The sequence below is a fragment of the Coregonus lavaretus genome (assembly GCF_964263955.1).
Source record: "Coregonus lavaretus genome assembly, contig: HAP1_SCAFFOLD_1869, whole genome shotgun sequence".
Taxonomy (NCBI): domain Eukaryota; kingdom Metazoa; phylum Chordata; class Actinopteri; order Salmoniformes; family Salmonidae; genus Coregonus; species Coregonus lavaretus.
In genome coordinates, this window is record NW_028157231.1 from 14,805 (window position 1) to 86,893 (window position 72,089).

The following is a 72,089-nucleotide window of genomic DNA, read 5'->3' on the forward strand; positions in this document are numbered from 1 at the left end:
AACATTTCTATTTTTTTTCATCAGACCAGAGGACATTTCTCCAAAAAGTACGATCTTTGTCCCCATGTGCAGTTGCAAACCGTAGTCTGGCTTTTTTCTGGCGGTTTTGGAGCAGTGGCTTCTTTCTTGCTGAGCGGCCTTTCAGGTTATGTCGATATAGGACTCGTTTTACTGTGGATATAGATACTTTTGTACCTGTTTCCTCCAGCATCTTCACAAGGTCCTTTGCTGTTGTTCTGAGATTGATTTGAACTTTTCGCACCAAAGTACGTTAATCTCTAGGAGACAGAACGCGTCTCCTTCCTGAGCGGTATGACGGCTGTGTGGTCCCATGGTGTTTATACTTGCGTACTATTGTTTGTACAGATGAACGTGGTACCTTCAGGCGTTTGGAAATTGCTCCCGAGGATGAACCAGACTTGTGGAGGTCTACAATTTTTGTTCTGAGGTCTTGGCTGATTTATTTTGATTTTCCCATGATGTCAAGCAAAGAGGCACTGAGTTTGAAGGTAGGCCTTCACTGGAATTGTGATACAGTGAATTATAAGTTAAATAATCTGTCTGTAAACAATTGTCGGAAAAATTACTTGTGTCATGCACAAAGTAGGTGTCCTAACCGACTTGCCAAAACTATAGTTTGTTAACAAAAATTGTGTGGAGTGGTTGAAAAATGAGTTTTAATGACTCCAACCTAAGTGTACGTAAACTTCAGACTTCAACTGTATATCTGCCTCTCTCTTGTTAGAGGGAGGATAGTTACTAGAGAGATAGGGAGGGAGAGTCACGGAGGAAGGGAGAGCGTTTATCAGGGTTAGTTGGCAGGACCGGGCTAGCTAACGGCAGAATGCCAGCCAGAGGACTGCCCTCAACCCTCAGTGCAACCGTGCAGGCCGCTGGCCAACTGTACTCACTCACAGAGTGATTCACTGATAACAGGCAGACATCTAGCCTACTCCACTGATACAGCCTCTCACTGTCTCACCATAGACACTCACACCACTCATAGATTGGCTGCTGGGAACACTACTGAATGACAAACGTCCACTGAGATCCATTGAATGGAATCTATGGTCACTATTACCCTCGAAACGCCTGTTCATTTTCAAAGACAAACTTTTCTGTCATTATGGTGAGATGAGACAGTTGGTTGAGAAAGTGTGTATCTGTATTAATTCCTCTTATTGATCTATTGATTATCGTATGGATTTATGATCCCTGTCAGCTGAGTTTGTCTCTGGTCTGAGGTAGTGAGGTCACAGATCCCAGGGTCATGACCCTAGAAGTCAACTAGACCAGAGCCTAGCATGCTGGACAGTGGCAGCAGAGTCTTATCAGCATGGACACCAGGGCACACCCGGGGCAGCTGCTGTAACACGTACACACACACACACTACTTGTTTATCGTCGTTGTGTTTAACTATTAGAATCCAAATGAGTGAATGTCCAAGTCCGTTTCTTTCAGAACAGTTTCCATCACTCAGTGTTTGATAGGAACATTGATCCTGTCCTGTTTACTGTGTGTATTATCTCTCTGCGTTCTAGCTGTCTCTATCAGGGCTAATATTTTCCCATGTGAACACAACAGTTCGCCTGTGTGGCCCTGAGATTCCACAGACAGGGAAGGAGGGCCCTTGTCTCTTCACTGTAATAATTATCTTAATGAACTAGGTCTATACCCCGGCAGTCATAACAGGGATTCCTCTGCAATCACAATCATCTCCTCTCTTCTTTCAGTAATATAGTGGGACTTTGAAACTGACCCTCTAATAATGTAGAGCAAATGTAAATGCATTGACAATGGAGCGAGGGGAAGGGGTTGTTTTGTCAAAGCCCCAGTAGCCCCAGCCCTTATTAGCCTAGACTGTTATAAGGCGTTATGATTCACACACATTGTAATGGCCTGCAGGACAATGCAAGTGAATGGAGCCTAATTACCCTCTGTAATGAAAAGTCACATTTTCGCTTCTGGGTCCTGAATAGATGTGGTCTTGCTAGGCCCCAGTTAAGTTGGTCTACATTAGGTTCTAGGCTTTTTCCCTCAGGCTGTGCCCCTCTCTGGGCTCAGGGTATGAGGCAGGGCATGAGTCATGGGCTGGTCTACGGGCGGCAGATAGCCTAGCGGTTATGAGCGTTGGGCCAGTAACCGAAAGATTGATGGTTCGAATCCCCGAACCGACTAGGTGAAGTCGCTCTGGATAAGAGCATCTGCTAAAACGTAACGTCTAGAGCAAGGCTGTTTCCACCATGCTGTGCCCCTCTCTGGGCTCTAGCTATGGAGCTGGACGCTGCAGGAGCTCGGTCCTGGGTCTCTGGGCTGGGTCCCACTCCCAAGTGGGGGATGTGAGGCCCCAGTCATGTCGGTGATGTGAGGAATGAGATCCGTTCACTCGGGTGATGACAGTTTTCATACTGGGATGCCTCACATACTCACTGACCCCCTTATCCTCATCTATCACCACACACACACAGGCTCCCGCAGGATTGCTTGAACGCACATACATTTGAATGCCTGCAGTACACACAGACACTCACACTGCTTGTGTGTCACACTATCCCAGCCCTCATATCACCACAATATTTCCAGCCTATTAATTTTCACTCAATTAAATATTATGGCATTAATAAGCTAGTAAGCTTTTGCTGTCATAGATACTGTAGTAGTGTGTAATGATATTAGATAAACAAGTCTGCAATAAAGTTCACTGTGCTGAGCTGAGACTGAGCTGGAGTTGAATGGAGCTAGCTTTCGTGTGGAGCCATAAGTTCTGACTAGTCACTGTTTAGCAAACAGACCTGGGAGTCTGTCCTCTCTCAATGTACATAAAGTGCAGTCATTTAGCAGTAGAGACTAGACTACTACAGTATCTCTCTCTATCCCCCAAGCTTTCCTCCTATAGTAATTACACAGCCCTGTTGAGTGAATGTTTGCTCAGTAAGGTGTGTTGTAGCTGTTGGGAGTGCATGGCTTTATCTTTAGCTTTTAAACTGAGAAACACACTAAACACAGGATGAACTTCATCACTTCCTTTAACTGGCCTGTTGCCACACAGCCTAGAAACAGTTACATATACACCTTGCTTTCATAAGTCAACAACATTTGTGTGTGTGTGTGAGAGGGTTAGGACCCTATGTACCTGCTGTGATCTGATGTGAGTAAAAACAGCATGGATATGCTGATTTAACGAGTGCTATCCGTGTGTACTGTAGTCAGACATAGTTTCCATTGGGTTGCAGGTTTAATGGGGTGTTGTGGTTATGTCTTCCGGGGGAACAGAGGTTGGTATGAACATATCTCATGGTACTGAAGCAGGCAAGGACGGCTGGGACTGGTAGTGTAAATGCTCTATTATTATAGTGATGACAGTACCGCGTGGGCATGCATTACACTGGCATAGGCTAGATTCCCCTCTCTCTTCATTGCTCTCTCTCTCTCTCTCTCTCTCTCTCTCTCTCTCTCTCTCTCTCTCTCTCTCTCTCTCTCTCTCTCTCTCTCTCTCTCTCTCTCTGTCTCTCTCTGTCTCTCTCTGTCTCTCTCTCTCTCTCTCTCTCTCTCTCTCTGTCTCGCTCTCTTCCCCTCCTTTAATTTCTTCCTCTCCTCTCTCTCACTTATCCCAAAAGCCTTTGCAGGATTGTTGGTGCCCACTGGGCTATCTCTATAGCAACCAGAAGCTCCTCTTAGGGTCATTTTGGGGTGGAGTGGGGCTCCTGCCCGGGGTCTATTGTGGCTGTGGCTAGAGTCTGAAGGCCCAGTGAAAGAGAGCCTCGCGCTGAGTGCCTCACAGTGTAGTGTCCCCCTGCTGATCTGTGTGACTGGAGGACAGCAGGGGGGCTGGCTCTGTCTCACTAGCACTGTGTCACAGTCACTAGATGGGCCAGAGATACTCAGCTGCTCTGGAGTCTGGACTCTTGGAGGACAATATTGAATGGAAAATGTTTTGAAATATATTGAAAAGCAATGGGCATATCAGCCTGCATCACAAGAGCCCGGAAGCAGCACTGGGTTCTTCTCTCTCTCACACAGACATACAATAGGGCCCTCCCCTGCCATAGAGCCAGCTGGACATACGGTACATGCATAGGGAATAGAGGTAGGATAGTGTGAGCAGGGGTACATTGCCAGCTGCGGATAAACGGAACAGAGGCTGGTTATTAGATCTGTACAGAGGAGATCACAGGGGGGGGGGCATTAGTCAAACGGCCCTATTCAACAACTGGGAGAGAGAACCAGTGAGCTGTGACCACGCTCTCACACGGGCCAGCCATGCACCACCAGTCACCCAGTCACGGGCCCCTGCCCCTTAAACACCAACCCCTCGCCCACCATCCCAACTCACACCCCCAACGACCCTTACCCCGCTGGGTGTTAAGTCCTTTGCTAGTCTGTATTGGTCTACCAGATATGACTACCAAGCAGTCTGTGTATGTATTCCTCCAAGTCTATCTCTCTACAGTACCATTACCAAATACTCCCCTATCACACCCAGTTTAGTTGAGTTGGTCCTCTGTAGCTCAGCTGGAACAGAGGCTGGTTAGCCTCTCTCTCACACAGACATACAATAGGGCCCTCCCCTACCATAGAGCCAGCCCTATTGTATGTCTGTGTGAGAGAGAGGCTAGAGCACGGCGCTTGTAACGCCAAGGTAGTGGGTTCGATCCCCGGGACCACCCATACACAAAAAATGTATGCACGCATGACTGTAAGTCGCTATGGATAAAAGCGTCTGCTAAATGGCATATTATTACTGATCTCATTTAATAACGAAACCAGTTAACTGAACCCTAACAAATAGCAAAGGCTAAAGTTGACTATTGTTTGAGACGCCTTCTTACAGGTAGAGCCCTTCCTTGGCTGCGCTGTTTAAGACACACCCACCCGTGCATGTCCTAATAAGACAGGTCTGGAGTATCAGTTGCACTGTCATTAGATCTTCCTCTAGCTAGCTAGCACTCCCTTGCTCCTTTTTCCTTATTTCTCCTGTCTTCTCTTTCTCTTGTCATTCCCACTCACTCTCCCTCGCTTTCTTGGCTTGCTCAGTTTCTTTTGCCTTCCTCTCTGCTCTTTTCACCTACTCTCTTTCTCTCTCTTTCCCCCTTTCTCTCCCTCCCACCCTCCCTCCCTCTCCGTTGGACCAGAGTCAAGTTACAGGCATTGTCGGTCCTAGTTACTGATAAACAGGAGACTTAGTTACGCGCCCGCGGATGATTGGCTCTTTTCAACAAAGCCAAGAAAGGGTTGCCCGGGCGACGCAGAGACTTTTTGAAAAAGTAGTGCCGGGGCATGCAGGCGTATTATGAGGAGGAGTGGAGGCATTTTCACAGCTATTACCAACACACAGCTAGAGATGGCATGACCCCCAATACCCTCTGTCGTCTGTGTACCCCCTGTACTGTCGCTAAGCAAGCTGTAACCCCACAGACATTCCCTGTGTAGAACTTAACAATGTGCAAAGCAAAGGCATAATAATATAAGTATTGGTGTCTATCTTACTCAAGCCACTCCATAATGGCGGTCTGGATTAGTGACTGGACATCACTCAGGAGTTTAATTTAATAGGAAGAGCCATCAGTAGCCAGACATTGATAAAAAACCATATATTAAATTGTCTGTATACCAGTTACTGTATCTGTTGCTCTAATGTGGTATGAGATATAAAATAATCCAACCTATTACTCTGTAATGTCAGGCTACTCTAGCCAGCTGAGGAAAGACAGATATATCCACTTACGGTTTGCTGCTCTCCAAAAGTGATTTATTAAGCCCTTGATAGTAACAACATTACGACCATATAGACCACATACAGTTGAAGTCGGAAGTTTACATACACTTAGGTTGGAGTCATTAAAACTTGTTTTTCAACCACTCCACACATTCCTTGTAACCAACTATAGTTTACTTCACTTATAATTCACTGTATCACAATTCCAGTGGGTCAGAAGTTTACATACACTAAGTTGACGGTGCCTTTAAACAGCTTGGAAAATTCCAGAAAATTATGTCATGGCTTTAGAAGCTTCTGATAGGCTAATTGACATCATTTGAGTCAATTGGAGGTGTACCTGTGGATATTTTTCAAGGCCTACTTTCAAACTCAGAAAACTTCCAAAACCGCCAGAAAAAAGCCTGGGGACAAATATTGTACTTTTTGGAGAAATGTCCTCTGGTCTGATGAAACAAAAATAGAACTGTTTGGCCATAATGACCATCGTTATGTTTGGAGGAAAAAGGGGGATGCTTGCAAGCCGAACAACACCATCCCAACCGTGAAGGACGGGGGTGGCAGCATTATGCTGTGGGGGTGCTTTGCTGCAGGAGGGACTGGTGTACTTCACAAAATAGATGGCATCATGAGGAAGGAACATTATGTGGATATATTGAAGCAACATATCAAGACATCAGTCAGGAAGTTAAAGCTTGGTCGCAAATGGGTCTTCCAAATGGACAATGACCCCAAGCATACTTCCAAAGTTGTGGCAAAATGGCTTAAGGACAACAAAGTCAATGTATTGGTGTGGCCATCACAAAGCCCTGACCTCAATCCTATAGAAAATGTGTGGGCAGAACTGAAAAAGTGTGTTCGAGCAAGGAGGCCTACAAACCTGACTCAGTTACACCAGCTCTGTCAGGTGGAATGGGCCAAAATTCACCCAACTTATTGTGAGAAGCTTGTGGAAAGCTACCCGAAACGTTTGACCCAAGTTAAACAATTTAAAGGCAATGCTACCAAATACTAATTGAGTGTATGTAAACTTCTGACCCACTGGGAATGTGATGAAAGAAATAAAAGCTGAAATAAATAATTATTTCTACTATTATTCTAACATTTCACATTCTTAAAATAGAGTGGTGATCCGAACTGACCTAAGACAGCAAATTTTTACTAGGATTAAATGTCAGGAATTGTGAAAATCTGAGTTTAAATGTATTTGGCTAAGGTGTATGTAAACTTCCGACTTCAACTGTAGCTATCTGAAAGCGTTTGCCGTAGGATGTATAGAGACTAGAGACATACCTCTCATTCCTCTTTTTATGTCTCCTGTCACATTTCTGAGGAAACCAAATAAAACGTGAACAAATGACTGCTGTTCAAAGGGGATGGTATAATTGTAGTTTTCATACCTAATTAGTTATTGTGAAACATCCCCACTATTTCACCCCTACTCTATGCTAGACGTCTTTAGCTGCCTACCGCCGCGAGGATAGCCCACAGACACACTGTCATCTCTAAGAAAGGGTTTCAATTATAAATCATTGATCATTTTCCGGATGTTTAAACCTGTCATGGGGGATTTGAAACCTAATAATTATCAGACTACAGTAGATTTACGGACAAAACTTCACAGGTGGATTTTTATTTCTTACAATAATTTTCCCGCTCACCATAGATGCCTATCCAATATAAAACCAATGCCATAACTAATATATTTTACTTCTCTGCACAAATGTAACATGTTCTTGTACAAACTAGAACAAATATTTAAAGACAAATGAAAGCAAATACAGAAGCATGTACCCTTTACATCCACTTCAAAACTACAAGTCTGTGATCAGCCTGTGAGTTGACTTGTGAGTGAATAGGCAATAGGCTCATGCCCACCTGGTGCTCCTCTTGGCTGAGTTATTGATGTTTTAATTGAGTTTTGGCTGGGTGCCTGCCCTGCCCGCTCTCTCTCTCTGCTGCCCAGGACCAGGGCTGTAAACCTTAAATACCTCAGTAGCAGGAAGGCAGCCACCATCTCCTCCTCCTCCACCGTGCCTTGTTCTGTTCTGGTTCCCCTCGGTTTTACTACCCCTCTGGTCCAAGGAACAAAGCTGTACCGGCCCAGCCCACCACACTGGGGTTTAAGAGGAGAGAGAGAGATTAGGCAGGGAGAGAGGCAGATCAGGGGAAATCTACAGAGGCAGGCAGACTAGGCCAGGTGCTCTCTATTACCCACTCCTTCCACTCTGGTCTCTGAGCTGGATGAAAAGGCTTCAACCCAATCTCTCTAGCTCCACACCACAACACTTCTGAGGCACAAATCCACAAAGGTCAAATAGTGGATGCTTATATTTATCCTGTTTCACTGCATGTATAAGTGGGTAACATGTACAAGTGTGAAATGGAAATGTGTAAAGGCTCAGTAAAGGCCCAGGCCCCATACTAACACATCTGTAGTCCCATTAATGAGGCGGATGGAGGAATGTGTGTAAGCCAAACTACATACGTGTGTGGGGAGAGATGGGGTGTGTGTGCGTGCTTGCGTGCCCGTGAGAAAGGGCGATAGAGAAATACAGGGCTCCTCATGGTTGAAGAGGTAGGCTCTAGACTGAAACACCAGTCAACTAATACTAAAGGCTTCTGAAGTGTTTTCACATAAGAATAGAGTGGTTAACTGAATATTACGAGGGCTGCTGTTTTATTGCAGTGGAATGGGATGTAATTGTGGTCTTTTTCAGAGTGAAATGAAGCTTTCTGCTTGACTGAAGGTGAATAATCCCTGGCTCACCAGGAGACTCTTTTGAAGTGAGAGAGAGCGAGGGAATGTGATTGTGGAAGTAAAGGAATAGAGAGGAATCCACCATCCCCCTCTTCCTCCCTTCCTCCTCTCCTCCCGTCCTCCCCCCGTCCTCTCCTTTGGGGAGCTGTTAAGCAGCAGTGCATTGTGGGTGGTAGTGAGGGATGACAGGGAGAGCAGGAATGGAGGGATGAGATACCTTTACCTCCTACGTACAGACAGTGAAGAGGCCTTCAGCCTTCTCCGGTCCTCCTCAGCCTCCTCTCCTCCTTTTCTCTGGGAGGGATAAGAGGCTGTCTAGGGATAAGAGGAATTCCACTGACGTGTTTTTTTTTGTTGCTTTTCATGTATTGTATATAATAACATGTATTTAATGTGTATATGGATGTGTAGTTTAATATGTATATTGTATTTTGACATGTATTGTGCTAAACATGGCTCATGTGGTAAATAGACCTTGGTCTCAGCATTGACTCCCTGTCAAAAAAAGAAAAGAAAATATATTTACATCCCTCCCTCCCTACACAGTGGGGGGTTAAGGGGAAATAGTAAATTACTGTATGACTTCAGTAACGCGCCTGGAGTGACGACCCTCACTTTACTTCGCATCCTCACATCACACAACTATGATATCTCTCCTCAGAGATAGAGGTACTTCATTCTGCTGGCTATGAGTTATGGTTCTGGCCCCGCCACACTCCACTCAGCGAGAGAGATATGAAATACCTTCAGTGCTCATTAAAAGACGCACGCACACAGACACACGAGCACATACACACACGCGCGCACAGTCACACACACTGTTATTAAAGTTCTAGGAGCCGTGTTGCAGCATGTTGACTGTGTCTACCTGTGTGGTGTTATTGTCGACGACCGCTTTATCGTAGATGGAAATTAATTGTTGACAAAATGGAGGGAGGAGGGCGTTGTGACAAGAGAGAGAGAAGACACACAGAGTTAGAACCGCCTGTGGCAATGGAACCAATGAACTCACCCTGCCACACCCCCTCGTGGGGCGGCAGGTAGCTTTGTGGTTAAGAGCGTTGTGCCAGTAACCGAAAGGTCGCTGGTTCTAATCCCCGAGCCGACTAGGTGAAAAATCTGTCGATGTGCCCTTGAGCAAGGCACTTAACCCTAATTGCTCCTGTAAGTCGCTCTGGATAAGAGCGTCTGCTAAATGACTAAAATGATTAAGAAAGATACTTATGAGAAGGGGGGAAATAGCTCTTATATTACATATTTTGAAGTGCTTCCAAATAGTTTGTTATTTTGTTATTGTGCTGCTGAAACATGTCATAAGTGTCATAGGACGGTAGTTAATTATTTGTGCTACCACCAGATGTGTTGACCTCGATGGATCTCTATGTTGTAATCTCCATGTTGGATTTAGTAACCGTGCAGATTCTAAATGAGCACCGTGCAGAGCAGACCCCAGTTTACCTGTCTGGCAACGAAGGGGGCTAACACTGCTACACTCTACCATAACACTATAAGTGTCGAGGAACAAAGGAATGCCTTCAGACTCTTTCCAGAGAGTATGGTTACATGCACACAATAATGCCATTATTGTGAATAGTCAGATTAATATAATAGTTTGATTTACACATTTACATTCTTTGCAAGAACGATTTCCCTAATAATCCTGTTTACATGGACACATCTGAAACCAGCCTACCTGATGGGACTTTGATAAATACAGAAAATCGGCAATCAAAATAAACTTTCTACCACAGCGACCACGTTATTTTTGTGAAGCCTATTTGATTCTGAATTCTGACATATAGATTTTGTTTGTAAAAACTGTTTCTAAAATGAATACTTTTAGTTTTTCTAAAATCACGTCACTCACGTAAAAGAAGGACGCTCGTGCTAGCACATGCAAATAAACCGCTGCAACTCTGATGAAGGTGTTTACGTGTCCTAATAATTTGAAAGATTGCTCAGATATGCTTACTTCGATTATGACCTAATGCCGATTAAGATAAGCAGAGTAAGGTGTTTACATGACTAATGCCAAAATCAGTTTAATATTGAATTATTAGTGTGCATGTAAACGTACTCAGAGAGCGCTAATGGTCAGAGACATGGATCATGCACACACACACACACACAATCCCCTCCTCCACACACACACACGCTTGCCAAGACAGACCTGCACATATAAAAGAGCATTCCTTAATCTCTCTTACAGATGAATGCATTCCTGTGGAATATCTCTGAGTGCCTGTGGAGGTTATTAATAAGAGAGGATGTCTGAGAAAGTAATCTAGTGTGTTACACTGAGTTATACTGAGATGTCAGTCTATGGGTGCTGCAGCCATACCAGTCTAAGGGAGGGGGAGGGAGGGCGGGAGAGAGAGTGAGGGACAGAGTGTGGGAGATGGAGAGAGAGGGTGGCTGCTGCTGCAGAAAGCAGATGTGCTTCAGGTGGGAGGTCTATAGCTCTCTGAAGAAAGAGGGAGAGGGGGAATACTGTCTTTGACCATACATTAGCATGTGTGGGACACTGTATGTGTGTGCCTGCATGCAAGCGCTTGTGTGTGCATGTGTGTGTGTCTGTCTGCTTTTGTGTGTGTGCCTGAGGCAGCTGTGTGACATTAGTCCAATACTGTTCTTACCTTGATCATGAATGTCATAAGATTAGAAAGTTCATAGCATTCATCCATTCTAACTTTGTATTAGGGCTGGAAATTGCCAGGGACCTCACGATATGATTTTATCACAGTACTTACGTGCCGAAATGTATTGCGATACTCACGGTTCTATATGCATTCCAATTCAATACTGTGATTTTATTGCGATTCGATGTTCCAAACATATTTCTCACCAAATGTCTGCTGCAGTGGGACAAGAGAGAGTCTTGAGAAAACGAGTTTTGATCAGTCATGGAATTAAAAGTGCTGAAAATATATTGGCTCCCTATTTAAAAAGAAGATGGAGAACAAGCTGTGAAGGACAAGTACTGACGTTTTTGTGCAGGTACAGCCAACTAGCGCAAAAATAATATTGCAATATTGTCAAAATGATATGATATATCGTCAAAAATAATATCCCAATATATAACTGTATCGATTCCCCCCCCCCCCCCCCCATCACTACTTTGTATGTTCCTTAAATTCCTTAATCTGATTGAGTGATCAGAGAACATTCTTTGATTTACAACCCAGGTGATTTCAAGGTTAGGTTAAGTTTAGGGGAATTTAAAAGCTGTAAGTTTTAGGTCAAATGTAAAACCTATAAGTAATCGACAGTAGTGATTCTTTCTCATGTGCTTTCTTTTCATGTGCTTCTGTGTCTCTTCACTAGTGTGAAAATGTAAGCTAAAATGTTAAGGAAATAAGATACTTTACCCTGGCCTAGCGGTATGAGTAGTTTTGATAGGCCTGATTGACTGTGCTTCATTGTTGACATGTTTTGTGTATTGTTTTGATTTGGTAGGGTGGTTTCGTCATTGTGTTGTGTTGCTGAGTGAGTTTATCACCCAGACAGACAGAGCTATCTCCTCATCTCATACCCTCTTCCCTCTCACAGTGCAGTAGCATGCCACAGGAAGCCTATTCCACATCTTAGATAGCACAGACATTGTTTATTTTACTTTTTAAACACTGTTATTGAAGATCTCCCTCTCTCTTTTCTCTCTCTCTCCATCTCTCTCTCTCTCTTTCCCATATTCCCTCCCCACTCCTCCTCTCTATCGCTCTATCGCTCTTTCTCTTTCTCTCGCTCTCTAGCTCTAGTGTGATGCAGGGTTTGTGAATTCTGTACTCATATCCAGCTAAAAGGAGAAAGCAAAGCAATCTGAGCAGGGAAATATGCTGATAATTAATCAATTTTGTCACTGATTGACTACAGCAGATAAGGCAGATAAAGTAATGGGTAAAGGGGTTTTATCTTGTCAGGAACATGTAATCATATAATCACAGAACCTAGGTCAAACCCTGGTGCATCCTCTGTCTCTCGCTCCATCTCTCTTTCTCTACATATTGTATCTCTCTCTTCATACTCTCCCCCCCTCTCTCTCTCTCTCTCTCTCTCTCTCTCTCTCTCTCTCTCTCTCTCTCTCTCTCTCTCTCTCTCTCTCTCTCTCTCTCTCTCACCTCCCTCTCTCCCCCTCTCTCACTCTCTCCTCTCTCTCTCTCACCTCCCTCTCTCCCCCCTCTCTCTTTCTCTCTCTTGCTCTCTGTCTGGCCATGCTCCAAGGCCCCGGCTACAGAGGAGTATTTAGGTCAGCCCATGGTGGCTGTGTAGTTGCTGTGGCCACTATTCTTAAAGAGTAAGCGTGCGTCTCCGTTTTTTTATTTAACCTTTATTTAACCAGGTAGGCCAGTTGAGAACAAGTTCTCATTTACAACTGCGACCTGGCCAAGATAAAGCAAAGCAGTGCGATAAAAACAACAACAACACAGAGTTACACATGAGATAAACAAAACATACAGTCAATAACACAATAGAAAATCTATATACAGTGTTTGCAAATGTAATAAGTTATGGAGGTAAGGCAATAAATAGGCCATAGTGCAAAATAATTACAATTTAGTATTAACACTGGAGTGATAGATGTGCAGAAGATGATGTGCAAATAGAGATACTGGGGTCAAATTAGCAAAAATAAATAACAATATGGGGATGAGGTAGTTGGGTGGGCTAATTACAGATGGGCTGTGTACAGGTGCAGTGATCGGTAAGCTGCTCTGACAACCGTAAGGGACAGGCACTCAGGAAATAATGTGCATGAAAACGAGTCGTCTCTCATTGAATGACAAAGACTTTATTGAAGAATCCCTACTGTTGACCAATCACTGATGAAGGGGCGTAGACTTCGGCTACCGACTTCGGCTTGCCTGTTGTGCCCGAACAGCTGAAAAAACCTTACTGAAGTCCAAAACGAACAAAAACGTCGCAATATATTCCGAACTGTTTAGTCTGGGAAGCATGTGGACGCCTTAAACCCTCCCTTAATCTGTTCCGGACATACCCCTTCTCGTTCCTCCCCCATCTCTTCGCTCCTTTCCCTCTTTCTAATCAACCTCTCCTCCCCTGTTTCTAATACCCCTCCTTTTTTCCTCCCCCCTTTCCTCCACCTTAGAACAGTCTGGAGGGGAGTAGGAAGAAGTTGCCCCTAGAAACTGATCGAAGGTCAGTTTTGCACTTTCCCTAACAAATCGCTACGGTTAATATTGGGGGAGGGTACAACTGGTCCTAGGTCAGTGCATGAGAGCCACGTCTACCTTTCCATCTGGTGATGAGTAGGAGACACCTGGATATGATGACCTCTGACCTTATAATGAGGGGAAATGGAGAGCCGGAACTCGATTAGAGGAGAGAGAACAGAGAGGTAGGAAGAGATGCTGAGTTGCAGAGTTAACCGCTAAGTAGATCTAAGCGGTGAAAATCAATTAAGACGGTATGTGTCTTCCAACGAGACGACGAGAGCACTTTGATTGCTGCTGATTTGGGAAGTTAATGAACCCTGATAAAGCAACAGGACCCTGTAGCCACCAGTGACCTCGTCCCCAGGATAATTGCTAGCAAATATAACCGAGAGAGAGAGAGAGCCGGCTGGTGGATGAGACCATCCAGTGATCCATCGTGTGACTGTATTCCTGTAGTGTAGAAATGCCATCAGGCTCTATTCTCGGTCTCTGTCCTCACAGCAGATGAACATCGCATGACACCCGGCGAATTATTGCCAGCTAATTTAATAGACAATGAACATGAAACTCTCTCCACTCTCTCCCCCTCTCTCGCTTTCTCTCCCTTGGCTTCTTAATCTAATATACCTTGTAATGCAATTCCAGCTTTCAGCCACCACCATCTGAAACCTTAGGCCTATAGTGACAACATGGGCAACCAACAGCAAAGCACTCTGTTCTATCTGTGTTTAGAATCTCAGGTCCAGTGTAACAACTCGTTGAGCAGCCTCTAGCTGTGAGAGAGAGGACAATGGCCTAGACCAGCCTATTGTGGATAAGATGGAGTAACAACAGCTAAATAGCAAATCAAGCTGTTAGTCCTTCATTTGGACTCATTTTAGTAGTCGTCTTGCTGTAACAGTGGCTCTTTTCTTCTCCCTGGGTCTGGCCTTAAATGGGGATAACCACAGGTTAAAATGGAAGCAGCACACAGCCTTAGACGGGAATGGCTTGGTAACAGGAGAAGGGTCTATAACGTTATTCCTACAGTGCCTTCAGAAAGTATTCACACCCCTTGACCTTTTCCAGATTTTGTTGGGTTACAGCCTGAGTTTAGCATGGATTAAATTGAGGTTTTGTGTCACTGGTCTACGCACAATACCCCATAATGTCACAGGGGAATATTGTTTTTATAATATTTTACAAATTAATAATAAATGAAAAGCTGAAATGTATTGAGTCAATAAGTATTCAACCCCTTTGTTATGGCAAGCCTAAATAAGTTCAGGAGTAAAAATAAAAAAAGTTGCATGGATTCACTCTGTGTGCAGTAATAGTGGTTAACATGATTTTTGATTGACTACGCCATCTCTGTACCCCACACATACAGTTATCTGTAAGGTCCCTCAGTTGAGTAGTGAATTTCAAGCACAGATTCTACCACAAAAACCAGGGAGGTTTTCCAATGCCTCGCAAAGAAGGGCACCTATTGATAGATGGGGGGGGGGGGGATAAGTGATCAATTACACTTTGGATGGTGTATCAATACACCCAATCACTACAAAGATACAGGCGTCCTTCCTAACTCAGTTGCTGGAAAGGAAGAAAACCACTCAGTTACGGAGTTAAATGGCTGTGATAGGACAAAAATGAGGATGTATCAACAACATTGTAGTTATTCCACAATACTAAACCTGCATGACAGAGTGAAATAAGGACGCCTGTACGGAAGAAAAGTGTTCCAAAACATGTATCTTATTTGCAATAAGGCACTAAAGTAAAAAATATGGCAAATAAATTATTTTTTTGTCCTGAATACAAAGCGTTATGTTTGTGCCAAATCCAACACAACACATCACTGAGTACCACTCTTCATATTTCCAAGCATGGTGGTGGCTGCATCATGTTATGGGTATGCATGTCATTGGCAAGGGCTAGAGACTTTTTTAGGATAAAAATAAACGGAATAGAGCTAAGTACAGGCAGAATCCTAGAGGAAAACCTGGTTCAGTCTGCTTTCCAACAGACACTGGGAGATAAATTCACCTTTCAGCAAGACAATAACCTTAAACACAAGGCCAAATATTTGATCAACAACCAACTTGAAGAATTAAAAAAAGGAATAATGTGCAAATATTGTACAATCCAGGTGTGCAAAGCTCTTAGAGACTTACCCAAAAAGACTCACAGCTGTAATTGCTGCCAAAGGTGATTCTAACATGTATTGACTTAGGGGGTAGAATACTTATCTAATCAAATGTTTTATTTTCCATAAATGTTTTCTAAATATTTGAATTTTTCTACGACTTTGACATTACAGATTATTGTGTGTAGATCGTTGACAAAAAAATACAATTAAATCATTTTCAATCCCTCTTTGTAACACAACAAAATGTGTAAAAAGTCAAGGGGTGTGAATACTTTCTGAAGGCAATGTAGTTATTTACATTAAATTAACGGCATTTAGCAGACACTCTTATCCAGAGCGACTTACAGTTAGTGAGTGCACATATTATTTAATGATTAATTTATCCTATCCCAGGTATTCCTTAAAGAGGTGGGGTTTCAAATGTCTCCGGAAGGTGGTGAGTGACTCCGCTGTCCTGGCGTCGTGAGGGAGCTTGTTCCACCATTGGGGTGCCAGAGCAGCGAACAGTTTTGACTGGGCTGAGCGGGAACTATGCTTCCGCAGAGGAAGGGGAGCCAGCAGGCCAGAGGTGGATGAACGCAATGCCCTCGGTTGGGTGTAGGGACTGATCAGAGCCTGAAGGTACGGAGGTGCCGTTCCCCTCACTGCTCCATAGGCAAGCACCATCGTCTTGTAACGGATGCGAGCTTCAACTGGAAGCCAGTGGAGTGTGCGGAGGAGGGGGGTGACGTGAGAGAACTTGGGAAGGTTGAACACCAGACGGGCTGCGGCATTCTGGATGAGTTGTAGGGGTTTAATGGCACAGGCAGGGAGGCCAGCCAACAGCGAGTTGCAGTAATCCAGACGGGAGATGACAAGTGCCTGGATTAGGACCTGTGCCGCTTCCTGTGTAAGGCAGGGTCGTACTCTCCGAATGTTGTAGAGCATGAACCTGCAGGATCGGGTCACCGCCTTGATGTTAGCGGAGAACGACAGGGTGTTGTCCAGGGTCACGCCAAGGCTCTTCGCACTCTGGGAGGAGGACACAACGGAGTTGTCAACCGTGATGGCGAGATCATGGAACGGGCAGTCCTTTCCCGGGAGGAAGAGCAGCTCCGTCTTGCCAGGGTTCAGCTTGAGGTGGTGATCCGTCATCCATACTGATATGTCTGCCAGACATGCAGAGATACGATTCGCCACCTGGTTATCAGAATTACGTGTTTTACTCTTCTATTATTTCTCTATTTTCTTTCTCTCTGCATTGTTGGGAACGTCCCAAAAGTAAGCATTACACTGTTGCACTACACCTGTTGCTTACAAAGCATGTGACAAATAACATTTGATTGGATTTGATTTGGAATAGGGTGTCATGATTGCATTTTATGATCACTCTGGAACAATTTAATTTCTCCCTGTAGTAAGGATAAGTATATGTCTGTTCCTGTGTTGTAATCCCACCTGTTCCAGTGCTGTCGAAGGGATGTTATTCCCTGTTAGCCCCCCTTCTCTCTTCCTGGGGTGAAAGGAGTCTTTTGTGTCCCTTCCTGCTTGCTGCTCTGCTCTCCTCTCCTCACAACTACGGCTGAGTGACTGACTGACTAAGTGAGAGCGCAGTAATCCCAGTTAGCTCACACTTTAGTCTGTGATTGTACCGTAGGGGAGGAGGAGGAGGAGGAAGAGGAAGAGGAGGGGGAAGAGGTGGAAGAAGAGGGGTCTCGGGACCCACGAGCGAGATGCAGGTGTCGAGTGGGATTTTGCTGGGACAGCTGTGTGTGTTTTTGTGTATGTGTGTCTGAGTTATGACATGAAGTGAATTTTGCTAGTCTAGTGGGATAGGACACCTCTTTGACATCATCACCAGCGCTTCCAAAACAGCCAGGGCCGCAGAGTTACAGATAGACACAGAATATGGCAGGGTACACTTTTGGACACTACCTCTGGCAGCCTCAAAAGAGGAGTAGTGGCCAGAAGCTCTCCTCCTCTCCTCTATTACTGTCAGTGTGTCTGGAAGCACTCAGTGAAAGCCCCTCTCATCTCCCCAGACATATTTATTCTCAGGTATGTCCATGGTTACGTTTCAACTGGCACCCTATTCCCTATATAGTGCACTACCTTTGACCAGATCCCTATGGGCCTTGGTCAAAAGTATTGGACTATAAAGGGAACAGGGCGCCATTTGAGACGCAGTCCGTGTGTCTGTCTTCAGGCCAGAGCAGATCAAAGCTGCGGCCAGACGTACATAAACACTAATCCTGTTAGATAAAGGATTCTGGGTGTAGAGTCCACCGGGCCTGCTGGACAGACAGGGATGAGACACAGATACAGACGGACAGAGACCGATAAAGATAGTGCGAGCGAGGGAAGGGATGAGCTAAGATATTACATTTTTGTCATTTAGCAGACGCTCTTATCCAGAGCGACTTACAGTTAGTGAGTGCATACATTTTTTTGGTTTTGTTTTCATACCATGGGAATCAAACCCACAACCCTGGCGTTGCAAACACCATGCTCTACCAACTGAGCTACATCCCTGCCAGCCATTCCCTCCCCTACCCTGGGCCAATTGTGCGCCACCCCATTGGTCTCCCAGTCGCAGCCGGCTACGACAGAGCCTGGATTTGAACCAGGATCTCTAGTGGCACAGCTAGCACAGCGATGCAGTGCCTTAGACCACTGCGCCAGATATGTAGTAGACTAGCTCTTCCTTCACTTGAATGGACTGCCAGTGGAGGAATTACAGTTGACACTGACAACTCTCCGCTGACTTTGCACAATTCATTCCTGGTGAAGGGGAATATGAGTGAGAGCAGCAGTGTGGATGGGAAACATATAGGGAGTGTCCCAAATGGCACCCTATTCCCTATGTAGTGCAATATATAGGGAACGGGGCCATTTGGGATGCAGCCATAGTTCAAAAACTTTAAAGAGTGAACTGATAGAAGAGCTCCAGCTTTTTCTAGTGGTCTATAAACCTGCCAGTATTTCTCGGTGAACCCAGTCACTCTGCACATTCCTGTAGAGTTAACCATTGATCCTGGAACATGGTTTCATTTAAAGGGCCACTGGTCAGACTCACGGCCAACGTTCCTACTACCTGTCCCTGACACATTGCCTATATTTAAACACTATCATGCTATCATGATAAAGTCACATCCCAGTAGTCTGGCAACAGAGATGTTAAAGTTATATTAGTGATAGTTGATAATGGTACTAAAATGATTTGCCGTGGTGTCAGTATCTCCTGTCCTCCCCTGATTGATACCTATGGCAGTTGTGTGGGTTTGTGTGTGGAGACGTGATTGATGTGTGTGCCAGTTGTGTGTAGGGAGAGACAGATGCACAGCTGTCTGTCTGTCTCAGGGAGGCCCCAGTCATCCCCAATCATCTGCAGTGATTATCTCTGTCAGCTACAGTTTCTTTGTTTCCTGCTCTCCTTTCCTCTCCTCCCCACACTCGCATAATATACATCCACTTGGCAACTACTAAGAACCTTTCCGTCCTCATTTAATCTATTCATTTCCCGAACCAATCATCTCATGTCATGCATATTGAATTCCTGAGTAATAGATAGATTGATTCTAGTATGATTGTCTTTCCCATTCTGTCAGTCTGTAGGATATAATGGTCATTATGGTAGAGATGATGAGAGAGGAGGTGATTTCCCCTGTTCTTCTTACTATCACACAGACAGCAGGATATCTGGCAGCATGTCTGTAGGCTGCTGATATGTGATCCTACATCCTAGTCTGTCTGTTTGCTCACACTGTGTGATAGAAACTCTTCTACTGGATCCAGGGCACAACGGTTAGTTACCAAGTTCTTATAGGGAAAAGTTTCACTGTGTGTGTGTCTGCGTGAGAGGGAGAGAGAGAGATTGCACTTTCTCAAGCAGATTTTTGAGAAAGCCAAACTGTCAGTGAAAGTGTGGGATTGACTCTAAAGTCAAACAACCTGTTTGTTTGCTCTGTACCTGATAGGCCAGGGGCGGTTAGGTGTGTCACAGGGAAGGAGGGAGCTGATATCACTCTAGACACTGATTGGTCGAGGTACGGTCGGTTTCGAATCATTGTTGTGATTCAAATATTTGAACGTTCGGAGAGAGAAAGGGGTCAGTTGGTCGCTTTGTGGCGTTTTATTATACCTGCTAAATAGGGCTCAGTTTTCACTGGTTTTCATTGGTCGCTGTACCTTTACATTTTTATTGCGCAATAAAACGTGGTTGCCAGTAAAATAAGAAAAAATTACTTTATACTGACTTGCCTTCTAGTATGTCTGTTGTAATAATTGTTGGCTTTCTTCAAGGATTAAACACTATTCCTCATATTACCATGCTATTTGACTGTGGTAAATGTCAAAATGATTTAAATAATCACATTTCCACTGCAAACAAGCCAATGCAGGGAAGGATTGGTCTTTGTGTGGAATGCAGGGGTTGTCCTTTCCTTCTTTCCCCTGTCATAGTGATTTAGGAGCGGAACATACCACTCTCTTCCTAGTGTGGGGGGGTCTGAATCCCCCCTCTGTCTCACACGGGTGGGGTTGACAGGTTTGCGAGGGGAACCTGTCGACTGTCGTACAGATGAGACGTCTGTCGTTTGTTTTACCACCCTCTCTCTGCTTCTTCCGTTATCTGTGAAAACACTGCTGTCGTCGTTGGATGGAGTGGGTGGCCACCAGGGTTGTGCTCTGCTTCATTTTTTAGTTCATTCTATTGAATTGAAAATCACCTGTTGTTTCTATGAGGATTTTTCAACATCATTTCTAACATTTAAACATGCTTCCTAAATTGTGAGTTGAAAAATAATTTACCCCACACCATGATGACCACACTCTGTCAGTGACAGACCATAGACAGAAAGTGACAGCATTGTCATCGATCCCCAGAATGGGTGGGTGGGTGGGTCAGTTAGTGATATAGACAAAGATGTTGTTGTCACTCACTGTGACAGCTGGGGACCTTGGTGGAATGTCCCAGTGTCCCAGTGTCTAGCTCCATCATAGTTAAGATGGCTTATAAAATACAGGGACTGGCTGGTGTCATGCTTATCACTGTCTCACAGTCTGTTAACAGCCTTAGCACCTCCTGCCTCATAAACAAGATGCTCCTAGACACTGATCTAAGGTGAGTTTTGAGTTTCTCCCACTTATGGATAGGATTGAGGCAGTTATTGCTGACTAGATCTGTGTCTATGGAAAACAGATTGCGGTTTATTTCATTTTATTAATCCAATAAGCACAATTGCAATCATCATATCTATGATTCATTCACTGCTACAGCTCGGCAGTATATTGTCTGGCTGAGATGACTAATAAAACAATGAGTGATATGCTGTGACGTTAAGGAGTTTTATTGCTTAGATAATATATTAGTTTATTTACGTTTGCACTAGTATATCAGTCTCATATCTTCTTAATGGTTATTACTAGTTCATAAATGCTTGGCATATCGTAATTGCCGCTCGGGCGGCAGGTAGCTTAGTGGTTAAGAGCGTTGTGCCAGTAACCGAAAGGTCGCTGGTTCTAATCCCCGAGCCGACTAGGTGAAAAATCTGTCGACGTGCCCTTGAGCAAGGCACTTAACCCTAATTGCTCCTGTAAGTCGCTCTGGATAAGAGCGTCTGCTAAATGACAAAAATAAAGACAAAAAAAATTAGAAAACTGTAGCACACTGGCGATCTTGATGCTTCCAACAAATGTAATTGATCTTATTTCACCAAAGTTTCAGACTCCATAGACCTTCATCAGGATATTTCATTGTGACAAACTCAAATATACTTGTAAACGGCATCTTTGTAATGTGGTGTTTTATATCACCCTGGGATGGGTCCTGTCTTCCCCCATGTCACTCTGTAGTCCTGTTTACCGTCAGAGAGCTCCTGTTTCCATGGTGTCTGAATGTGACACACCCTGGGATGACTGGCTGTGATCTGCCCAGGGACACCCTGTGTGTGTGTGTGTGTTGCCCTCTCATTGATCCCAAATAGAACAGCTGGGGAGATATAAATAGCATCTCTCTCTCTAGCAATCTCTCTTGGGATGCCACAGGAAAGAGAGAGGAAAAATATGGCAGACCTGTAAAACTCTCCCTGTATTTAACCTTGTTCTCCCCTGTTAATGGCCTGTTGACAACCCTCATTCCCTCAGCATTGTGTGTGGGGAACAGAATGAAGTTCAGTGGATCTATGTAGTAACTTACTTAGAGAGTCAGGACTGTGTGCATGTACTTCATGGCCAATACAGTAGGCCTTTTCCTGGTTAGTTTACTCAGTGAGTGAATAGCTTAGATTGCCTTTTGAGTACACTGTGAACAGGCGATGAAACATGTGTCAAACACATCATTCAGCCCACAATCAAGACGGCTTGAGCTGTACTCTCAACTGCAACGGGTTTAGAGTGCTACTGTTGTCTTAAGCTGAGTGCCAACAGCTAGTGTCAGGACCTGCTTCACCGCTGCTTAATGACAACACTGAACAGGTGACTGGAACCTCTTACACCTGGCTCCTGCATTATGACTTTCTGGGGTGTGTGTGTGTGTGTGAAAGTGTGTGTGCACGCATACGTTTGTCTGACCATCCCTGCTTGCATATGTGTTTGTGTTTCAATCAATCAGCTGTTTGATCTAGCTTCTAGACCACCATGTGTACTAACAGTGTATTGTGCGGACAGACAGGCAGAGGGACAGGTGGGGAGTGGACAACTGGGTAGGCTACTCTGTAACGGATGGCTAATGTAACAGATACTCTCTGTGTTAGTAGAGCACAGTCTCTCTACCGTGAATTAAGGGAATGTGGGTGTAACAGAGTGGAAAACATGGGTCGTCTTGCTCTTCTTTGTCTGATGATGATGACACACTGGCCAACACTTTAGAGAAGAGGGAGAGGAGGAGGAGGAGGAGGAGGAGGAGGAGGAGGAGGCTGTGAGGAGGAGGAGGAGGAGGAGGAGGAGGAGGAGGAGGCTGTGAGGAGACAATGGTATCAACACCCTGTCTGTTAAACAGTGTGAGGCAGTTTGATGAACAGAGGCACTGACGGGGGCGGGAGCAGAGAGGGGATATGGGAAGGGGGGAGGCGGGGTAGAAAGTGGTATAGGGGTCCTGAGAAATGACCTAATTTGGGGGAGAGTGACTGACAAGGCACCTGCCGCTCAGCCGCCTCTCTCAAGCCCGCATACACATTGACTCAAAAAGACTCCTGCAACCCGATCTCCCACTCAGAGACGTTTCAACAGTATTTCAACTGCTGCAGCCACCTGTTGGCAACTCTCCTCCTACATCACAGATACCACAGTATTAGAGCCCTATAGGCTCTCTCTGTATGCTTGGTGTTGAACATATAGCCTAGCCCTATAGACTTGGATTGATCAGTTAGAGTTAGCAGTTTTGAGTTGTCAGCTCTCTCCCTATAACCCAGCATTAAAACGAATGGGCCCAGGCCTGTAGGATCTACACTGAGTATACCAAACATTAGGAACAACTTCCTAATATTGAGTTGCACCCCCTCCCTCCCCCCTTGCCCTCAGAACAGCCTCAATTCGTCAGGGCATGGACTCTACAAGGTGTTGAAAGCGTTCCACAGGGATGCTGGCCCATGTTGATTCCAATGCTTCCCACAGTTGTGTCAAACTATTGAGCATGAAAAACCCAGCTGCATTGCAGTTCTTGACACAAACCGGTGCGCCTGGCACCTACTACCATAAACCCTGTTCAAAGGCACTTAAATCTTTTGTCTTTCCCATTCACCCTCTGAATGGCACACATACACAATCCATATCTCAATTGTCTCAATATTCAAAAAGGTGTTCTTTAACCTGTCACCTCCTCTTCATCTACACTGATTGAAGTGGATTTAACAAGTGACATCAATAAGGGATCATAGGTTTCACCTGGTCAGTCTATGTCATGGAAAGAGCAGGTGTTCTTGATGTTTTGTACACTCAGTGTATATGATCAGGGGTGCAAATTTCACTGGGGACGGACGACGACATTACATTTAAGTCATTTAGCAGACGCTCTTATCCAGAGCGACTTACAGTTAGTGAGTGCATACATTTTTTTTAAACTTTTTTTTTCATACTGGCCCCCCGTGGGAATCAAACCCACAACCCTGGCGTTGCAAATGCCATACTCTACCAACTGAGCTACATCCCTGCCGGCCATTCCCTCCCATACCCTGGGCCAATTGTGCGCCGCCCCATGGGTCTCCCGGTCGCGGCCGGCTACGACAGAGCCTGGATTCGAACCAGGATCTCTAATAGCACAGCTAGCACTGCGATGCAGTGCCTTAGACCACTGCGCCACTCGGGAGACATGTCCCCCCCCCCCCCCCCCCCCCCCCACATTCTGAAATTGCATTTTTGTCACCCCCAGTTTTATCATTGGAATTTGATGCAAAACAAGGCAACGGTGTGCTTTAGGACATGCGGACGCCTCCGAGCGGTCGGGTAGGCTGTTTGGAGTGTTAATCCTACTGTCCCCCCCACTTCTAAAACCAAAGTTGCGCCCCTGTATATGATATATGGGTTAGTAAGACTTAGCAGTTTTCAGTTGTTCCACGAGTTGAAATCAAGATCAGATTTGTTTAATGACTTAGGTGGAATCAGGTGGAATCACAAGGAGACCTACTTAATTCAATCTACTGTAGCAGAGAGAGAACAATGGCATGACAAACAAGTGGAGCTCAGCACAGAGAGAGAATACTGGCAGAGACTGAAGAAAATATAAGCCAGTCCTTCCCAAGTCTCACTGTAACATAATATTTGTCCGGAAATCGCTGTGAGCAGCACACGTCTCTCATTTGTGGGAAGTGTTGGTGGTCACACTCTTGGGATGCGTCCCAAATTGCACTATATTCCCTATAAAGTGCAGTACTTCTGACCAGAGCCACTGGGCCTTGGTCTAAAGTAATACACTACATAGGGAGTAGGGTGCCATTTGGGATGCACCCTAGATCTCCTCTGAGAAGAGATATGTGCCGTTGTCAGCCGTTAGGATTGAGATATTTACTGTACGTAATTAAAGTTTGTTTCTGGACAAGAGGGGGAAAATACTGACACTTTCATGTCATTGACAGGACAGGTTATTTATTCAAATGATACAGTGCCTTGCAAAAGTATTCATCCCCTTGGCGTTTTCCTATTTTGTTGCGTTACAACCTGTAATTTAACTGGATTTTTATTTGCATTTCATGTAATGGACATACACAAAATAGTTTTTAAAAAATCTAAAAAATAAATAACGGAAAAGTGGTGCGTGCATATGTATTCACCCCCTTTGCTACAGATTTGAGACTGGGACGGAGGTTCACTTTCCAGCAGGACAATGACCCTAAGCATACTGCTAAAGCAACACTTGAGTGGTTTAAGGGGAAACATTTAAATGTCTTGGAATGGCCTAGTCAAAGCCCAGACCTCAATCCAATTGAGAATCTGTAGTATGACTTAAAGATTGCTGTACACCAGCGGAACCCATCCAACTTGAAGGAGCTGGAGCAGTTTTGCCTTGAAGAATGGGCAAAACTCCCAGTGGCTGGATGTGCCAAGCTTATAGAGACATACCCCAAGAGACTTGCAGCTGTAATTGCTACAAAAGGTGGCTCTACAAAGTATTGACTGAATAGTTATGCACGCTCAAGTTTTCAGTTTTTTTGTCTTATCTCTTGTTTGTTTCACAATAAAAAGTATTTTGCATCTTCAAAGTGGTAGGCATGCTGTGTAAATCAAATGATACAAACCCCCCAAAAATCCAGGTTGTAAGGCAACAAAATAGGAAAATGCCAAGGGGGGGTGAATACTTTTGCAAGCCACTGTATATGCCTACCAGTGACTCTGTCTACTTGATTTAATGTCTTTGATCGGGACAGTTATAACAAAATGTTCTCAATCATTAACTATTCAACAACGTTGACACCAATCTTCATGTGTTTAATGTGGTTGAACTGTGGTTGGCTCTACTTCTGCTCTGGAATAAATCCACTTAGATGATGATCACTTCTATATTCAACAAAATGCTAAACAAATCTTAACAAATCTTCATGGCTTCAATTGTGTACATGAGTTCTGATCCACCTTTTAACTGTTCCATGCTCTGTAGTTCATCCATTTAACCCTAGCCTCCCTCTCTCTCCTCCCCCTACCCAGACGGGATCCATCGGGTCACAGCCCTGTGCACCCTGCGTGTCACCATAATCACAGACGACATGTTAACCAACAGCATCACGGTACGCCTGGAGAACATGTCTCAGGAGCGCTTCCTGTCCCCTCTGCTGTCCCTCTTCCTGGAGGGTGTGGCAGCCGTGCTCTCCACCAGGTACTTTGTCTGCTCCTACTTAGGGTTCCGGAAGATTCTCAGTATCAGGAGGGAATAATAATCCACCAACCGGGATTTCGGTCTAACCTGGGAATTTTGGGGAAAGATATTGAAATGTTGTAACTCTAGCTTCTACTCCATGGAGGTCCATGTAGCCATTCTGTTGCTGCTACAGTACTTCTGCTCCCTATGATCATAAGATTCTCTACTCGCTATTCCCTACTCTCCACCAGCCGCCAGGCCGTCTTTGTGTTCAACATCCAGAACGACACAGACGTGCGCGGCGCCATCCTCAACGTGACCTTCTCGGCGCTGCAGCCAGGGGGTCCCCCAGGGAGGTACTTCCCCTCCGAGGAGCTGCAGGAGCATATCTACCTGAACCGCACCTTGCTCCGACTAATATCATCACAACAGGTAACCTACTCACACCAGGTCATTTGAATGAATCCCAAATCGACCCCTACCTACCCTATAGGCACTCCTGTAGAACTGGGTCATGTACAGTTGGCACGAAATTGAAGAACATTCTCAGAAACTCGAAGGTACTAGCTGAACAATAATAAATATTTGTTGTTGTTTTGAAAAGTTTAGCTACTGTGTGCCCTAATGAACACGACTCAGGTTTTCCCGATCTAAGTCAGCCACTGATTCGAAGGAGCGAACGAAAACCAACGCCCCAGTTCAGTTTCTGGATTTGAGCGATTTCCTAATTCATTGTATCCATTCCAGGTGCTTCCCTTCGACGACAACATCTGCCTGAGGGAGCCGTGTGAGAACTACATGAAGTGTGTGTCTGTGCTGAAGTTTGACAGCTCCCCGCCCTTCATCTCCTCCAACACGGTGCTGTTCCGTCCCATCCACCCCATCAACGGTCTGCGCTGCCGCTGTCCTGCAGGCTTTACCGGGGACTACTGCGAGACGGAGATAGACCTCTGCTACTCAGGACCCTGCAGGAACAACGGGAAGTGTCGCAGCCGAGAGGGAGGCTATACATGCGAGTGTCAGGAAGACTTCACTGGTGAGTTGCTCCACTCGGTGAATGAGTTGTTTCTATACTGGATTATCCTTTGCTAGCCTGTTCTTTGAGCTGTTGTGCGGTCTTGCCAAGGGTGTGAAATGGCCATAGTAGTTGGCAAAGTAGCATAAACAGATCTGGGACCAGGCTAATACTTTACTAGGTCTCTAAGAGCTTAAAATTATATGTAGGTACTTTCTGGTAAGTCACCCCATCCACCATCAGAGTGTAGCTTCCAATTTGGGTGATGCACGCATTTCATGGCAGTCATTTTGGCTGCAGATCAACTCTGGTGTTTGCCAGCAGCAGGATGCGCCAACCCACTGATGAACCATCAACTACAAATGACCCCTTTACTAAATGGGAAAGCATGTGGTCTTTCTCAATGTGATTTATGTTTGAGATGAGGTTGGAATGCTGTCTAGCTGGCAGCCCCAGGTACACTCTATAGTAGGCCCTACTCCCTACTCCTTTCTTTGTGCCTATGAGTGATGGTTGAGGGTGCTATCAGTGCTATCCTGAGTGCTATCAGATGCACTCAGAAAGTTTTTATTATGGAGTTTACAGGTCAACTGAACGGGAGCTTTCATCATGATACCACATCTCTCCATCTCGCTGTCCCTACAATGGGGCCCGGTAGAATATAATAACAACCCCACCTCTCCTTTCCTCTCTTTCCCTCCTTCACTTCCTTATCAGCTGTAATTACCTGATTATACCACCCTCCACCCCTCCTCTCCTCCAATGGGTGGCCTAGTCTTTGAAGGTCACAGTTCAACCTCAGCTAGTCAGGAGCCATTATGTGGCCGATGACAGTGGGGCCTACTGTGTTCGCCTTAGGTTTCCACATTATTCCCACATTACAGGGAAACAGATCCTCCTAATTCTACTCAGAAAAAGGGATTATACCGCAGAGAGAAGAGTCATTACCAGGGTCCAGACATTGTCTGAGCTCTGATGTTCTGGCATCCTGCACCCCACTCCATCCCACGCATACCTGGCTGTCCCCCCCCCCCCCACCCCCCCGTCCCCCCTCCTGGACAGATCTTGTCGGGATGATGGTTGACACAACACTGGAGCTGGAGTTGACGCCGATGGTTGGCGGCCATCTTAGATAAGGAAACTGATGGACTCCAAGATGGAGTTCCAGTCAGACCCAGGGGAGTCTGTCAGTGGAGGAATCAGGAATCTGCCTTGGCTGGCCCACTTTGGTCTGCAAACTTGAGCCAGTCAGCCAGTTTCCTGTGGTCTCATAGACAGACAGTCTGTCAGTGGGAAACTGAGCTGTGTATCTGTGGTGGTGATGTGATGTCCAGAGCAGTAGTTAGTGTCTGTAACCCTAATTTGCACCGGGGGCGCCGTATTAGTATGGCTGACCCTGTAAAACAACACGTCACTCCATCTATCCGGTGTATGTGACAATAAAATATTATCATTTTATTATTATTATTAGATCCTCCATGAGAACCATTCAGCAGACCAATATGGAAACAGTGACGTCTGTTCAGTGTCTTCTGTCTCTCAGAAATGGGAATGCAAGGTCTCCCGAGTGGCGCAGTGGTCAAAGGCACTGCATCGCAGTGCTAGCTGTGCCTCTAGAGATCCTGGTTCGAATCCAGGCTCTGTCGCAGCAGGCCGCGACTGGGAGACCCATGGGGCGGCGCACAATTTGCTCAGTGTCGGCGCACAATTTGGCCGACAGGGATGTTCTTGTCCCATCGTGCACTAGCGACTCCTGTGGCAGGCCGAGTGCAGTGCACGCTGACTGGGTCACCAGGTGTACGGTGTTTCCTCCGACACATTGGTGCGCCTGGCTTCCGGGTTAAGCGGGCACTGTGTCAAGGAGCAGTTGGGTTGTGTTTCGGAGGACGCACGACTCTCGACCTTCACCTCTCCCGTGTCCGTACGGGAGTTGCAGCGATGGGACAAGACTGTAACTACCAATTGGATACCATGAAAAAAGGGGGTAAAATAAATGGGAATGCAGTCTATGAATATGACTTTTTGTGTGTCTGACTGGCTGTTAATAACTCTTAAACCATACTATCTCCCTCCTCCCCTCTCTCCCTAGGTGAGCACTGTGAGGTGAATGCCCGGTCAGGGCGGTGTGTCCCGGGGGTGTGTAAGAATGGGGGGAAATGTGTGGACCTGCTGGTGGGGGGGTTCATGTGCCAGTGTCCCCCGGGAGAGTACGAGAAGCCTTACTGTGAGATGACCACCAGGTCCTTTCCTGGTCAGTCTTTCATCACCTTCAGAGGACTACGACAGAGGTTCCACTTTACTGTCTCATTCATGTGAGTACTTGGAAACCATCTACTCTCTCTCTCTATCTCCATCTATTGTACTATTCTCCCCATTTACCCTCTCTTCTCGCATCTCCTGTCGATCTTCCCCTCACACACACATACAGCCACACAGCCTAGATGTGTTAACAGAGCGACATGCCTACTGTACATGTTTGCGTGTGTGGGGAGGGTTGCACAAAAAACACACTTCACTCAGTTCAGTGTACCAGTTCAGTGGGGCGTGTAGAGACATCTTTACATTAAACACGAGAGGGGTGTGTTTGTGTTCACACTCTGTTGAATCTGCCGTATAGGAAAATGAGCTAGAACACCTTTCATTACCCCATTAGTCAAGGCAGGAACACATAGCGGCTGTCTCTCAAATGACACCATATTCCCGGCCCATAAACTATAGGAAACTACATTATATGTGGCAGCCCTATGTGGCTCTGATCAAAACTAGTGCACTTGCACAATAGTGTAAATATTGCGTCAGATCTGTTGCTAGTCCCATTTGAAGTTCTAGGTGGGGTGAGGATCATAAAAGTGGGTTGATGTAAAAAGCATAGTTTGTGTCAGTGAGAAACGGTAGAACAGGGTGAAAACAGGAAGTGCCCTGTGATGAGGTACTCTTATCACTGTTTTCTTTTATAGGCAGTATCTTCCTGCCCCCCTGCCCCCATCCGCACCTCCCACTACTCTGCTGGCATCTGGTGTCTGACTCTTGTGCCCTCTGTGCCCCTCATAGCATACATGCAGGCAGACACACACGCACACACTATAGCAGGGGCTACTTCCTCCTTCCTGTCTCTAGACCACTGGTCTTACGACCACTTCCATATTGTCCTTCAAGTCTCTCTTCCTCAGGAATTTCTCACCCCTTCCTTACACACCTCTCCAAGCCCAAATCCCACCTCTCATATACACTACATGACCAAAATGTATGTGGACACCTGCTCATCGAACATCTCATTCCAAAATAATGGGCATTAATATGGAGTTGGTCACCCCCATCTTCTGGGAAGGCTTTCCACTAGATGTTGGAACATTGCTGCGGGGACTTGCTTCCATTCAGCCACAATAGCGTTAGTGAGGTCGGGCACTGATGTTGGGCAATTAGGCCTGGCTCGCAGTTGGCATTCCAATGAATTCCAAAGGTGTTCGATGGGGTTGAGGTCAGGGCTCTGTGCAGGCCAGTCAAGTTCTTCCACACTGATCTCGACAAACCATTTCTGTATGGACCTCGCTTTGTGCACAGGGGTATTGTCATGCTGAAACAGGAAAGGGCCTTCCCCAAACTGTTGCCACAAGGTTGGAAGCACAGAATCGTCTAGAATGTCATTGTATGCTGTAGCGTTAAGATTCCCCTTTACTGGAACTAAGGGGCCTAGCCCGAACCATGAAAAACAGCCCCAGACCATTATTCCTCCTCCACCAAACTGCAGTTGGCACTATGCATTGGGGCAGGTAGCATTCTCCTGGCATTGCCAAACCCAGATTTGTCCGTTGGACTGCCAGATGGTGAAGCTTGATTCATCACTCCAGAGAACGCGTTTCCACTGCTCCAGAGTCCAATGGCAGCAAGCTTTACACCACTCCAGCCGATGCTTGGCATTGCGCATGGTGATCTTAGGCTTGTATGCGGCTGCTTGGCCATGGACACCACAAACAGTTATTGTGCTGACTTGGCGGTTCTGTGCGTTTGTGTGGCCTACCACTTCGCAGCTGAGCCGCTGTTGCTCCTAGAAGTTTCCACTTCACAGTAACAGGACTTACAGTTGACCGGAGCAGCTCTAGCAGGGCCGAAATTTGACTAACTGACTTGTTGGAAAGGTGGCATCCTATGATGGTGCCACGTTGAAAGTCACTGAGCTCTTCAGTAAGGCCATTCTACTGCCAATGTTTGTCTATGGAGATTGCATGGCTGTGTGCTTGATTTTATACACCTGTCAGCAATGGTTGTGGCTGAAATAGACGAATCCACAGATTTGAAGGGGTGTCCACATACTTTTGTATATATAGTGTATCTTATCTGGCAGTTTGGGTTAGATACACAGACTCTGTCACGGAGTTTGTCTAAGGCACATACTGTCAAAACCTAATTAATAATTTTTCACACAAAAAAAAGAGTTTGACTAACTATGTTTGAGATGTAGGATTTGAATGGGTGCCAGTTTGGCACCAAATGTGTGTTTGACAATAAAAGGTTGACCCTGTGTCCATCTTGTCCCCAGGTTTGCCACCAGAGAGAGGAATGCCCTGCTGCTGTACAATGGGAGATTTAACGAGAAACACGACTTTATCGCCTTGGAGATTATCGAGGAACAGATCCAACTCACCTTCTCCGCAGGTGAGAATGGCGGCAGTGTGTGTGTCCACAGTACAAATAATCATCCTCACACAAAGAGCTGGACAATGACTTACAAGTTGCTTGTATCAACACTAGCTGATGGCTTGATTTATCAACTCCGCTTTAAGGATATCATTAATGTGGCTTTCAAACAAACCGCTTGGTAAATACTCTTATCAGCTGAACTCCTTGACCAGTGTGAAACAAACCGTTACAGGATTTCATTAGAATGTGTCCTCTCCATTGTCTGGCTATGCTGCTGTGCCGTTACACCTAGAGATGCATTGGCTTTGGCTGTGTGAAAGGAATGAGTGTTTTACTGTGGTCAGAGAGCAGCTGTTTCCCCCATAACAGAGCCTGGGCAGACTGATTCATGACAGTATAGACACTTAACAAGCCATAAAGACCTACTTACACCTCAGCCCTGCTCAGCCCTGCTCACACACACTCATAAACAAAGGAGCAAGGACTGGGTCACTGCTTCCTCTAGCTCAAACACAAATATGCACGCAAACAAACACAGCTCTTGTTGAATCCACTGCGCTGAGTGTGTCTCACTGCCAATGCCTAGAGAGCCCTAGAGTTTATACCACACAGCCATTGAGAAAAGGCAACGTTGTACTGCAGAAGTCATTGAGTTTTTCTGATAAAGACACACTAAACACCATGACTAATGGCTCTGTGTAACACAGCTACAGTGTTGCATTACTGTTGACTGAGTCGGTGGGTAAATTCTTCCAGAGGGACTCCTGCCCTTGGTAAACAGTCAGTAAAGCCCTGGGTAAATCTGGTGTGATTGTTGCTCTGTAGACTTGAATGAGAACCATTGACATGGTTGGAATACCCTGGTGTTCTTACAGTGAGTGTGATTTATGATGACTGTGAGAGCTGGCTGGCTTTGTGAGTCTGGCTGCGTTTTTATTTCCCCATGTTGGAGTTTCATGTTTTAACTTAATGAATGAATGGAGGAGAGAAATAGGTTTCCTTACGTTGATTTTAACTTAGAGGCTGAAAAATGTTTTTAAAAATGCATGTTCTACGATGACACTACTATAATAGGAGACAGTTATCCTTCCTATTAAAGTCTGGCATGCAAGGTTATGTATAGTACCAGTCAAAAGTTTGGACACACCTACTCATTCCAGGGTTTTTCCTTATTTTTACTATTTTCTACATTGTAGAATAATAGTGAAGCTGTCATCAAGGCAAAGGGTGGCTACTTTGAAGAATCTAAAATATCAAATATATTTTGATTTGTTTAACACTTTTTTGGTTACTACATGATTCCATATGTGTTATTTCATAGTTTTGATGTCTTCACTATTATTCTACAATGTAGAAAATAGTAAAAATGAAGAAAAACCCTGGAATGAGTAGGCGTGTCCAAACTTTTGACTGGTAGTGTACATTCAACAGACAATATGGTATTGAATTAACCACAACCTCTTTTCATCTTTCTCGTATTTTCTGTCTTTCCCTCTCTCCCCATCACTTTCTCTCCCTCCTCCAGGAGAGGCTAAGACCGTGGTCCATCCCTTTGTTCCCGGAGGGGTCAGTGATGGTCAGTGGCACTCTGTCCAACTGCACTACTACAACAGGGTAAGACACTGCTACACCTTGTTTATCTCTCTGTCTGGTTTGTTTGTTGCTATACATATAAACAGTAAACATATGTTGAAGACAGAAATGTAATGGACACCCCAATTGAGGAGTCTGCATACCTGTCAAGTTTACCTACTCAGATAACCTGGTTGATAGTCTGTTGATATTTTGACCAGCTGTAGATCATTTATTATTGACCGTCGAAATAAAGTGTGACTACATTTAAGTACCGTATTAATCATAATGATCCTGAATATATCATAAAGATCTTATGAATCCTGTGTGTCCGAGTGTCAAGTGTCAATGTGCAGCGGTAGGACGGAGTCAGGCGCAGGACACAGAACTGAGTAAACTATGTACTTTACTCGAAAAACAACACTAATTTCCACGCAGGGAAAACACACCTGCTCACATAAGTCTCAGACACAACACAGAAGGTGACAGCCAAATCGGCATATTCGGGGGGAATGTGCATAGTGGAGACCTGGTTTGGACTCTCCACCATAGTTGCACCTATGGAAACACCTCCCTGAGCACTGACGTGACCATCCCTTGAGAGCCCTCTGTTGCCACGAAATAGTGGGGTCATGAGAGGCCAACCAGGAAAGCCCCAACACCACAGGAAACGCAGGAGAATCGATCAGGAAGAGACTAATTCTCTCCTCATGACACTCCTGCGTTTTCATACATAGTGGAGCTGTGACCTCCCTAATCAGGCCCTACACTAAAGGATGACTATCTAAGGCATGTACAGGGAAGGGCACATCAACAGGAACAATAGGGATCCCTAATCTACGTGCAAATGAACGGTCAATGAAGTTCCCAGCTGCGCCTGAATCTACTAGCGCCTTATGCTGGGAATGCGGGGAAAACTCAGGAAATTCTATGCATACACACATGTGCGCAACAGGGAGCTCTGGGTGAGTCGGGTGCCTACTCACCTGGTATGATCCACCAGTGCCCTGCCTGCTGCCTCGACTCCCTGGGGAACCTCCCCAGCACCTTCCAGCAGTGTGCCCTCTGCGGCCACAGTTGGTGAAGGAAACGGCCCCCCCTCCGGTCACCCTTAAAGCAGCACCTCCGAGCTCCATAGGGGTAGGGTCGGGGTGCTGGGGGATGGAATGGACGGACCCTGACCCGGACGTCTGCGGGTGGCCAACAGGTTATCCAGCCGTATAGATAAATCCACCAGCTGGTCGAGGGTAAGGGTGGTGTCCCTGCATGCCAGCTCCCGACGAACGTCCTCACGTAGACTACACCGGTAATGGTCGATCAGGGCCCTCTCATTCCATCCCGCGCTGGCAGCCAAGGTCCTGAAGTCCAGTGCGAAGTCCTGTGCGCTCCTCTTCCCCTGTCTGAGGTGGAACAAGCGTTCCCCCGCCGCTCTCCCCTCAGGTGGATGATCGAAGACCGCCCGGAAGCGGCGGGTGAAATCCTCATAGCGAACCAACGCTGCGTCTATTCCTCCCCATTCGGCGTTGGCCCACTCAAGCGCTCTCCCCGACAGACAGGAGATGAGGGCGGACACGCTCTCGTATCCCGAGGGAGCCGGGTGGATGGTCGCCAGGTAGAGCTCCACCTGGAGCAGGAACCCCTGGCACCCGGCAGCCGTCCCATCATATGCCCTCGGGAGCGAGAGCCGAATCCCACTGGGTCCAGGTGACGGAGGGGTGGACATCGGTGTGGGTTGATCTGAAGTTGATGGGGTTGTGGGAAAAATCCCTCTCTCCCATCGCTCCATGGTCTGCAACACGCGATCCATGGCTGTGCCAAGATTCTGGAGCATCGTTGCGTGCTGCTGGACACGCTCCTCCACTGGTACCGGAGGACTGGATGCACCTGCTGACTCCATATGCGGTGCATGTTTCTGTCAAGTGTCAATGTGCAGCGGTAGGATGGAGTCAGGCGCAGGACACAGAACTGCGTAAACGACGTACTTTACTCGAAAAATAAACAACACTAATTTCCACGCAGGGAAAACACACCAGCTCACATAAGTCTCAGACACAAAACAAAGAACAAACACGCACAAAACCATGTGGGAACCAGAGGGTTAAATAGGGAAATAATATAATGTAATGGGAACCAGGTGTGTACAATCAAGACAAAACAAATGGAAAAAGAAACGTAGATCGGTGGCAGCTAGAAAGCCGGTGACGCCCGAACAAGGAGAGGCACCAACTTCGGCGGAAGTCGTGACACCGAGTTAATACATAATTATATTACATGTGAACTGTTCAAACCAGAGGGAAACATGGCTGTGATTTTCCTTACGCTCTTTATAAAAGCCAATCTTAAGGAGCATTATAATGCTTATTTCATATCGCAGATCCAATTCACCACCAAAGGTAATCGGATATTAGACGAGCTTACATGGCAGTCAATTGTATGAAAAAATAAATAATAATAATGATAAATGTATGCACTCACTAACTGTAAGTCGCTCTGGATAAGAGCGTCTGCTAAATGACTAAATTGTAATTGTAATTGTAATTGCTGGGTGTTATTTTCCCACAAACATCCATGGCCTTGGGCCCATTGAATTATAATAGCAGACTGACAACATCTACATCATCTACCTCAAACCTATATTATAGAGTATGCTTCTCAGAACATGAGAGAGTGTCTTAGCGCCGACTTTTAGACTCTTTTCCAACCGGCTTCCAGGAAAGCTTACATGTTAACTGGAATGAATGTGCATTGTGTTGAAGCTTTAGTATAGCCTCATACATTTTTGTCACAAAAGACACAGGTTTTTTTATTTCCAGACTGTCTTTGATTCCCGCTTTCCTGGCTTCCCTAACCCCAGTTTTATCAGACGTGAAATACTGCGTTGTGATTGGCCAACTTCCTAGCAGGTTGGGAGACATCCAGGGTCTGGTTGTCTGTGTGTCTGTGTGTGTGTGTGTGTGTGTGTGTGTGTGTGTGTGTGTGTGTGTGTGTGCGTACAGTGGGGTCCAAAATTAATTACACTAATGTTGGACCCCACTGTACGTATAGTTTTGTTCAGCCCCCTCTTAAAGAGTATCTGCCTCTGTTCTGACTGTTCGCCAGGATAGCTGAAAACAATGTAGCATTCTTTTGTTACACTACCTATCAACTAGGCTTGTTTCTACCAGGCATGCTGACACTGACAAGCATTTTGTCTCAGAAATGTAAATAGATAAAGATGTTCTTTAGAGCAGCATGGTTGCGTCATGGGTTTTGCATTCATGTATTGTTGTCATTGGTGTATTTAGGCCAAATCCCAACCTTTCTCAATAGGAACCAGTTCTAAAGAGGATGATTATTGTTAACGAGCGACGTATCATGTAGTACTTCGTTCATCTCAATACCTGGCCATGACAACCACAGTATTATTTGCACTGTGCAAACTTAAGGAATGTTGGTTTTCATTGTTATGTGTGTTGTATTGCGGGTGTTGTAGGGGTATAATACCATGGGAACGGGAGATTAATTTCCATGCTAATGCCAGTCTGGGCAGATTTCCTGTTTCTAAACCAAATCCTCCGCTTTCTTACTTGTTTAGTTTCTCCCGTGACTGGACCTGTCGCCTCTACGCTACTAGGGTTCTGTCGGCAGCGTAAAACAAACACAAACGCATACACGCATAGGCGAGCTACCACACACACGTGCACACACAAGAGATCTTCACGGGTCCAACAGACCCGAAATTCCGAGATCCGACCCGGGACCCAAGCGGGTCCTAAATTCGGACTTTTGTTTCGGATCTGGGTTGGGTATGCGCAACTAAAAATGTATTACCGACTGGACCCGATTGGACCCATCCTTTGTTAATTTAATGTGTGTGAGGTGATGAGAACTGCGCAAGCTTGTTATGTGTCAGCCAATTGCAACTCAATAACACGTATCGCTAATGTCCAGCTGAAACAGGTTCCGGCTTCTCACCTCATGTGCGCCTGCTGTTGAGGAGAGAGCCAGTGAAAGGAGCCTTGGCCTAGGCTACTGTTGCTTGTGAAGATGGAGGCCTTTTCCGTTGAAATAAATCAATTCTCAGACAAGGTGAAAAGTTTTAATATTGTAGTGGACAAAAGAAGAAGAACGTTGGCACGGCCTTAATGGACTGTGTGCAACTCGCTATTCAGGTTTGATGTAATTTTCTAACTTTTATTTATTTATTTTCGTATTTATTATAATTTGTTTTATCATTCATATTATTGTGTATCATCATTATTATTGTAGGCCTATTTAATCATCTAAACCAGTTCTTTAAATAGCCTTTGCAAAAAGTGTTTTGTTTAATGTTGTAGAGACATTTTTGTTGGCTAAATTAAGTTCCAACTGTAATGTTGTGTTTGCCAAAAAATAATAGAATTACCACTAGGGCCTGCTATAGGGATACTCACACTCAAACCATGAGAACCAAACCAAACAGGGCGAGATGCAAAACATAATTTAATGCTGCAGTATAATAACCTGTTCGTATTTTCCCTATAAACAATGTCGACTTACTTTTGATATTACCCTAATAAAGTTAAGAACATTTTGTAAATGTTTGGTGTGGTAGGCTATGGTTATTATTAGGCTTAGTTACTGCAGGCCTATGAAGGCAGTGCATACTGACTCCGACAGTTGAAGTTGAGGTGAGGAAGAATGTTTTAGGCCTACCAGAGTTACGCCTTTAATCTAACAATATAATGCTTATCTTTATAAAAAAATATTCTAATTGAACATGTACGAAGTAGCCTATACAGTGGGGAAAAAAAGTATTTAGTCAGCCACCAATTGTGCAAGTTCTCCCACTTAAAAAGATGAGAGAGGCCTGTAATTTTCATCATAGGTACACGTCAACTATGACAGACAAATTGAGAAAAAAAATCCAGAAAATCACATTGTAGGATTTTTAATGAATTTATTTGCAAATTATGGTGGAAAATAAGTATTTGGTCACCTACAAACAAGCAAGATTTCTGGCTCTCACAGACCTGTAACTTCTTCTTTAAGAGGCTCCTCTGTCCTCCACTCGTTACCTGTATTAATGGCACCTGTTTGAACTTGTTATCAGTATAAAAGACACCTGTCCACAACCTCAAACAGTCACACTCCAAACTCCACTATGGCCAAGACCAAAGAGCTGTCAAAGGACACCAGAAACAAAATTGTAGACCTGCACCAGGCTGGGAAGACTGAATCTGCAATAGGTAAGCAGCTTGGTTTGAAGAAATCAACTGTGGGAGCAATTATTAGGAAATGGAAGACATACAAGAGCACTGATAATCTCCCTCGATCTGGGGCTCCACGCAAGATCTCACCCCGTGGGGTCAAAATGATCACAAGAACGGTGAGCAAAAATCCCAGAACCACACGGGGGGACCTAGTGAATGACCTGCAGAGAGCTGGGACCAAAGTAACAAAGCCTACCATCAGTAACACACTACGCCACCAGGGACTCAAATCCTGCAATGCCAGACGTGTCCCCCTGCTTAAGCCAGTACATGTCCAGGCCCGTCTGAAGTTTGCTAGAGTGCATTTGGATGATCCAGAAGAGGATTGGGAGAATGTCATATGGTCAGATGAAACCAAAATAGAACTTTTTGGTAAAAACTCAACTCGTCGTGTTTTGGAGGACAAAGAATGCTGAGTTGCATCCAAAGAACACCATACCTACTGTGAAGCATGGGGGTGGAAACATCATGCTTTGGGGCTGTTTTTCTGCAAAGGGACCAGGACGACTGATCCGTGTAAAGGAAAGAATGAATGGGGCCATGTATCGTGAGATTTTGAGTGAAAACCTCCTTCCATCAGCAAGGGCATTGAAGATGAAACGTGGCTGGGTCTTTCAGCATGACAATGATCCCAAACACACCGCCCGGGCAACAAAGGAGTGGCTTCGTAAGAAGCATTTCAAGGTCCTGGAGTAGCCTAGCCAGTCTCCAGATCTCAACCCCATAGAAAATCTTTGGAGGGAGTTGAAAGTCCGTGTTGCCCAGCGACAGCCCCAAAACATCACTGCTCTAGAGGAGATCTGCATGGAGGAATGGGCCAAAATACCAGCAACAGTGTGTGAAAACCTTGTGAAGACTTACAGAAAACGTTTGACCTGTGTCATTGCCAACAAAGGGTATATAACAAAGTATTGAGAAACTTTTGTTATTGACCAAATACTTATTTTCCACCATAATTTGCTAATAAATTCATTAAAAATCCTACAATGTGATTTTCTGGATTTTTTTCCCTCATTTTGTCTGTCATAGTTGACGTGTACCTATGATGAAAATTACAGGCCTCTCTCATCTTTTTAAGTGGGAGAACTTGCACAATTGGTGGCTGACTAAATACATTTTTCCCCCCCACTGTATCTGTATAGCAGTAGTAGCCTATCTGACAAGTATAAAGAAATGCATGCCTGTGTTAGGAACATTGCGCCGGCATATCTTGATCTTTCACTTTATCTCTCTAGGGCTACTCTTACTATATATATATATATATACAGTGGGGGAAATATGTATTTAGTCAGCCACCAATTGTGCAAGTTCTCCCACTTAAAAAGATGAGAGAGGCCTGTAATTTTCATCATAGGTACACGTCAACTATGACAGACAAAATGAGAAAACATTTTCCAGAAAATCACATTGTAGGATTTTTTATGAATTGATTTGCAAATTATGGTGGAAAATAAGTATTTGGTCACCTACAAACAAGCAAGATTTCTGGCTCTCACAGACCTGTAACTTCTTCTTTAAGAGGCTCCTCTGTCCTCCACTCGTTACCTGTATTAATGGCACCTGTTTGAACTTGTTATCAGTATAAAAGACACCTGTCCACAACCTCAAACAGTCACACTCCAAACTCCACTATGGCCAAGACCAAAGAGCTGTCAAAGGACACCAGAAACAAAATTGTAGACCTGCACCAGGCTGGGAAGACTGAATCTGCAATAGGTAAGCAGCTTGGTTTGAAGAAATCAACTGTGGGAGCAATTATTAGGAAATGGAAGACATACAAGACCACTGATAATCTCCCTCGATCTGGGGCTCCATGCAAGATCTCACCCTGTGGGGTCAAAATGATCACAAGAACGGTGAGCAAAAATCCCAGAACCACACGGGGGGACCTAGTGAATGACCTGCAGAGAGCTGGGACCAAAGTAACAAAGCCTACCATCAGTAACACACTACGCCGCCAGGGACTCAAATCCTGCAGTGCAGACGTGTCCCCCTGCTTAAGCCAGTACATGTCCAGGCCCGTCTGAAGTTTGCTAGAGTGCATTTGGATGATCCAGAAGAGGATTGGGAGAATGTCATATGGTCAGATGAAACCAAAATAGAACATTTTGGTAAAAACTCAACTCGTCGTGTTTGGAGGACAAAGAATGCTGAGTTGCATCCAAAGAACACCATACCTACTGTGAAGCATGGGGGTGGAAACATCATGCTTTGGGGCTGTTTTTCTGCAAAGGGACCAGGACGACTGATCCATGTAAAGGAAAGAATGAATGGGGCCATGTATCGTGAGATTTTGAGTGAAAACCTCCTTCCATCAGCAAGGGCATTGAAGATGAAACGTGGCTGGGTCTTTCAGCATGACAATGATCCCAAACACACCGCCCGGGCAACGAAGGAGTGGCTTCGTAAGAAGCATTTCAAGGTCCTGGAGTGGCCTAGCCAGTCTCCAGATCTCAACCCCATAGAAAATCTTTGGAGGGAGTTGAAAGTCCGTGTTGCCCAGCGACAGCCCCAAAACATCACTGCTCTAGAGGAGATCTGCATGGAGGAATGGGCCAAAATACCAGCAACAGTGTGTGAAAACCTTGTGAAGACTTACAGAAAACGTTTGACCTGTGTCATTGCCAACAAAGGGTATATAACAAAGTATTGAGAAACTTTTGTTATTGACCGAATACTTATTTTCCACCATAATTTGCAAATAAATTCATAAAAAATCCTACAATGTGATTTTCTGGAAAATGTTTTCTCATTTTGTCTGTCATAGTTGACGTGTACCTATGATGAAAATTACAGGCCTCTCTCATCTTTTTAAGTGGGAGAACTTGCACAATTGGTGGCTGACTAAATACTTTTTTTCCCCACTGTATATATATATATATATATACAGTTGAAGTCGGAAGTTTACATACATCTTAGCCAAATACATTTGAACTCAGTTTTTCACAATTCCTGACATTTAATCCTAGTAAAAATTCCCTGTTTTAGGTCAGTTAGGATCACCACTTTATTTTAAGAATGTGAAATGTCAGAATAATAGTAGAGAGAGTGATTTATTTCAGCTTTTATTTCTTTCATCACATTCCCAGTGGGTCAGTGTCAAGGCGTGCTGAAGGTGGGTGTGGTGTATGAATCATGCGCAGGACGCAGAGGCTCAGTCCAAAGGCTTTAGTGCAATATATATCAAAGACGGAAGCACAATAAGCCCGAAGGCGAATACACGGCGCACACAGGCGACAAAACAAACGGCGCACAAACATGTGCAACATAACCTCTCCAAAACACTGGAGGGAAAAAGTAGCTCCAAACACGAAACAGAAGCGCAATCACACACAACGACGAGCACACACAACGAGAACTAAATAGGACACTAACGAGGACTAACAAGACACAGGTGTACAACATCCAGACAAAACCAAACGAACATGAAACATAGATCGGTGGCAGCTAGTACTCCGGGGACGACGACCGCCGAAGCCTGCCCGAACCAGGAGGAGGAGCAGCCTCGGCCGAAACAGTGACAGTACCCCCCCCCTGACGCGCGGCTCCAGCCGTGCGCCGACCCCGGCCTCGGGGACGACCAGGAGGACGCGGAGCAGGGCGCGCGGGATGGTCCAGGTGGAACTCCGACAGGAGAGATGGGTCTAGGATGTCCCTCCGCGGCACCCAGCACCGCTCCTCCGGGCCGTACCCCTCCCACTCCACGAGATACTGGAGACCCCCCATCCGGCGTCTAGAGTCCAAGATGGACCGAACGGTGTACGCCGGAGCCCCCTCGATGTCCAGTGGGGGCGGAGGAGTCTCCCCTATCTCATTGTCCTGGAGTGGACCAGCTACCACCGGCCTGAGAAGAGACACATGGAACGAGGGGTTAATATTCTTATACTCAACAGGTAGATGTAACCTATAACACACCTCGTTCAATCTTCTCAGGACTTTAAAGGGCCCCACAAACCGCCGACCCAGCTTCCGGCAGGGCAGGCGGAGGGGTAGGTTCCTGGTAGAGAGCCAGACTCGATCTCCGGGTGCGTACACCGGCCCCTCACTGCGGTGGAGATCGGCGCTCGCCTTGTGACGAAGGACGGCCCGCTGCAGGTGGACGTGGGCAGCGTTCCACGTCTCTTCCGAGCGCCTCATCCAATCATCCACCGCAGGGGCCTCGATCTGGCTCTGCTGCCAAGGTGCCAGAACCGGCTGGTAACCTAACACACATTGGAAGGGGGTTAGGTTAGTAGAGGAGTGGCGGAGAGAGTTCTGGGCCATCTCGGCCCAGGGAATGTACCGTGCCCACTCCTCCGGCCGGTCCTGGCAATACGACCTCAGAAACCTACCCGGAAGACGTGGGTAAATAGGGCCTCAGCGGTCCGTAGTGCAGTAAGGAAGACCCGACATAGGGAGAAGACGACAGGCCTTAGAGAACCGATCCACAACGACCAGGATGGTGGTATTCCCCTGAGAGAGGGGAAGGTCTGTCACAAAATCCACCGAGAGGTGGGACCATGGTCGTTGTGGAACGGGCAGGGGTTGTAACTTACCCCTGGGCAGATGTCGGGGCGCCTTACACTGGGCACACACCGAGCAGGAGGAGACATAAACCGTCACATCCCTAGCCAAAGTGGGCCACCAGTATTTAGTGCTAAGGCAATGCACCGTCCGGCCGATACCCGGATGTCCAGAGGAGGGTGACGTGTGAGCCCAGTAAATGAGTCGATCCCGAATCTCGAGCGGAACGTACTTCCGACCCTCAGGACACTGTGGAGGGCTGGGGTCGGTACGCAACGCTCGCTCGATTTCGGCATCGACCTCCCACACCACCGGTGCCACAAGGCAAGACTCCGGTAGTATGGGAGTGGTCTCAACGGACCTCTCCTCCGTGTCATACCGCCGGGACAGCGCATCAGCCTTCCCATTCTGGGACCCAGGGATGTACGTGATTTTAAATACGAACCTGGTGAGAAACATACTCCATCGAGCCTGGCGAGGGTTCAGTCTCCTCGCTGCCCGGATGTACTCCAGGTTCCGATGGTCAGTCAAAATGAGGAAAGGGTGTTGAGCCCCCTCAAGCCAATGCCTCCACACCTTAAGGGCTTGAATTACAGCTAACAGCTCCCTGTCCCCAACGTCATAGTTACGCTCCGCCGGGCTGAGCTTCTTTGAGTAAAAAGCACAGGGGCGGAGTTTAGGTGGCGTGCCGGACCGTTGAGAGAGAACGGCCCCTATACCAGCCTCAGACGCGTCTACCTCGACCTGAAAGGGTAATGCGGGATCCGGATGCGCCAGCACCGGAGCCGACGTAAACAGGTCCCTCAGTCTCCTAAAGGCCCTGTCCGCATCGGCTGACCACTGCAGGCGCACCGGACCCCCCTTCAGAAGGGACGTGATGGGAGCTGCCACCTGTCCAAAACCCCGGATAAACCTCCGGTAGTAATTCGCAAAGCCCAAAAACTGCTGCACCTCTTTTACAGTAGTTGGGGTTTGCCAATTACGCACAGCGGACACACGATCCACCTCCATTCTCACCCCTGACGCGGACAACCGATAACCCAAAAAGGAGACCGACTCCTGGAAAAACAGACATTTCTCTGCCTTGACATATAGGTCGTGCTCCAACAGCCTCCTCAATACACGACGCACCAGGGTTATATGCTCGGCTCGGGTAGACGAGTACACCAGAATGTCATCAATGTACACGACCACCCCCTGTCCCTGCATATCCCGGAAAATGTCATCTACGAAGGATTGGAAGACTGATGGAGCATTCATCAACCCATATGGCATGACGAGATATTCGAAATGACCAGACGTGGTACTAAACGCTGTCTTCCATTCGTCACCCTCCCTAATGCGCACCAAGTTATACGCGCTCCTGAGATCCAGTTTTGTGAAAAACCGCGCTCCATGCAATGACTCCGTCATGGTCGCAATCAGAGGGAGTGGATAACTGTATTTCACAGTAATCTGATTGAGACCACAGTAATCAATGCACGGGTGCAACCCTCCATCTTTCTTTTTCACAAAAAAGAAGCTCGAGGAGGCGGGAGAAGTGGAGGGCCGAATGTATCCCTGTCTCAAAGATTCGGCTATGTAAGTCTCCATAGCTTTTCTCTCCTCTTGAGACAAAGGATACACATGGCTCCGTGGGAGCGCTGCTCCTGCCTGGAGATCAATCGCGCAATCCCCCTGTCTATGAGGAGGCAACTGCGTCGCCCTAGTTTTGCTAAACACGAGAGCTAAATCCCCATATTCAGGCGGAATGTGCAGTGCGGGCACTTGGTTTGGACTTTCCACCGAAGTCGCCCCCACGGAAACACCCAGACATCGCCCCTCGCACTGAGCAGACCACCCATCGAGAGCCCTCTGTTGCCACGAAATAGCAGGGTTATGGGTGCTTAACCAGGGAATCCCCAGCACCACTGGGTACGCAGGAGAGTCGATCAGATACAGCTGTATAGTCTCCTCATGACCCCCCTGCGCACACATCTGAAGTGGCGCTGTGATCTCCCTGATCAACCCCGACCCCAACGGGCGGCTATCTAAGGCATGAACGGGAAAAGGTTTGTCAACAGGTAGGAGAGGGATCCCTAACTCAAAACAAAACTTTCGATCAACAAAATTCCCAGCTGCGCCTGAATCTACTAGCGCCTTATGCTGGGAATGAGGTGCAACCTGTGGAAAACAAACAGGTATACAAAAGTGCGCAACAGAAAGCTCTGGGTAAGTGGGACGTCTACTCACCTGGGAGGCCCCCCCAGTGCGTGGCCTGTTGTCTTCTCCCCCGGAGAACCCTCCCCAGCACCTGGCCGCAGTGTGCCCTCCACGACCGCACTTGGTGCAGGAGACAGGCCCCCTCGGGCTCCTCCTCCTCCGTTCTCTAGCGCCGGCACCCCCGAGCTCCATAGGGCTCGGCTCGGAGGTGCCGGAGGGCGGAATGGACGGACTCCCCTCGGGACGTCCACGGGTGGCCAGCAGGGTGTCCAGATGGATGGACATATCGACCAACTGGTCGAAGGTAAGATGGGTATCCCTGCAGGCCAACTCACGTTGAACGTCCTCTCGTAGGCTACATCGAAAATGGTCAATGAGAGCCCGTTCATTCCACCCTGCATCCGCCGCTAGAGTCCGGTACTCTAGAGCGAACACCTGAGCGCTCCTCCTCCCCTGTCTCAAATGAACTAGACGCTCCCCCGCCGCTTTGCCCTCAGGTGGATGGTCGAACACGGCCTTGAAGCGGCGGGAGAACTCGGCGTAGGTGATGGTGTTGGCGTCCATTTTCCTCCACTCGGCGTTAGCCCACTCCAACGCCTTGCCCGTGAGACAGGAGATGAGGGCGGAAACGCTCTCGTATCCCGAGGGCACCGGGTGTACAGTGGCCAGGTAGAGCTCCACCTGCAGGAGGAACCCCTGACACCCGGCAGCTGTTCCGTCATACGCCCTCGGGAGCGAGAGCCGAATCCCCCTGGGTTCCGAACCTGGGACTGGTGGACCGACCGATGGGGTGGGCAGGGTAGGTGGAGGTGTGGGTCCCCTGCTGGCCTCCCATCGGTGCAAGGTGTTGATTACCTCCTGTAGAGCGGTCTCCAGTTGTCTTATCTGGCCCTCTTGCCCACGGAGATGCTCCTCGAGCGACACAGGCGTCACTGCCGATCCTGCTGTTTCCATTAGGGTGTGTGATTCTATCAAGGCGTGCTGAAGGTGGGTGTGGTGTATGAATCATGCGCAGGACGCAGAGGCTCAGTCCAAAGGCTTTAGTGCAATATATATCAAAGACGGAAGCACAATAAGCCCGAAGGCGAATACACGGCGCACACAGGCGACAAAACAAACGGCGCACAAACATGTGCAACATAACCTCTCCAAAACACTGGAGGGAAAAAGTAGCTCCAAACACGAAACAGAAGCGCAATCACACACAACGACGAGCACACACAACGAGAACTAAATAGGACACTAACGAAGACTAACAAGACACAGGTGTACAACATCCAGACAAAACCAAACGAACATGAAACATAGATCGGTGGCAGCTAGTACTCCGGGGACGACGACCGCCGAAGCCTGCCCGAACCAGGAGGAGGAGCAGCCTCGGCCGAAACCGTGACAGTCAGAAGTTTACATACACTCAATTAGTATTTGGTAGCATTGCCTTTAAATTGTTTAACTTGGGTCAAACGTTTCGGTAGCCTTCCACAAGCTTCTCACAATAAGTTGGGTGAGTTTTGGCCCATTCCTCCTGACAGAGCTGGTGTAACTGAGTCAGGTTTGTAGGCCTCCTTGCTCGCACACGCTTTTTCAGTTCTGCCCACACATTTTCTATAGGATTGAGGTCAGGACTTTGTGATGGCCACTCCAATACCTTGACTTTGTTGTCCTTAAGCCTCCACAATTCTGGTTCATCCTTGGGAGCAATTTCCAAACGCCTGAAGGTATCACGTTCATCTGTATAAACAATAGTACGCAAGTATAAACACCATGGGACCACGTAGCCATCATACCGCTCAGGAAGGAGACGCGTTCTGTCTCCTAGAGATGAACGTACTTTGGTGGAAAAAGTGCAAATCAATCCCAGAACAACAGCAAAGGACCTTGTGAAGATGCTGGAGGAAACAGGTACAAAAGTATCTATATCCACAGTAAAACAAGTCCTATATCGACATAACCTGAAAGGCCGCTCAGCAAGGAAGAAGCCACTGCTCCAAAACCGCCATAAAAAAGCCAGACTACGGTTTGCAACTGCACATGGGGACAAAGATCATACTTTTTGGAGAAATGTCCTCTGGTCTGATGAAACAAAAATAGAACTGTTTGGCCATAATGACATCGTTATGTTTGGAGGAAAAAGGCGTCGGCTTGCAAGCCGAAGAACACCATCCCAATCGTGAAGCACGGGGGTGGCAGCATCATGCTGTGGTGTTGCTTTGCTGCAGGAGGGACTGGTGCACTTCACAAAATAAATGGTATCATGAGGAAGGAAAATTATGTGGATATATTGAAGCAACTCAAGACATCAGTCAGGAAGTTAAAGCTTGATGGGTCTTCCAATGACCCTAAGTATACTTCCAAAGTTGTGGCAAAATGGCTTAAGGACAACAAAGTCAAGGTATTGGAGTGGCCATCACAAAGCCCTGACCTCAATCCTATAGAAAATGTGTGGGCAGAACTGAAAAAGCATGTGCGAGCAAGGAGGCCTACAAACCTGACTCAGTTACACCAACTTGTCAGGAGGAATGGGCCAAAATTCCCCCAATTTATAGTGGGAAGCTTGTGGAAGGCTACCCGAAACGTTTGACCCAAGTTAAATCATTTAAAGGCAATGCTACCAAATACTAGTTGAGTGTATGTAAACTTCTGACCCACTGGGAATGTGATGAAATAAATAAAAGATGAAATAAATAATTATCTCTACTATTATTCTGACATTTCACGTTCTTAAAATAAAGTGGTGATCCTAACTGACCTAAGACAGGGAATTTTTACTAGGATTAAATGTCAGGAATTATGAAAAAATTAGTTTAAATGTATTTGGCTAAGGTGTGTGTAAACCTCCGACTTCAACTGTATATTAGTGGCCGCACGTGGCATACCGGCAACTGTGCCTGTGGTTCACATGCGTATCTGCCCTCTCATTGGCTTGAATGTCCCCACCTGATCCAACCTCCTCACCTCCTTTGCCAACATGTATTCCCATTGTTAGAGCGATCAGTCCAGTATCTTGTCAGTGTATACACAATCTTTGATCACTATCACTAGCTATCACTAGCTAACAGAAAAAATCATCTAGGTAGCTAACTTGATTCTTCTCACATGTACTACTAAAGTTAAAAAGCGTTGGATTGGTGTAAACATACCCGAGAGAAAGTTTCCTTCTATTTTGCACCAGTCTGGCCGCTATTCCTTTTAATCAATTCAAGTCACGTTGAGATTTACTTAATAATTCAACCTAACCTAACCTATGACCTGACAAATCACCTTATGTACACTGCTCAAAAAAATTAAGGGAACACTTAAACAACACATCCTAGATCTGAATGAATGAAATAATATTATTAAATACTTTTTTCTTTACATAGTTGAATGTGCTGACAACAAAATCACACAAAAATTATCAATGGAAATCAAATTTATCAACCCATGGAGGTCTGGATTTGGAGTCACCCTCAAAATTAAAGTGGAAAACCACACTACAGGCTGATCCAACTTTGATGTAATGTCCTTAAAACAAGTCAAAATGAGGCTCAGTAGTGTGTGTGGCCTCCACGTGCCTGTATGACCTCCCTACAACGCCTGGGCATGCTCCTGATGAGGTGGCGGATGGTCTCCTGAGGGATCTCCTCCCAGACCTGAACTAAAGCATCCGCCAACTCCTGGACAGTCTGTGGTGCAACGTGGCGTTGGTGGATGGAGCGAGACATGATGTCCCAGATGTGCTCAATTGGATTCAGGTCTGGGGAACGGGCGGGCCAGTCCATAGCATCAATGCCTTCCTCTTGCAGGAACTGCTGACACACTCCAGCCACATGAGGTCTAGCATTGTCTTGCATTAGGAGGAACCCAGGGCCAACCGCACCAGCATATGGTCTCACAAGGGGTCTGAGGATCTCATCTCGGTACCTAATGGCAGTTAGGCTACCTCTGGCGAGCACATGGAGGGCTGTGCGGCCCCCCAAAGAAATACCACCCCACACCATGACTGACCCACCGCCAAACCGGTCATGCTGGAGGATGTTGCAGGCAGCAGAACGTTCTCCACGGCGTCTCCAGACTCTTGTCACGTCTGTCACATGTGCTCAGTGTGAACCTGCTTTCATCTGTGAAGAGCACAGGGCGCCAGTGGCGAATTTGCCAATCTTGGTGTTCTCTGGCAAATGCCAAACGTCCTGCACGGTGTTGGACTGTAAGCACAACCCCCACCTGTGGACGTCGGGCCCTCATACCACCCTCATAGAGTCTGTTTCTGACCGTTTGAGCAGACACATGCACATTTGTGGCCTGCTGGAGGTCATTTTGCAGGGTTCTGGCAGTGCTCCTCCTGCTCCTCCTTGCACAAAGGCGGAGGTAGCGGCCCTGCTGCTGGGTTGTTGCCCTCCTACGGCCTCCTCCACGTCTCCTGATGTACTAGCCTGTCTCCTGGTAGCGCCTCCATGCCCTGGACACTACGCTGACAGACACAGCAAACCTTCTTGCCACAGCTCGCATTGATGTGCCATCCTGGATGAGCTGCACTACCTGAGCCACTTGTGTGGGTTGTAGACTCCGTCTCATGCTACCACTAGAGTGAAAGCACCGCCAGCATTCAAAAGTGACCAAAACACCAGCCAGGAAGCATAGGAACTGAGAAGTGGTCTGTGGTCACCACCTGCAGAACCACTTCTTTATTGGGGGTGTCTTGCTAATTGGCTATAATTTCCACCTGTTGTCTATTCCATTTGCACAACAGCATGTGAAATGTATTGTCAATCAGTGTTGCTTCCTAATTGGACAGTTTGATTTCACATAAGTGTGATTGACTTGGAGTTACATTGTGTTGTTTAAGTGTTCCCTTTATTTTTTTGAGCAGTGTATTACTGCCCCCAGTTGCAAGAAGTGACATAAAACATTTCACAAAAAACTAGCCTCCCACGCATGCTTTCTATCCCTTGGACTAAAACTAAATATAAAAACTAAATATAACTATTTTTATACAACTAAAACTAAATAAAAATGAGCAAATCAGAATTTAAAATAAAAATAGAAAATGAATAGAAATAAAAAACGAATAGAAAAACACTATAATAACCTTGCTGTCCAGGAACTGTCTGAAATCCCTTAAATCTAGGAAGAGGCTACCGCAACCAGGCACGCTGGCATCTTATGTTATACATCACCCCAGTCAGATTGAGCAGCCAAACCTGGTCCTGACAGTCCAGATAGGATCCAGGCCTTCATCTAAAGCCAGACTAAGCTCAGAAGACCTATCACTTTCTACATCAGAGCCTTGGAGAACTTATAAAGGGATTCTCAATGTGTGCGTTCCACATGGCATCCTATTCCATACACAGTTGACCAGAGCTCTATGGGCCCAGGTCAAACATAGTGCACTATGTAGGGAATGCGGTGCCATTTGGGACACTGTCTATGATATTTTTATGGCCTACTCAAGGCTTCTCAAGGCACCGGTTAGATTAAGGGTTGTCCGAATCAGAGAGGAGAGGCCCAGTCACCCCAAACTGACCCTAACAGTCTGCTGTGAGTTATGGGGTCAGGGGCTGAGGGTTTAAGGGTGCCCCTGCACGCACCCGTTCCCCTTTCTCCCCAATCCATAGGTCAAAGGCCACAAGGGGATGGGCTATGAGGGGCATTGGGCCTCCATGGTAACAGACACACTTGCATTGTGTTTGGTGATTTACGGTGGTGTGTGTGTGTGGTGGGAGACTCATGCAGGGCGTGGGTGCCCTCCCTATTGAAGATTTCACACAATAGAAGACATTTTTGAAATTCCCCGTTTATTTTGGATGTGGAGCAGCGATGTCTCAAGGACAGCAAGAGGAGTTGGCACACACACACACACACACACACACACACACACACACACACACACACACACACACACACACATAGAGCTAAACAAGAAACAGAGAGAGAGAAAGAGAGGGATATTCTTGGACTGTTCAGGTTTTGATGATTATGAAGCAGGAAGTGTCGTCACGTCATCTCTCAGAACAATGATCTTCTGGGGAGGAAGTATGTTGAATCACTGTGGTGTATTTCTGTTCTTCTCTTTTCTGTTGTAGACCTCACTGGTTGAAGCAGTGGCAGGCAGGCAGGCAGGCAGGTTTTGTCTTATGATGAATGAGTTTTGGCACTATGTTGATTAATGAAAGTTTAAAAAGGACAAGAGGTTGACAAGTGTGTGTGTGTGTGTGTCTGTATTTGTGCATATTTGTGTATGTCTGTGTACTTTATTTGTGTGTTTATTTGTAAAGGGGTCTAAATCTGGGCGTAGTGTCAGACTTGTCAATAGTTGTGGTCTGGACGGAGTAGTCTAGAGGACATTATGTTATTTACACTTTACAGTATAGCATGCTCTTAGCCACATTCCCAGACACAGACAGGCCTAGCTAGCTCTAATCACACTGCTGCATCGAAGCCCTAATCTGAAACTCATACTCTGACTCATAGAGATGGTGATAACATGGCCTTTATAGATATGGGTCTTTATTAGTGCATGCCATAGGCTGTAGGCTTGTTCATATAGTAGACAAGATATGCTTATAAGTCCTGTGCCATTATTTTATATTATATGATTTTATAGTAGGAAGAATATAAATGAATTTAGCTGAATGCACTCGAATAGCGAATGGAGGCCCCTATCCTGCCGGTTCGTTTTTTCCATCATGCCAGTTAGGCTACTCCGGTTATTTCACTCCACCCATCAACCACTGTTTGAGGAGCATGCATCCTTTCGCTACGCGACAGGTGATATTCTGCCCAAACTCCGTATGCTATGGGCTCTCCAACCCTGTTCCTGCAGCTACCCAGTGCTTAATTTGGGAAACCAAGTGAAATCTATTCGGGAACATTGATAGTAACATGTTTTCACAACGAAACATATTTCATTAAACTGTTGACATCCCCTCTCTCTGCACGCTCGAGAAAGGAATGAAGGAGAGAGCGGAGGAGATGGAAACGCACGGTGGTAAGATATTCTGTAGCTAAAGGTAATGTGTCAGCCTATTAATTATGAAAATATAAAAAATGCCCTATTACTAGGCTATTCAAAAATCCAATACAAATGAACTATAATTGTAGGCTAACTCTGTAAGCCGCCCTGCACAATCAATGATCCAACAGTATCGCCTAGGTCATAAAAAAATATGCAGTGCGTAATATGCGGTAGACTATGTATTGGTAGGCATATGCCTATAAAAAATGTATGCACTCACTAACTGTAAGTCGCTCTGGATAAGAGCGTATGCATAAGCTTTAATTTGTATATGGATGTTTTGAATTAATCATCACCTTAGAAAGCGCTGTCCATTTTGTTGTGTTAGGCTTTGAAACAACAAACAGTTTCAACGTGTTGTTGAACTTCTTTGTTCAAACTGATTAATCACAGCGAGGTAAGTTTTAAAAGCATGACACTGTTTTGATGATAAGTGTTTGATGTGATGTCAGAGTGGTTAGAGGGACAATAGAGCCCTGAGTACCAGATCATTAGAGACCCGATTGTTGTTAGCGAGTTGGGTACTACCAATGCATGTCCAGAGTGCATAAGAGGAGATTACTGTGACTCAACTGTCACATGGAAGTTTACTGCGGTCTTGACTAATGACTGCCGGTGTGGCGGTAATACGGTCACCGCAACAGCCCTAACCCCAGGACACTTCAACGGGTGACTATCCAGGAAAATAAAGAAAAAGGAGCACTCTGTTTCTGCATTGATATGAGAATTTATTGGGGAATACAACAGGCTTAGGTTTCGACGTAAATCGCCTTCATCAGAGCCTGATTTTGATGTTTTTTTGAGCACCTGATTCCCTTTTTTGTTCAAGCTGGGTTGAAGTGGTTTGTGTACGCTTTCTTCCCATTGTCTTTACAGTGCTGTTAGGCTGCTGTAATAAAGAAAACAGGTTCTGGCGGTTCAGTTGGTCGGAGTAGGAGTTGGAACATGGTTCTTCCTGAACACCAGAGTTGTCGGTTAAACTGCATGAGTTGCAAAATAGTGAATATTCATCTCCTAGGACAGTGGTTCCCAATCTTTTTCGGTTAGTGTACCACCAACTGAATTTTGCTCTGCCAGGAGTACCCATGAAATACCCCCTTGTGCATTTTATCAGTAGGCCAATGGTCTCATGAGTCTTCTCAAGTACCCCCTGTGGATAGGCCAAGTACTCCCATGGGTCCTAGTACCTCTGGTTGGGAACCACTGTCCTAGGACCAGAAGTAGTAGCACGGCAGTGACCATACGAGTTGGCTATACACAGTATTAGCAGATCTGGGACCAGGCTACACAAACAGGTCTAGCCTCACTGGACCCCTGCTGGGTCATTCTCACAGGACAATACAGTGTTTGCCTGCTCTCTCTCTCCACTCTCACCCTCCACCAGCTTTCTCTTATTAATTCAGCCATTCTAGCTAGCTCTACCAAACAGAGCAGCTAGTGTTATGGCAGAGGGATTTGCTTGTGTTTTAAGAAGCATTTCTATCCAGGACAGCCAGAGTGATATACAGTGTCTCTGTTTCTCTGTGTGTCTCTGCTCTATGAAGGATAATTTATATGCAAACAGTGCAGATAGATGATGGGGGGGGGGGGTAGTGTGGTAGTGGGGATGATATATCCACTCACAGTGAGATTTATCCCCCAACAGATAACTGTACTCTGCTCTGGGGTGGGCGTTATGAGTTCCAACACCCAGGTGTGGGGGGGTAAATGTACAGTTGAAGTCGGAAGTTCACATACACTTAAGTTGGAGTCATTTAAACTCGTTTGTTAACAAACTATAGTTTTGGGAAGTCGATTAGGACATCTACTTTGTGCATGACACAAGTCATTTTTTCCAACAATTGCTTCTGATAGGCTAATTGACATCATTTGAGTCAATTGGAGGTGTACCTGTGGATGTATTTCAAGGCCTACCTTCAAACTCAGTGCCTCTTTGCTTGACATCATGGGAAAATCAAAAGAAATCAGCCAAGACCTTGTAGACCTCGTTCATCTGTACAAACAATAGTACGCAAGTATAAACACCATGGGACCACGCAGCCATCGTACCGCTCAGGAAGGAGATGCGTTCTGTCTCCTAGAGATGAACGTACTTTGGTGCGAAAAGTGCAAATCAATCCCAGAACAACAGCAAAGGACCTTGTGAAGATGCTGGAGGAAGCAGGTACAAAAGTATCTATATCCACAGTAAAGCGAGTCCTATGTCGACATAACCTGAAAGGCCGCTCAGCAAGGAAGAAGCCACTGCTCCAAAACCGCCATAAAAAAGCCAGACTACTGTTTGCTACTGCACATGGGGACAAAGATCGTACTTTTTGGAGAAATGTCCTCTGGTCTGATGAAACAAAAATAGAACTGTTTGGCCATAATGACCATTGTTATGTTTGGAGGAAAAAGGGGGATGCTTGCAAGCCGAAGAACACCATCTTAACCGTGAAGCACGGGAGTGGCAGCATCATGATGTGGGGGTGCTTTGCTGCAGGAGGGACTGGTGCACTTCACAAAAGAGATGGCATCATGAGGAAGGAAAATTATGTGGATATATTGAAGCAACATCTCAAGACATCAGTCAGGAAGTTAAAGCTTGGACGCAAATGGGTCTTCCAAATGGACAATGACCCCAAGCATACTTCCAAAGTTGTGGCAAATGGCTTAAGGACAACAAAGTCAAGGTATTGGAGTGGCCATCACAAAGCCCTGACCTCAATCCTATAGAAAATGTGTGGGCAGAACTGAAAAGGCGTGTGCGATCAAGGAGGCCTACAAACCTGACTCAGTTACACCAGCTCTGTCAGGAGGAATGGGCCAAAATTGGGAAGCTTGTGGAAGGCTACCCGAAACATTTGACCCAAATTAAAAAATGTAAAGGCAATGCTACCAAATACTAATTGAGTGTATGTAAACTTCTGACCCACTGGGAATGTGATGAAAGAAATAAAAGCTGAAATAAATCATTTTCTCTACTATTATTCTGACATTTCACATTCTTAAAATAAAGTGGTGATCCTAACTGACCTAAGACATGGAATTTTTACTAGGATTAAATGTCAGGAATTGTGAAAAACTGAGTTTAAATATATTTGGCTAAGGTGTATGTAAACTTCCGACTTCAACTGTAACATATGCACTGCTATCATTCTCTATTACCACTTCATCAAATCTTTACCAAACATTACTTTTCTGGCCCTCCCTTCTATTTATTTTCAACTCTCCATTTTGCATCTTTTCGCTTATTGAATAAAAAACACACATTGTCCTTTTTGCCTAAGTGAATTTTTACTGTGATTAAATGTCAGGAATTGTGAAAAACTGAGTTTAAATGTATTTGGCTAAGGTGTATGTAAACTTCCAACTTCAACTGTATATTTTCTAGGTTAAAGCCAGTCTCTATGTCTCTTAGGGGAGTGTTTTAAAGGAAGCCAGCTTGTTATTCTTTTGTATGTCTTGACGCACATTACTCCAGAGCTCAAAGGCAGAGTTTATCATCAGTGATAGCACCTCAGAACAGTTAAGAAGGCTCCATTCACTGCTCACAGCTGGACTCATGATCATAAACTCTGAGTGGGTTAAACTGTGTATATTTCAAATGGGAGTCATATCTGCCATAGCCATTGGTTTTGTAGGGAGATAATATTTGGGGTTCCCTATATTAGTATAGAAGTTGATATATTACCTGGAGTTGTTTAGGAACTTTTATTTAGACCATTTTAGTGCTGAGCCGAGAACATACAGAATAATCCATTCACTGAGATCTAAATGAGCAGAAACAATTTATCTCAAACATCCATGCACATACACACTCCCTGTCATGCAGACACAGACAATCACACACCTACAGACACACACACACACACACACACTTACACTAGACTTGAGGATGCCCTGTTGGTGCTGTAATCCACACACACACACACACACACACACACACACACACACACACACACACACACACACACACACACACACACACACACACACACACACACACACACACACACACACACACACACACACACACACACACACACACACACACACACACTAGTTGCAGATCTTAATGGATCTAACACACCCCTCTCTCTCCCATGGTCTACCCAGGACAGCCTGCACCTGCTGGGGTCCAATGGGGTGCTGGGGGTCCCTCTTTATACTGCCTGGCTGGAGCTGACACACAAGGAGGTACAGTAGCATGGCCTCTAGTGTCTTAGCTCTAGTACTGGTGTTAGTTCTAGTACTGCAAGTACTGGTGGTAGTACTAGTCTTGGGGTTAGTCTGGCTCTAGTCTCTGGTCTGGCTCTAGTCGTGGTCTAGTCTTGCGGTGGTTCTATGGTTAGTTTGGTTCTAGTCCACAGTGTGTTATCCAACATGTTGTGAAGTGTCTCACAAGTTTGCATGTCTTTACAGACTCCATTCTTTAACAGAGTTACTTCGCTTCTTGCCGTAGGTTTCCATTTGATTCTCATTCATTTCACTGTAGCTACATTTTCCTTCACTGAAAACACAATGCTCACCCATTAAACCTGTGTGTTTGTGTTCGTCGACATCTCTGCCTGTGTATGCTGCAGCCTCTCAAACACCTACAGGGAATCTTGCAGGAGCGCTGAGCACTATGAGCTACAAGCACCTACTGTAGCGCTCAGCCGAGGACGGGTTCAAATGGAGGTGTTTATTGTGAAGTGAGGAGTCAGATTTCATCCAATCACCAGTCAGAATGGCCCTGACACACAGAGAGGGATCTCGTTCCCTGCTGACATATTTTCTCTAATAGGGCTGGTCATGTGACCAAGGGAGCAAACAGGAGCAGTAGGATTAAAGAGATTATCCTGTACGTTTGTATACTTTTTAGCCAGTAGTTCTGAAAGTAGCTCTCACAAGCCAAATGCGCTCCCCAAAAATTGCGTACTACGTCACATATGTAGAGATTCTGTATGTACTACTCGTCATTGCTCTCTCGCTCTGCTATTTGTGCATCTTGCTAGCTGTCACTCAAATGTCGAGGGGCTGAAGCTTATTGGCTAGAACTCTAATTGCTAGGGGACTGGCTCATGTGGGGGAAAATGTAGGGAAAATGGAGCAGCACAGCTTTCAGATAAACAGTCGCTCTCAAACTAGGTATTTTGTGGCTAATTTAGGTAAGACAGTAATTCTGCTCATTGATTATCCATGTATGAACTACACATTGACACATCCAGCCCAAAGCGGTTGGTTTAAAAAAAATACTTAAAGTTCAAAGTTAAAGTTCAAAGCCAAGTCTTTAATATCGGCAGGAATTTTATCTTGTATCTGTTAGCAGACCCACTCTTGTAGCCAGGCAATACAGCACTATGAGCCTAGGGCGATGTTTGTGTGTTTGTGTGTGTGTGTGTGTGTGTGTGTGTGTGTGTGTGTGTGTGTGTGTGCGTGTGTGCGTGTGTGCATGTGTGTGTGTGTGTGTGTGTGTGTCAGCCCAGCCTGTTGACAGCTGTGTGCCATGAATGAAGTGGCTCTGTCTCCTTGTCCATGTATGTACCTGTACCTTTGAAAATTCACTCTCTTAACTAAGTGAATATTGATGTTGGCAGGATTAGGAGCTGTGTGCTTTCTGTCTGTGTGGATGAGACTCTCTCTGTAACGGTTAATCTCCTCAATTTGATTTCCTCTCAGTGATAATAAGGATACTTTGGGATAATTGGCTTGTTAATAGGAGTGATTGATTGGGATTAATGTATTAAAGATGGCTACATTAAAGGGATTGTGTGAAGGATTAAAATGTGGACCTTCCCAACCTCTCCAGCTGTATTGGTTCCAGCGCTGTGTAGGCATAAGACCAGGGCATGAGGACCTAGCCATAGTGTGTGTGTCTACTTGTGAGTTACAGTAGTAGAAAACCCCAGATGTTTAGAGTGTGTCATAAATCTGCCAGACTCCACCTGCATTCATGGCTGCCTCTTCCTCCCTCCCTCAATCCCTCTCTCTCTCTCTCTATATCCCTCTTTTACTGTCCCTCTCTCCCGGTCTCTCTTTCTCGATCTCTCCCTCTGTCTGTCTCTTTGTCTATCACACACTCCTTTGTTCTCTCTATACCTCCCTCCCTCAGTGTTCTAATCTAGGGGCCAATGGAGGTACTTCAGGGTGTCCATGAAAATACTGTATATATACAAAAAAGTGGGGGGAAAATATTTTAAAAGATATATCGCTAGCAACAACATAATAAATGAATGTTGAATTACATACCTACAGTAGAAAATAGGATAATATCTTATTTCTAATGATGTCAACTTTATTTCTCAACTTCTAATATTGAGCAAATTACACTCATTGGAGCTAATTACAGTCTCTGGAGTATCTGACAAAGGCTTTGAAAAAGCACTTGTGAGTACAAGTGTCACTGGCTGATGGTAAGCTTTCTTGACTTAATTAATTTTTGCCAAAACATGACTAACCTCTGTTTAACCAGCTAAACAGACACTATTAGCGAAAATGTGTTTGGAGTTACCTTTCTATCTAATAGGCTAAATATATAGAAAAATAAGGTCAAAATAATAAAAAACGATCTACCAAATCTATTCATTTAAAAATGTTGATTACTTCTCCTTAGCATTCACCTGATGATAAGACAAGTCGTGAAAATATTTTTGTTTGATAACATATGATGGGTGTCCCTTGGTCGCCGGTTTGCCTGAGTGGCAAGAAATAGTTGAAAACCCCTGTTGTAATACCTGTGTCCTATTCCAGACCAATTGCTGCCACTGAGAGAGCCAGAGATTCCACGCAGTTCATGTAGCATGACTCAATGTTAGAGAGTGAGGAGGGAGAGCGTGGTCAGGAGAAAGAGAACTATAGGGAGGGTGAGGGTGATATGAAGGGATTTATTAGAGTGAGGAGGGAGAGCGTGGTCAGGAGAAAGAGAACTAGAGGGAGGGTGAGGGTGATATGAAGGGATTTATTAGAGTGAGGAGGGAGAGCGTGGTCAGGAGAAAGAGAACTAAAGGGAGGGTGAGGGTGATATGAAGGGATTTATTAGAGTGAGGAGGGAGAGCGTGGTCAGGAGAAAGAGAACTAGAGGGAGGGTGAGGGTGATATGAAGGGATTTATTAGAGTGAGGAGAGCGTGGTCAGGAGAAAGAGAACTAGAGGGAGGGTGAGGGTGATATGAAGGGATTTATTAGAGTGAGGAGGGAGAGCGTGGTTAGAAGAAAGAGAACTAGAGGGAGGGTGAGGGTGATATGAAGGGATTTATTAGAGTGAGGAGGGAGAGCGTGGTCAGGAGAAAGAGAACTAGAGGGAGGGTGAGGGTGATATGAAGGGATTTATTAGAGTGAGGAGGGAGAGCGTGGTCAGGAGAAAGATAACTAGAGGGAGGGTGAGGGTGATATGAAGGGATTTATTATTAACTGGCACCCCCCCCCCCCCCCCCCCCCTCTCTCTCCCTTTCCTCCCTTACTTGCTCTGTCCATTTCTCTTACTCATAAGCCGTGTTAATGTGTAACAGCATTCACTGCCAGACATTCTTATGGGTGTTTGATGCTTGTTTTCAGTACTCCTAGGCTTGTATAAAACATGTATTACAGTAACCATTCACACCTGTAATGTAAATGTAAATGTAACACCTACAGTGGGGAGTTTGTAGTAAGATAGTAATCTCACAGATATTCCAACTAGCTCCAGATTTCGATAACGGCTCATATGATAGAGAGAGACTCAATATTTGAAAGTTTCCTATTCCTCAGCATGTCATTTGTTCGGCTCAGGGTATTCAGAGGACAATACTGCTGTCCATCTGGCATCGCCTGAGAAAGAGCTGAACACTCATATATGTGTGTGTTCTAGAGAAGGCATCAGGGTAACATATAGGGTTGAACGTCCGCCTCATGTCCTGTGGGAGAGAGAGCAACATTGTCATCCATTGTATATCCTCAGGCTGTGTGTGCGTGTGCGTGTGTGTGTGTGTGTGTGTGTGTGTGTAAAAATAGCCTGAATTGATGCGATAACGATCAATAGAAAGATACGTTTATAACGTTGTGCACCACAGTTTATTTTATTATCCTTTAAATTACAACTACTAGTTTTCCCATGAACAATCACCCATATTGGCAAACTTATTTCACTTAAAACTTCACATTTTTCTAGTATAGGCTACTTATCGTAATGAATAATATCAGCAAAATGCCTGCGAGAAGTGATCTGCATGGTTGGTGTCGATAATTTTAGACTTATCATCCCAGCTCTAGTGTGTGTGTTTGGGGGGGCGGGGGGTATGAATAATTGACAGCTCTAGGTTTACAGTGCCAGAGGGTAGGTGAGGTAATGGTCTGAGAACACATGGGGACGTCACAGCTACACGGACACCCTACCCCGCACACGACAGGCACAGATACACACCAGACCAAACACACACATTCATACACACACATTCATACACACACAAGGCATGCACACACACACACACACACACACACACACACACACACACACACACATTAAACATTTGCCTTTCCCCTCCCTTCGTAGAAGCACACAAAGCAAAGGATGGCAGGAGATCTAGCTTTTAAAATAATTCTGGAAGTTGGAATGAGAGAGAGAGACAGACAAAGGGAGAGAGAGAGAGGGCGAGAGAGAGGCGATAGCATTTCCTCAGTGAAACCCAAGTAAAATCAGATCCTTCGCTCCCAACTTCCTTTATTATGAAAATACCCCCGCTCACCCTTTCCTCGCCTCCACTAGCAACTTCCTGCAGTGTGGGCCTGACACACACACACACTCTTACTTGAGGTAGTCCATCGTATCCGATGATGACTTCCACTACTGCTTGTAGGTTTGCTGATGACTGTATAATCAGATGCGGGATGCACACTGTCTGCCACAGTCAGAGCACACAAAGGCCTGTCCCGTTGATGCTGGTGCAGGCATGGTCATATGTCTTCTCTGTCGATCCTCTGGCATCCGGATGGCATGGCCGAGCCATCTAAGCTTGTGGTGTGTGATGGACGCCTCAATGCTCCTGTAGTTGGTTCTCTGTAGGATCTCTGAGTGTGGAACACGGTTCTGCCAGGTCACTTTCAAAATGCATTGGAGGCATTTTATGTGAAAGGACTCAATGTTTCACATCCATAAAGGAGTGTAGATACACACACTGCCTGGTAGACTGCAACTTTGGTGTGTAAGTTTAGGTTGTTAAAAACCCTCTTCCTTAGCCGTCCATAGGAGGATGAGGCCTGTTTGACCCGATTCTGGATATCCTGGTCGATGTTGCAGTCTTCTGAGAGGATGCTTCCAGGATATTTAAAGGGGGGTACAATGGCAAGTGAAGTGTCTGCGGGTGTTTCATGTATAGGATCAGATGACCACTGACATAGGACCTCTGTTTTTGGGATGTTAACAGACAGCCCCATTCTGCTGTATGCTCTCACAGCTGCTGTGAGGGTGGCTTGTAAACCTTCTGGGGTATGTGCCACAAGAACGCGATCATCGGCATACTGGAGCTCAAGGACGCGTTCAGATTTGAGCTTTATGGCAGCTTGGAGCCTCCTAATGTTGAAGAGGTTCCCGTCCAATCTGAAGTCCAGGGTTTCCCCATTCCCCTTTCTCTTTGTGCGGGAGTGTTGTGACACACCGGAGGAAGACTGATGCACACATACACACTCTCGACAACACACACACCCTCCCGAGTCTTGGCTAACAGTTGCACACACACCCTCCCACTCCACGGTCCTTACACTGCCAATATGTCAATATGTACTCCTGGAAAGATTCCAGTCATGACATTAGCAGTATTACAAGTCCTCATAAAAGGGCTGGATTTTCTTTTCAGAGTTGTTTTTTTCTCTTTTGTTTGTAATCTGATGCATCCACCACTGACCTTAGCCTCTCTCCCGGCTAGTAAAGTTGTCATGTGTGTGTCAGATAGACAGGTAGACAGGGTTAATAGGTCTAAGGATGAAAATATAATGTTAGTTAGTCAGTGTTAAGTCCTAGGGCTGTTATGGGGTAGTTATTGCAGTGTTTCCTGTGTTGTCAGCTCTGTAAGGCTCTATAGGTGTCAGATCAGGCCTCTGTAAGTAACCTTATACCCTACCTACTGTGCTACAGGGCAGACTGAGTGGTAAAACATTTTTTGAAACCTTGCCTTTCGAAAACTAACACAGTAGCTGAAAGCTACTTTGCGGGAAATGTACTTACTATGACTGACATATGATTGTCCCACCTAGCTATCTTAAGATCAATGCACTAACTAAGTAAGTCGCTCTGTAAAAAAAATCTAAAGGCTATAACATGGAGTGTTTGCCTGTACTGACTTGTGTTAGAGCTGAAAACAAGTACACAGAGCGAGAGAGTTAGTTAGTTCACACACTCAAAGAGGCGGTGAGAAGAGAGAGAGAGTGTGTACGCATGCATTTGTGCGTTTGTGCGTGCGTCTGTTTGTCTGTGTGTGTTACTTGTTGCTTGTGTTCTCTGACCTTCTCCTCTTTGTCGGTTGCCGTATGGATCAAGTGTGTTGCTATGGCACCAGCTAGGCTATCGTCCCCAGCGACGAGCTAAGAGGTGAACAGCAGAATTGTCAACACCCCAGAGAGAGAGAAAGAAAGAGGGGGAGAAAGAGAGAGGGAAAGGGGGTAAACTGGAGACTCCCAGGGGGCCCTGTCTGTGAGCCAAGTCCACTTTTAGTCAGGGGATCAGAAACTCTGTTGAAACTGAAACTGTATAGGGCCTAGGCCTACATTTTTGCTGAAAACTCTGGTGTAACTCGATACATTTCTCCCATACATACAGATCTAACTGTCGGTATGCTGAATAACAGTCAGTGTCACTGAAAGCCCCATTCCATACAAAGGGCAAAATTATTTCACACAGGACTTAGTCAAATGTCTACTGTATGTCTGTCAACGCGTGCTGTAGGTGGGTGCAGTGGTGGAATCAAACGCAGGACACAGACGGATAATCCAACAGACTTTAGTGATCGCCAAACACGGCAATAGGTCCACTCTTGCCCGAAGGCGAAATACGCACGAAGGCGAACAAAACAAAAGCGCACAAACAGGTGCGTAAATACTCCAACAGTGGAGGGAAGCTCAACCGAGCGAAATACAGGAAACACGCCCTATACACGACTGACAAAAATCAATAACACACAACACTAGACAAACACAACGAGAAACTTATAGAACACTAATTAGGCTTAAACAAGAACAGGTGTGACAACAAACAGACAAAAGCAAACGAACATGAAACATACAACGGTGGCAGCTAGTATTCCGGAGACAACGAACGCCGAAGCCTGCCCGAACAAGGGAGAGAGGCAGCCTCGGCCGAAACCGTGACAGTACCCCCCCCTTGACGCGCGGCTCCAGACGTGCGCCGACTCCGGCCTCGGGGACGACCCGGAGGACGCGGAGCAGGGTGCGTCGGGTGCCCACGATGGAATTCCGTCAGGAGAGACGGGTCCAAGATGTCTCTCCTCGGCACCCAGCACCGCTCCTCCGGACCGTACCCCTCCCACTCCACTAGATACTGGAGACCCCCCATCCGACGTCTCGAATCCAAGATGGACCTCACAGTGTACGCCGGTGCCCCCTCGATGTCCAATGGGGGCGGAGGAGTCTCCCTGATCTCACTTTCTTGGAGTGGGCCAGCTACCACCGGCCTGAGAAGGGACACATGGAACGAGGGGTTAATACTTTTATATTCAACAGGCAGTTGTAATTTGTAACACACCTCGTTCAACCTTCCCAGGACTTTAAATGGCCCTACAAACCGCCGACCCAGTTTCCGACAGGGCAGGCGGAGGGGCAGGTTTCTGGTAGAGAGCCAGACTCGATCACCAGGTGCGTACACCGGTCCCTCACTGCGGTGGAGATCGGCGCTCGCCTTATGACGTCGGAGGGCCCGCTGCAGGTGGACGTGTGCAGCGTTCCATGTCTCCTCCGAGCGCCGCGCCCACTCATCCACCGCAGGAGCCTCGATCTGGCTCTGCTGCCAAGGTGCCAGAACCGGCTGGTAACCCAGCACACATTGAAAAGGGGTTAGGTTAGTGGAGGAATGGCGTAGGGAATTCTGGGCCATCTCGGCCCAGGGAACGTACCTTGCCCACTCCTCCGGCCGGTCCTGGCAGTATGTTCTAAGAAACCTACCCACATCCTGGTTCACGCGTTCCACCTGCCCATTACTCTCCGGGTGGTAACCCGAGGTGAGGCTCACCGAGACCCCCAACCGCTCCATAAAGGCTCTCCAGACCCTGGAGGTAAATTGGGGACCCCGATCAGACACAATATCCTTGGGTACCCCGTAGTGCCGGAACACATGGGTGAATAGTGCTTCGGCGGTTTGCAGGGCAGTAGGAAGGCCCGGCATGGGGAGCAAACGACAGGCCTTAGAAAACCGGTCCACAACGACCAGTATAGTGGTGTTCCCCTGTGAAGGAGGAAGGTCAGTAATGAAATCCACCGAGAGGTGAGACCATGGTCGTTGTGGAACGGGCAGGGGTAGTAACTTACCCCTAGGCAGATGTCTAGGCGCCTTACACTGGGCGCACACCGAGCAGGAGGAAACATAAACCCTCACATCCCTCGCCAACGTGGGCCACCAGTACTTGGCACTAAGACAGTGCACTGTCCGGCCGATACCAGGATGTCCAGAGGAGGGTGACGTGTGAGCCCAATAGATCAATCGATCCCGAACCTCGAGCGGAACATACTTCCGACCCTCAGGGCATTGCGGTGGACTAGGGTCGGTGCGTAACGCCCGCTCGAGCTCAGCATCGACCTCCCACACTACCGGTGCCACCAGACACGACTCCGGCAGTATGGGAGTGGGCTCCACGGACCTCTCCTCCGTGTCATACCGCCGAGACAGCGCATCTGCCTTACCGTTCTGTGACCCAGGGATGTACGTGATCTTAAATGTAAACCTGGTCAAGAACATATTCCATCTTGCCTGGCGAGGGTTCAGCCTCCTCGCTGCCCGGATGTACTCCAGGTTACGGTGGTCCGTCAAAATGAGGAAAGGGTGTTGAGCCCCCTCAAGCCAGTGCCTCCACACCTTTAGGGCCTGTACCACGGCTAACAGCTCCCTGTCCCCTACGTCATAGTTCCGCTCCGCCAGACTGAGCTTCTTAGAATAAAAGGCACAGGGGCGGAGTTTAGGTGGCGTGCCAGACCGTTGTGAAAGCACGGCTCCCAGACCGGCCTCTGACGCGTCCACCTCTACCTGGAACGGCAAAGAGGGATCCGGATGCGCCAGCACCGGGGCCGAGGTAAACAGGTCCTTCAGCCTCCCAAACGCCCTGTCCGCCTCGGCCGACCACTGCAGACGCACCGGACCCCCCTTCAAAAGAGACGTGATGGGAGCTGCCACCTGTCCAAAACCCCGGATAAACCTCCTGTAGTAATTTGCAAACCCCAAAAACTGCTGCACCTCCTTCACAGTGGTTGGTGTTTGCCAATTACGCACGGCCGACACCCGGTCTACCTCCATCTTCACCCCTGACGCAGACAACTGATACCCCAAAAAGGAGACCGACTCCTGGAAAAACAGACACTTCTCTGCCTTAACATACAGGTCGTGCTCCACCAGCCTCCGCAACACTCGGCGCACCAGGGCCACATGCTCGACACGGGTAGGCGAGTACACGAGAATGTCATCTATGTACACAACCACCCCCTGCCCCTGCATGTCCCTGAAGATCTCATCCACGAATGATTGGAAAACTGACGGAGCGTTCATCAACCCGTATGGCATGACCAGATACTCGTAATGGCCCGAGGTGGTACTAAAGGCTGTCTTCCATTCATCGCCCTCCCTGATGCGCACCAAGTTGTACGCGCTCCTGAGATCTAATTTAGTGAAGAAGCGCGCCCCATGCAATGACTCAGTCATGGTCGCAATCAGCGGGAGTGGATAACTGTACTTCACCGTAATCTGATTGAGACCACGGTAATCGATGCACGGGCGCAAACCACCATCCTTCTTCTTCACAAAAAAGAAACTCGAGGACGCAGGGGAAGTGGAAGGCCGTATGTATCCTTGTCTCAGAGATTCGTCTATGTAGGTCTCCATAGCTTTTTTCTCCTCTTGAGACAGAGGATACACATGGCTCCGTGGGAGCGCAGCTCCTGCCTGGAGGTCTATCGCACAATCTCCCTGCCTATGGGGCGGCAACCGCGTCGCCCTCGACTTACTAAACGCAATAGCCAAATCCCCATACTCAGGGGGAACGTGCAATGCGGGCACCTGGTTTGGACTCTCCACCGAGGTAGCCCCTACGGAAACGCCTAAACATCTACCCACACACTGGGCAGACCACTCCATCAGAGCCCTCTCCTGCCACGAAATAGATGGGTTATGGGTACTCAACCAGGGCATGCCCAGCACCACCGGATACGCAGGAGAGTCAATCAGAAATAGCTGAATCATCTCCTGATGACCCCCCTGCGCACACATCCTAAGTGGCGCAGTGACCTCCCTGATCAAGCCCGCACCCAACGGACGACTATCTAGGGCATGAACGGGGAAAGGGACATCAACAGGAAGAAGGGGAATCCCTAAAGCTAAACAAAACTTCTTATCAATAAAATTCCCAGCCGCGCCTGAATCTACCAGCGCCTTATGCTGGGAATGAGGTGCTACCTGTGGAAAACGCACAGGTATACAGAAATGTGCAACAGAGAGCTCTGGGTGAGTGGGGCGCCTACTCACCTGGAAGGAATCCCCAGTGCGGGACCTGTCGTCCTCTCCCCTAGGAGGCCATCCCCAGCACCTAGCCGCGGTGTGTCCTCCCCGACCACAGTTGGTGCAGGGGATGGACCCCCTAGTAAGCCGACCCCTCCTCTCTCTAGCGCCAGCGCCCCCGAGCTCCATGGGGCACGGCTCGGAGGCGCTGGAGGGTGAAATGGACGGACCCCCCTCGGGACGTCCGCGGGTAGCTAGCAGGTTATCCAGCCTGATGGACATGTCGACCAACTGGTCGAACGTGAGGCTGGTGTCCCTACAGGCCAGCTCCCGACGGACGTCCTCTCGTAGACTACATCTGTAGTGATCGACGAGAGCCCGATCATTCCACCCTGCATCTGCCGCTAGAGTATGGAATTCGAGGGCGAACTCCTGAGCGCTCCCCCGCCGCTTTCCCCTCCGGGGGATGGTCAAACACCGCCCTGAAGCGGCGGGAGAACTCCTCGTAGGTTATGGTGTCCGCGTCGATCCTCCTCCACTCCGCGTTGGCCCATTCCAACGCCTTCCCGGACAGGCAGGAGATCAGGGCGGACACGCTCTCATGTCCCGAGGGCGCCGGGTGCATGGTGGCCAGGTACAGCTCCACCTGGAGAAGGAAACCCTGGCACCCAGCCGCGGTTCCATCGTAAGCCCTCGGGAGCGAGAGTCGAACTCCTCGGGGTTCCGGTGCGGGAATAGGCTGACTGGCCGATGGTGCTGGCAGGGCGGGTGGCGGTGGAGGCGTCCCCCAGCCTCGGATGGTGGTGATCACCTCCTGCAGTGCGGTCCCCATCTGCAGGATCTGGTCACCTTGTTCCCGGACCCTGTCCTCCAGTGTCGCCTGGGCTGCTGCGGCTCCTGCTGATTCCATTTAAAAGGTGTGTTATTCTGTCAACGCGTGCTGTAGGTGGGTGCAGTGGTGGAATCAAACGCAGGACACAGACGGATAATCCAACAGACTTTAGTGATCGCCAAACACGGCAATAGGTCCACTCTTGCCCGAAGGCGAAATACACCCGGTCTACCTCCATCTTCACCCCTGACGCAGACAACTGATACCCCAAAAAGGAGACCGACTCCTGGAAAAACAGACACTTCTCTGCCTTAACATACAGGTCGTGCTCCACCAGCCTCCGCAACACTCGGCGCACCAGGGCCACATGCTCGACACGGGTAGGCGAGTACACGAGAATGTCATCTATGTACACAACCACCCCCTGCCCCTGCATGTCCCTGAAGATCTCATCCACGAATGATTGGAAAACTGACGGAGCGTTCATCAACCCGTATGGCATGACCAGATACTCGTAATGGCCCGAGGTGGTACTAAAGGCTGTCTTCCATTCATCGCCCTCCCTGATGCGCACCAAGTTGTACGCGCTCCTGAGATCTAATTTAGTGAAGAAGCGCGCCCCATGCAATGACTCAGTCATGGTCGCAATCAGCGGGAGTGGATAACTGTACTTCACCGTAATCTGATTGAGACCACGGTAATCGATGCACGGGCGCAAACCACCATCCTTCTTCTTCACAAAAAAGAAACTCGAGGACGCAGGGGAAGTGGAAGGCCGTATGTATCCTTGTCTCAGAGATTCGTCTATGTAGGTCTCCATAGCTTTTTTCTCCTCTTGAGACAGAGGATACACATGGCTCCGTGGGAGCGCAGCTCCTGCCTGGAGGTCTATCGCACAATCTCCCTGCCTATGGGGCGGCAACCGCGTCGCCCTCGACTTACTAAACGCAATAGCCAAATCCCCATACTCAGGGGGAACGTGCAATGCGGGCACCTGGTTTGGACTCTCCACCGAGGTAGCCCCTACGGAAACGCCTAAACATCTACCCACACACTGGGCAGACCACTCCATCAGAGCCCTCTCCTGCCACGAAATAGATGGGTTATGGGTACTCAACCAGGGCATGCCCAGCACCACCGGATACGCAGGAGAGTCAATCAGAAATAGCTGAATCATCTCCTGATGACCCCCCTGCGCACACATCCTAAGTGGCGCAGTGACCTCCCTGATCAAGCCCGCACCCAACGGACGACTATCTAGGGCATGAACGGGGAAAGGGACATCAACAGGAAGAAGGGGAATCCCTAAAGCTAAACAAAACTTCTTATCAATAAAATTCCCAGCCGCGCCTGAATCTACCAGCGCCTTATGCTGGGAATGAGGTGCTACCTGTGGAAAACGCACAGGTATACAGAAATGTGCAACAGAGAGCTCTGGGTGAGTGGGGCGCCTACTCACCTGGAAGGAATCCCCAGTGCGGGACCTGTCGTCCTCTCCCCTAGGAGGCCATCCCCAGCACCTAGCCGCGGTGTGTCCTCCCCGACCACAGTTGGTGCAGGGGATGGACCCCCTAGTAAGCCGACCCCTCCTCTCTCTAGCGCCAGCGCCCCCGAGCTCCATGGGGCACGGCTCGGAGGCGCTGGAGGGTGAAATGGACGGACCCCCCTCGGGACGTCCGCGGGTAGCTAGCAGGTTATCCAGCCTGATGGACATGTCGACCAACTGGTCGAACGTGAGGCTGGTGTCCCTACAGGCCAGCTCCCGACGGACGTCCTCTCGTAGACTACATCTGTAGTGATCGACGAGAGCCCGATCATTCCACCCTGCATCTGCCGCTAGAGTATGGAATTCGAGGGCGAACTCCTGAGCGCTCCCCCGCCGCTTTCCCCTCCGGGGGATGGTCAAACACCGCCCTGAAGCGGCGGGAGAACTCCTCGTAGGTTATGGTGTCCGCGTCGATCCTCCTCCACTCCGCGTTGGCCCATTCCAACGCCTTCCCGGACAGGCAGGAGATCAGGGCGGACACGCTCTCATGTCCCGAGGGCGCCGGGTGCATGGTGGCCAGGTACAGCTCCACCTGGAGAAGGAAACCCTGGCACCCAGCCGCGGTTCCATCGTAAGCCCTCGGGAGCGAGAGTCGAACTCCTCGGGGTTCCGGTGCGGGAATAGGCTGACTGGCCGATGGTGCTGGCAGGGCGGGTGGCGGTGGAGGCGTCCCCCAGCCTCGGATGGTGGTGATCACCTCCTGCAGTGCGGTCCCCATCTGCAGGATCTGGTCACCTTGTTCCCGGACCCTGTCCTCCAGTGTCGCCTGGGCTGCTGCGGCTCCTGCTGATTCCATTTAAAAGGTGTGTTATTCTGTCAACGCGTGCTGTAGGTGGGTGCAGTGGTGGAATCAAACGCAGGACACAGACGGATAATCCAACAGACTTTAGTGATCGCCAAACACGGCAATAGGTCCACTCTTGCCCGAAGGCGAAATACGCACGAAGGCGAACAAAACAAAAGCGCACAAACAGGTGCGTAAATACTCCAACAGTGGAGGGAAGCTCAACCGAGCGAAATACAGGAAACACGCCCTATACACGACTGACAAAAATCAATAACACACAACACTAGACAAACACAACGAGAAACTTATAGAACACTAATTAGGCTTAAACAAGAACAGGTGTGACAACAAACAGACAAAAGCAAACGAACATGAAACATACAACGGTGGCAGCTAGTATTCCGGAGACAACGAACGCCGAAGCCTGCCCGAACAAGGGAGAGAGGCAGCCTCGGCCGAAACCGTGACAATGTCTTGGAGCTGTATTGGGGAAGTGTGTGTGTGTATACAGTGTGTGTGTGTGTGTGTGTGTGTGTATATAAACTCAGCAAACATTCCTTTTTCAGGACCCTGTCTTTCAAAGATAATTCGTAAAAATCCAAATAACTTAAAAGATCTTCATTGTAAAGGGTTTAAACACTGTTTCCCATGCTTGTTCAATGAACCATAAACAATTAATGAACATGCACCTGTGGAACGGTCGTTAAGACACTAACAGCTTACAGACGGTAGGCAATTAAGGTCACAGTTATGAAAACTTAGGACACTAAAGAGGCCTTTCTACTGACTCTGAAAAACACCAAAAGAAAGATGCCCAGGGTCCCTGCTCATCTGCGTGAACGTGCCTTAGGCATGGTGCAAGGATGCGTGAGGACTGCAGATGTGGCCAGGGCAATAAATTGCAATGTCCGTACTGTGAGACACCTAAGACAGCGCTACAGGGAGACAGGACGGACAGCTGATCGTCATCGCAGTGGCAGACCACGTGTAACAACACCTGCACAGGATCGGTACATCCGAACATCACACTTGCGGGACAGGTACAGGATGGCAACAACAACTGCCTGAGTTACACCAGGAACGCACAATCCCTCCATCAGTGCTCAGACTGTCCGCAATAGGCTGAGAGAGGCTGGACTGAGGGCTTGTAGGCCTGTTGTAAGGCAATATACGCAGTTGACAGTGAGAGGACGTTTCTTTTTTTGCTGAGTTTATATACAGTATTTGTGTGTGTGTGTGTGTGTGAGTATATGTGGGAGACACTTGTGACCAGCCGATAGCTGTTTAAATGGTAATGTATCCCCAGCTCATACGTCAATACGTCAGACACATATCGGATCCCTATCCTGGACCTCCGAGTATGCAGTGGGATTTCAGTGTGTGTGCGTATTAAGTGAGTTTCGAGCACAGCTGCTGCAGACCCTCCACCGTTCTGTGTGGGACCCCCATATACCACATCTGGACCTGCATCTGTTCCTCTCCTTCTTTCTTTCTCTCCTCTCTCGGTCTAACTCTCTCTTCCTCTCTTTTTTCTCTATCTCTCTAAAACATACCATGTAATTACACACTCTAGTGATAAAACACCTGCATTACCAGCCCTGCACGGCTGAGGACATAGGGGAACACAAAGGTCACACTGACTACATATCCTCCACTCTGTGTGGTTTTACTAACTACTAGCTTCTGTTGAAGAAACTCTGGTGTGGTAATACAGTAGCCTGCTGTCACCACCACTCAACTCAACAAAGTGGTTCAGAGGTGAAGAACCACCATAGGCATTTAAAGGGGCAATCTGCATTTGAGATTGGTTACATTTCTCCAGCCCCAACCCTCAGCTATTTACCAAATCGGTGACGGGGAGTCAGCTTTGTTATTGTTTGAACAGCAGATTGCCCCTTTAAGGGTACTAGACAGGAAAGAGGGATGTCTGTGGTTACCATGGGACCCCAGGGGGCACCCAGGTACAGGTAGGCACCTGCCAGGTCCCGGGGGAGAATGGCACTGTGCCAGAGACGGAGGTGTGTTCTCATTATCAATTGCATACCTGCATAATGTATATCACCTGCTGCAATACATATATCACCTC

At 46.9% G+C, this 72,089-nt stretch overlaps 1 protein-coding gene across 1 annotated transcript; it reads left to right on the forward strand.

Moving 5' to 3' along the window:
• Nucleotides 1-25,890: 25,890 nt before the first annotated feature.
• Nucleotides 25,891-56,375, forward strand: LOC311125660 (cadherin EGF LAG seven-pass G-type receptor 1-like; the record flags this gene model as incomplete). Its single annotated transcript, XM_084199693.1, has 7 exons — nt 25,891-26,059; nt 26,293-26,473; nt 26,789-27,077; nt 29,146-29,368; nt 31,594-31,709; nt 33,220-33,308; nt 56,295-56,375. Coding segments are annotated over 7 exons (1,148 nt in total), but the record flags the coding sequence as incomplete, so codon positions are not given.
• Nucleotides 56,376-72,089: the final 15,714 nt, after the last annotated feature.